At 43.0% G+C, this 71421-nt stretch overlaps 3 protein-coding genes, 3 long non-coding RNA genes and 1 pseudogene across 9 annotated transcripts in view; 6 read left to right on the plus strand and 1 right to left on the minus strand.

Annotated features, from left to right (window-relative positions):
* Nucleotides 1-280, plus strand: part of LOC113121547 (NACHT, LRR and PYD domains-containing protein 12-like) — an 18648-nt gene extending 18368 nt beyond the window's left edge. Inside the window, exon 22 of the mRNA XM_026292145.1 lies at nt 1-280. This exon is cut by the window's left edge and continues 681 nt beyond it. The gene's annotated coding sequence lies outside the window, so the exon portion shown is untranslated.
* Nucleotides 281-5497: 5217 nt separating this feature from the next.
* Nucleotides 5498-10944, plus strand: LOC113121561 (uncharacterized). Its single transcript, XR_003294755.1, has 4 exons — nt 5498-6466; nt 7448-7568; nt 10373-10503; nt 10885-10944. It is a non-coding gene; the product is annotated as an uncharacterized LOC113121561 (long non-coding RNA).
* An 11886-nt stretch (nt 10945-22830) lies between these two features.
* LOC113121565 (uncharacterized) lies at nt 22831-31176 on the minus strand. The gene is made up of 3 exons (XR_003294759.2): nt 31055-31176; nt 29287-29335; nt 22831-23126 (listed from the first exon to the last, which is right to left on the minus strand). It is a non-coding gene; the product is annotated as an uncharacterized LOC113121565 (long non-coding RNA).
* LOC113121550 (protein NLRC3-like) lies at nt 26917-45009 on the plus strand. 4 transcript variants are annotated; one of them, XM_026292161.2, is made up of 7 exons: nt 26917-29451; nt 32238-32391; nt 38223-38416; nt 38519-40442; nt 42263-42436; nt 44085-44258; nt 44708-45009. In XM_026292161.2, the coding sequence occupies exons 2-7, from the start codon at nt 32258-32260 to the stop codon at nt 44931-44933; spliced, it is 2826 nt and encodes a 941-aa protein (XP_026147946.1). In that variant the 5' UTR covers nt 26917-29451; nt 32238-32257; the 3' UTR covers nt 44934-45009. The 4 variants fall into 4 exon arrangements, with proteins under 4 accessions (XP_026147946.1, XP_026147945.1, XP_026147948.1 ...); XM_026292160.2 differs by lacking the exon at nt 26917-29451 and adding an exon at nt 31160-32026; XM_026292163.2 differs by lacking the exons at nt 26917-29451; nt 44085-44258 and adding an exon at nt 31160-32026.
* Nucleotides 45010-56899: 11890 nt separating this feature from the next.
* On the plus strand, nt 56900-64958 carry LOC113121984 (protein NLRC3-like; annotated as a pseudogene).
* Nucleotide 64959: 1 nt separating this feature from the next.
* Nucleotides 64960-66018, plus strand: LOC113121558 (uncharacterized). Its single transcript, XR_003294751.1, has 2 exons — nt 64960-65112; nt 65421-66018. It is a non-coding gene; the product is annotated as an uncharacterized LOC113121558 (long non-coding RNA).
* A 3575-nt stretch (nt 66019-69593) lies between these two features.
* The window catches only part of LOC113121985 (major histocompatibility complex class I-related gene protein-like), a 4185-nt gene continuing 2357 nt past the window's right edge, over nt 69594-71421 (plus strand). The window contains exon 1 of the mRNA XM_026292872.1: nt 69594-69653. Coding sequence (XP_026148657.1) covers nt 69594-69653 — 60 coding nt within the window. The remainder of the gene's footprint in view (nt 69654-71421) is intronic.

Consider the following 71421-nt stretch of genomic DNA (forward strand, 5'->3'; position numbering starts at 1 on the left):
TTCTACTGACTCTGTTTGGATGTGCTGTCCATTCTCCTCGTCCCACTGCTGAACCAGGAAAACTGGCGTGTTGTGTTGCAGCCCCAGGCCTGGAACAAAACAGAGACCGGCCCTGCTCAGTCATGGAAACTGTGGGACATGATCCAATATGTAACCATATCCATTCCATAAGCATTCATTGAATCTTATATGATCAGTCTTTTATATTCATTATGTACATAGCCTATATTTCTATTTTTATTATTAGGACTCTGTTGCTATAATAAACATGTGGTTCAGACTTTGTCGATTGGAGACTTTCACAATTCACACATTGGCAGAGAAGAAAAGAGAAGAACAGTGTCTGTGGGGCTTCGACGGCTTCACCCTGGCCGGAGAACTTTCCACCACATTATTGGCGTCACCAACAGGACGGGCTGACGGGACCTCGGGATCTGGACCACCTGCCTGCCGCTCACAGTGACTGGTGATCACCAAACAAAAGGTGAGCAGAACCATTTGAATCTGCATGTTGCTGAGGACTGGAGACAGGTGAGAGGGTCCTAACCTGTCCTATAAAGAACCTCTAACCTATAGGAGGCCACTAACCTGTAGGAGAACATAAGAACAAAGGAAACACCACGGTGCAGGATGAATAAGAATGTGAATGAAAGGTCTGTGGACGGTGCCGATAATCAGTTGGCTTTGGGTTTATATATATATGTAGACCTGAAGAGCTAATATGGTGGAGGGATAGCAGCTGTTATCAGACCATAACACATTGATAGAATGTTATTGGACTTTCTGTGGAAACATGAGAGACATTATGTCAAGAAATCCCTTGTTCTAAAGAAATATGAATGTGGTGGATTCAGTTTTTTAAGGTTGGAGCTCTTCCTTTTTTGTTGTTATGTCATTCCAATATTGCTAAGTTGCCCCTTAAATGATCCAGTGTTCACTAACAAGCCCTTTTGGCCTGGCATCTGATTTATAAACAGAACTTTAGTCCTCACAGTTATTGGATTTGGAATAATGGTGATATTCTTTAGAAAAGGAAATCCTTGTCTTTTCCAAATTGGATCAATAATGATATTATTCTTGTTTCTCAGTGACTAAACTCTGATGGTTATTTCTATTCTTATTCTGAGTTTTTGTAGAAATATAATATTCCTGTCACTCAACGCGAGTTCTCCATTGTAACGGATACCATTCCCAGTGGGGCCATCGCTCTTCTCAAAGGCTGTTAGATCCTGTTTTCTTTGTCAATGATTCATCCCTTTGATACTGTGATTGGCAAGATTGGTTTTTATCTCCTTCTTCCGGTCGGAACAAAAGAATGAGACAACTGTTTCAGGCTGAGATAACTTCTCAGTCCTGACCTGACCCTTCCTCACTGGATCAGTCCTGACCTGACCCCCCCTCACTGGATCAGTCCTGACCTGACCCTCCTCACTGGATCAGTCCTGACCTGACCCCCGTCACAGGATCAGTCCTGTTCTCTCCTCTGCCGTAGTACTGTGGTGATGTGTCACCTTGTATTTCTCACAGCTGACAGGATCCACTAGAGGGCAACAAAGACCTGAAAATGACTGAGAGTCTGTCACTGATGATTGGTCAGTATTCAGAGGGGTCCCACCTTCATAGGGAGGCCACTCAGACTGGATGGACTAGTCTGGTTCTCCCTCCACCTCCCTCAGACACAGACACAGTATTGAGCAGTAACACGTTACTGTAATTTAATTCTTTTTTAGTAACGGAGTAATTTATCGTGTTATAATTTCCAAGCCCAGGTCACTTTACGTGTTCTCCAAGTCCAATCATTGTTTGAGTTTATTTCTGTGAAAGACAAAAACATCATTGTGCTGTGTCATTGATGTGGGGGGAAGAAAACCTCATCAACAGCTAAAAACTCCACATCCAATTTGTTAAAACACCTAAAGGAAAAACACATCTACTTCTGCAGTCGTGTCCAGTCCTTCACCAGCTAAACCACAGAAGCTGGATTTCTCCCAACCAACACCGACCCTAAGTGGAGAAGGTCTGAAAAAACCACCGTCTGTTCTTCTTCTACACAACTGGCCCTGGAAATCAGCAGGTCACAGGGTGGGTCTGAGGGAGAAGGACATGGTCTTGGTTAAAACTGGGTCCCACTGTGGTTAAAATCTGAAGTAGTCCCTAGTTGGACCAAGTGAATGTGTCCAGACTCTGTGTGTGTGAGAGCTTTAGTCTGTCTGTGCTCTAGATTTTCTTTCTAGGTGAAATAAGTGAGAAAAAGTCAATAGTGTGTTGGTGTTTCACAGGGATGGACTTTCTCATTGAAGCACACAGTGTAGTGAGGCCGTCATTGGTAGGACAAAGAATTGGGTTTACCAGCCTGGAATAAAGGGATGAGGTTAAGTTAGAGTTTATCTTGATGCACTTCCAACAGCTTGTGCATCCTAAATGGACGTCCAAAGCAGAAACACTTGGTTTTTATCTGATGGTTGTTTAGTTTCTGTTGTGTAAAAACAGTCGACTCTGTTGGTCCAGACATGAACATAACTCAGCCTCGTATGTGCATCTGATGATTCCAGGGAGAAGATCAGCTCTATGGCTGTTTTATTCACATATCCAATGGGTTAACGCTGCTGCAGGATCATTTCCTTTAGTGTGGGACATGCTTTGTATATGCACTGAATACAGGTTCAGTGTCAGTGCTGAGAAGGTGAACACTGTAGATCAGGGGTGTCAAACTCATTTTCACCGAGGGCCACATCAGCATAATGGCTGTCCTCAAAGGGCCATATGTAACTTATAAATGTAACTAAATGTAACCGAATGTAATGTAAAATGAATGTAACTTGTCCTTAATGTCAAATAACTGAATTTATTACTTATTCAAGTTACAAGCATAACAGTTGCACAGAAAAAATATGTTTGCTCGTTCCTCTGTTATAACATAAATCCTTTTAATTTGTCAGGTTATGAAACCCAGATAACTCCATCAATGAAGGATCAAACTATCCAAGTGAATAAAGAAAAATAAAATCAAACATAAGTTATGACATTAACTTTGTTCAAACGTTCAACAGCTCGTCTGTGACAGAGAGATCCGAATTCACGCCTCTAATAAAAATTGGTAACTGCGCTGGACAAGTTGTTGCTGTTCTTGAAGGCTAGCTTTGGCGTACTTAGCTCCGCGTTTGGTGTCAAAATGCCGGCGTAGATTATAGCTACTCTTTGACAACCGACACCGCCTCGTACCACAAAAGACATACCGGTCTTTCTCCTTGAAGCACAAACAAATATTCGCTTTCCCATCTTTCTTGAAACAGTCTTCTATCTCTATCAACTTTTCTCTTTCTGGACATTTTGGGGTCATTTTTTAACTCTCAATTCCACTTGTTGGCATTGACGTGGAAACACGTCTAGTGGCGGGGAGCGGTTACATCGCGGGTATCACAGTCGACGGGCATTGTGGGAAATGTAGTTTTTGGTCAAAACACGCTTTTGAACTATTTCTTTAAACACTCAGACATTTTATGCTCTCGCGGGCCACATTAAATGACGTGGCGGGCCACATTTGGCCCGCGGGCCTGAGTTTGACACCCCTGCTGTAGATAATTACTTTCAGGTTCTTGTTAGAAGTCATATAAGTGGCCGCAGAATATTAGTGACTTTTAGCAAAAACTGCCTTGTTGAAGAGAAAAGAACATCTAGAAGTCTCTTGGCTGTATAAGTCCCATTTCTAATGATCCTAATTCTAGTCTAAATGAGCCTGTGAAGAACGTGGACTAGACAGAACAACAAGCAGAAGTGCTTGATGAAATTCATTCATTTGTGTCAAAGAACGTTCAACAACTGCACCAACATCAGGGAGAAGGTGAAGCAGCGTCACCTCCTCCTCTCTCAGGTTGTCTGAATGTCAACACTCTCAAACTGGGTTTCAGCTGCAGACTTTGTTAGCTGCACTTTGCAGTCTGCAGTATAGCTCTTTGTTTGGAGCAGCATTTTCACTGCTGTTCCATGAGGAGTCAGAGTTTAGTGTCAACTCATTGATTGATCTGGATATTCAGATGATCTTCAGTTGAGTCCTGAGTTGATTCTAAAGGTAGTGACTGTGGAAAGTCCCAGGACAAGTAAACAAAGTGCCTTCTAGTCTGGAAATGAGGGTATATGAGCATATTTCTCTTGGTCCTCTGCATGGAGCATGAGTACAGCTCCTGCTTTATGTATCACGTGTGCAGTCAGTACTGAGGAATATAGACATTTGTCTTGTCATGATGAGAATGAAGTGAAGTCATTTATCTGTTGTTCAGTTGAAACAGGAAACAGACCATCAAACATATGAGCCAATAATGTTTGTTATACAGGTGAAGAAGAAAACAACAGTGGCCTATGAGCCAAAAGGATTGATAAGTTCTTTCTTGTTTTGGCATCTGTGATGTGTGGAGTCAAGTTCTTCAAGCTGTGCTGAAATACTGTCTATGTGCCAACTACTGAAAATGGATCTAGAGTATCTTCTAAAACAATGTGCTTGTATGAATCAGAAATAAACCAATGCAATATGTGTTTGATTTGTCAAAGCTCAGGAACTGGAACATGTTTCAGTCAGTGCTGAGGTTTGGACTTTGTCTCTTTGCTCTTGAAGTTTTGGGAACTGATCTGCAGTGTTTTTTTGGAGCGTCCAGCTTCTCGGTTTCTCATCTATGTGATATAAATCCATCCTCATCCTCACAATCCTTGTTAACCGCTCTGCCTCAACAACACTGATATTTCCAAACCTCTGTTATTTCCCATTGTGTCACCAAACGCCTTCTAAACTTTCCATCTCTACTTTCCCCCTTTGTCTGAAAACAAAGTCCAACACAAATGTCAGATTGAAACCAAGAGATTGAACTAGAATGAGTTTCTCCATGATAGATATGACCAGGGCGTCTTTATTGTTGTTGTTACTGGACAATATAGAGTCTGAGAAAGATCTTTGTTATGGACAGAAGCTGAAGAGACTGATGACAACAAGGAAATCATAGAAGCTACTTCCTCCTCCTCTAAAGTGTGAGATTAAAGTCCTTGTCACACTGTGAGCTTTGAGTTCTTCTAGTTCTTCTTAGTGAAACAATGAATGAAAAACACATAATGACATGAGACTAAAAACAAACTCAATTTCAAAGATCCAATGAATATTTTGGCAGGAGTGACATTTGAATTCAATTTATTTCCAAGCAACAAAACTTTCTATCCATGGAAAAGTTCCTATCAAATCCTTTTTAGAACCAATATAGGATCTACTGAATATTCTTCAGTTTAATGCCAAACAGAAATATGACCAATAGAATATCAGCCCTCTGTCATATGGCCAAAAAGAAATGCAACACCTGCTTTTTTGCATAGTTGAGTTTGACACATGAAAACTAACAGTGGCCAGTAGCAGTGAATGGGAAAGTACTCAAATACAAATACCTCAAATACCTGACCAAGTGCTGTATTTAGTTTCAGCCACTAGATGGAGACACAACATTGTGGTTTTATTCTTCTCTCTGAACTTATTTTGTGTCTTTTTCTGTCATTGTTCATCTGTTTCTTGTTGTTTTGCATCTTTTGTGGTTTTGACCTGAGCTCTGTGACTTTCAAACTAGTCTGATGTCCCTTCATCCAGAGACACAGGCCCAAGGGCCCCTGAGCTCTCAGGCCCCTGGTTAATCCAGCCCTGATGATTAGACAGTTTCCAGCAGCAGCTCTATGGACTCTGGGCTCCTCATACACACAGATCAACACATTTGAATGACATTCAATAAATAGACACTTTCTATGTGACATATTGTGAAGCTGGACTTTGGAGAATAATCCTCCTTTTAGCCAAACAAAGCAGTGTAGAGTGTGATCTCTAGTCCCAACTCTGTCTGTCACATATATATATGAGAACCTGTGCTTATGTCATTATATGCAACATTGGCCTGTGACAGATGCTGATTGTTTCTGCTGTGCTCTTTTTATCAGTTAGAAAGAAAACAACTGTGTTGTCAGTCTTTGACCATGTTTAAAGTGCATTCATTTATGCAAAGCTTGGCTTGATTGATTCCATAGACTTTCTACATGTGGCCAATTATATTTGGACACTAGAGCCTTTTCTAACCAGTCAAATATGAAACATAACTGTGGTTTTTGTTCTACATGTTCTCTGTATAGAACGTTGGGATCCTGGTAGGAAATGGAAAGAAAAAGCTGCATCAGTGTGTGTGTGTGTGTGTGTGTGTGTGTGTGTGTGTGTGTGTGTGAGAGAGAGAGAGTGTGTGTGTGTGTCTTGATTATCTTCTGAACAAAGGTGTGTCCTCAGCCTAAACTGTTTTCTCAAACTCTTCTTACCTGTTCACGCCTCCTGAATCACACAGGTGATTCCCAGTAAATGGAAAGGGGCGGGGCCACAGTGAGTAACCAATCAAAGCACAGAGGCTGCAGCTGTTTGATCAGAAAACATTGGAAGAGGACAGAGGAGACCTGGAGACCTGTGAGTACTGATCCAATTTTATGTTTACTGTCAGGCTTTATCAGAGTCATGTGGTTTCTCAGCCTGATAGAAAGTGATGTCAGTAACTCTGACACATCTGTATCTGGATTTAAAGGGGTGAGGGTGGTCTCTGGTCTGTCAGGGTCTTGTGATGTCAGTAACTGACACATCTGGATCTGGATTTAAAGGTTCGATCTGTTTAGTTTCTTTTCAGTCATTTTGTAGAGGTGAGAACTCTGACACAAAACATGTTGTTGTTGTTGTTGTTTTTATGTAATAATCTAAAAATATAATGTCAGACCTTCTTGGGGGGTCAGGTTCTGGTTGGTTGGCCCAAAAATCACCCTCAAAGGTCCGGCACAACCTTTAGCCCTGCAGTTTAGGTGTAGGGTGGGGTCAAAGGTCAAAGCCTCCTTCATCTGAGCTCAGGCAGCAGAGGGAGGATTCATCAGGTCTGACTTCATTTCAGTCTAACTTTTCTTAGGCAGCTTCTTTGAATAAAGAGCAGAAGGATCCACAGGATTTCTGTTCACATGTTCAGCTGCACAGCACCAGCTGGACTTAAAGACATGTCTGAGACCATCAGTCATGGACAGTCTGTGTCCCCAAAACCTCCTGACACCACCCACTGTTTCCAGATGAGGACCTGATTGAGGACAGGGACCTAATAATCCCAGAGCTCACAGTAACAAGGCTGCTCTGGACCTTCAGGGCATTCTCAGGAGCAGCTGTGGTTTCTGTTGATGCTGCTGATGGACCCTATGGTCCAACAGGCTGTCAGACCCACAAATACACAGACCCCTAAAGAAAAGCATCGACAACAACCACACAATATCTTAAACATGAAAACACTAACATTTAAAATACCATGATGACAAACAGTTTTCATGTGACAGTTCAAACTGCCCGTAACGTTCGTGATCACACTGAGTCAACACAGGTGAAGGATTTCCGGATTTACTCTCTCTCTTTGTCACACAGGCACACAGGTAAGCAAAGAGGGGAGGAGTCACAGGGGTCAGGTGACCCAAGTACCTGAGAACAGGTGGTCAGACTCCATTTAGAGACGACAGAGCAGAAGGAGGAGACGTGGCTGAGGCAGGTGAGTGTTGATCCAACATTGTTCTCTTCCTGTCCCAGAGTCTGAGTGTGTTTTCTGTCTGTGGACTGTGGAGGAAGAAGAGTCCCTATAAAGCTCCATCAGCACAAAGATTTGAAGGAAAGGAGGAAGTTCAAAATGTGTGTGTGTGTAGTTTGGTGTGTCTGGGTGTGACTGACATGAACAGACTTGTCCTCAGTTTGATTTTCTGTCTCTCAGAAACTTTCCCTATAAACTCTGTGCCAGGGCTCCAAAGTCAGTCAGGATCCTACAGACCTGGTACTTTAGGATCTAAAGGCTTTTGATAGGCAGGTAGGAAAAAACGTCATGTTCCAGTCAGACCCACAGGCCTGCTAATTGTTAGGCATCATAATATTGTGAAGAAGAGAAATATTTCTTATTTCTTCATCCTCTTTGTCAGACCCTGGAGCCCTGTTTTGGTCTGTGGTTGCACTTGTTTCCCCACCTCTGTTTGTGTTTGGGTCTAATAGTCTTATTGTTTCCTGGTTGGTCTCGTCCTCGCTGGCTGTTGGTTTGGTTTGTACAGTGACGTTCCCTGTGTTATTTGGCCTGGTTTAGTTTCACTTTCTGTTCTTGGTCTTTGTGTCCCTCTTTTAGATTTGGAAGAACAGTTCAAATGTTCTGAAACATGTCACATAGAAAGTGTCTATTTATTGAATGTCATTCAAATGTGTTGATCTGTGTGTATGAGGAGCCCAGAGTCCATAGAGCTGCTGCTGGAAACTGTCTAATCATCAGGGCTGGATTAACCAGGATCATTTCATTCAATTGAATATTTTGCTCAGTAACTTTCCAAACCAACAGCTGTGTTTTCTGATGAGCTGACACGTTCTTCTTAGGTCCAAAGAAGTCAAACTAGAAACAGAGATTGTTGTTGACTGTCAGAATCAGCTTTATTGGCCAAGTGTGTGTAAACAAACTCACTGAGCTCTATATTTACAGGAATGAACATAAAGAGAATATGTGGCCTATTGGATTTAACTATAAAGGGACAGATGTGCAAATATGCACACAGGGACTATTGTACAGTGGTTATTCCTCCACCCTATGACCTTAGAGTTCATCTGTGACAGCCTGGGGAAGAAACCGTCTCTGTGCTGGGTGGTCTTGGTGTACAGTGCTCTGTAGGGCCTACCAGAGTGGAGGAGTCTGAACAGTTTGTGTCCAAGGTGTGAGGGGTCTGCAGAGATGGTCAGAAAATCTTTGAGCTGTAGTTCATAAGAAAGATGAGATAAATAGTGTAGGAGAAATAGCTTCATTGGTCCTGGACCATATTCATTAATTCATGCAGACCTGGTATTAAGAGGATTATGAGAAAGCAGAAGAAAAACAAACTTCAACAAATGCTGCCAAACAACAAACACAAACAATATTTTTAATATTTAATATATAACTGATAAAACACAAATCAACTTCATTAGACACAATGTGACACTATTTAAATCAGACGTTTGTTCACAATATATAACGAAATATATGAAAACTCAAAGAATAGTTTTACAAATGGAAAGGAGGATCTTAAATGTGTGTAGTTTGATATATATCAGTGACTCTCCTCCACAAACTGTGAAGGTCATCACTGCAGTTGTTTCCATTATAAACACAAGTCTGTATAATGGAAACACAGCACAGATCAACCAAATCAGGTGTCAGGGATCATGACTCAGAAAGTGAAACCCTGAAAACTGATCCTGATGCCGTCAGTCCCACATCTACTATCAGACTTTAGTTCTGCTTAAGTCTACAAAACAGCCACAAAACGTCAATTTCTACCAAATCTTTTTCTCTGGTCAATCAGGTTCCAAAGGTCTGGTACTTTATGATCTAAAGGCATTTAACCAGGCAGGTGGATTTAGAAAAACCTGAGCAGGTGAAGTGAACTCTGTTTAAAGACCAGTGTAAAATGTTTGCTGAGAGGACAGAGGAGACCTGGAGACCTGTGAGTACTGATCCAATTTTATGTTTACTGTCAGACTTTATCAGAGTCATGTGGTTTCTCAGCCTGATAGAAAGTGACGTTAGTACCTCTGACACATCTGTATCTGGATTTAAAGGGGTGAGGGTGGTCTCTGGTCTGTCAGTGTCTTGTGATGTCAGTGACTCTGACACATCTGGATCTGGATTTAAAGGTTCGATCTGTTTAGTTTCTTTTCAGTCATTTTGTAGAGGTGAGAACTCTGACACAAAACATGTTGTTGTTGTTGTTGTTGTTGTTATTGTTGTTTTTATGTAATAATCGAAAAATATTATGTCAGACCTTCTTGGGGGGTCAGGTTCTGGTTGGTGTGCCCAAAAATCAGCCTTAAAGGTCCAGCACACCTACAGTACAATATTCCAAACGACATGACTGCCTCATTGCCAAGTCATACAGCAATTTGAAATGACAGTCAACAAGTATGTGGCCTCACATCTGTGTGTGTCTGTGGCTGTTGGTTAATGTGTGTTTGGCTGGGACTGACCTGAACACACTGGTCTGACTTCATTCCAGGACCAGGAGCATCTTCAGTCTGACACTGAGGCTCTAACCCTCACTGACAGTCTCAGATAAACACTAATGTTGTTACTGTAGCATTTGTCCTGAAGCTTCAACAGGAGAGTCAGGGACCAGACAACAAGGAGGCTCATCAGGCTTCACTTCATTCCTGACAGAGGAGCCAGAGGAGTCTTTGACTCAGACTCAGTCCTGGACCACAGACAGTAGAAGCAGCTTCATCATATCAACTTTTCTGTCAACAAAGTGAAACAGTCAAACAGCAAATTCAACTACACATCTGTTCCCATTACAGCTGAAGGTCAGAGGTCAGCTTTGAAAGGAATAAAGTCCCTCATTGGTTTCAGTCAGTCCAACACTGGAGACCTGATACCTGAGCTGCCTGACCTCTGACCCCCACAGTGAAGCTCCATAGACATGTCTTTGGTCGGTTGTCAGTCAGTACAATCTGTGCATGTGTTTGAAAAAGGGCCCAGATCCTCCACTGTCACTGTCATTGTTGAGACATATGAGGAGTCGATGGGAAAAACACTAAATATCTGAGTCTTTGTTAGTTGAACTAATTTTGTTTTAGATCCAAACTAATGTGACGACATGACAGTCACTGTTTTTACAGCCCTGGTACAAATACTGCAGGGTTGGATCAGGTTTGTTATCAGCAGACTGAACCTGCTTCTTTGCATCCTGATCCACTGCTGGTCTCTGGACTGGACGTCCCCATAACATAAGGACAGAGACTGTGTCAGTGAGCTGGGAGAGACTCTGAGAACTTCCTGTGATGTTGTTGACTACCTGTTTGTGTTGCAGAGCGCCCACTCACTGCCACATGTGAAGAAGAGCAAAGTGTGAAGTCAGACTCCATTTTAAAGTCCACAGAGAAGAAGAAGGAGGAAGCAGGAAGTGGGAAGCAGGGTGAGTGTTAATATGACACCTGCACATATTGATCCATCTCATTGATGAATGTTGGGATTGAGTCTGGTTTAGACTTGTGTTTCCTGACGTCACAGTCACACTGTGTCTCTGGGATGGTTCCATCAAACTAATGTCCAATCAATAAGAAGCTGCTGCCGTTACAGGGGGACAGCTGACTGGGTTTGTTCCTCTGGTCTCCACGGCCCTGGTTTCCCTCTCAGACCACAGAAGATGAGTCTTTGTGGGGGGGAAGAGGAGGACAGACCACGGTCTCCAGGATCCAGCTGTCTGTCCATGAAGAGTGACCGGTCCAAAGATATTCCTCCAGTCTTCAGTCCTGAACCTGGATCCTCAGACTCAGGGTAAGAGACAGTTTCTAGTGTAAACTGAGCTGAAGATGAGTCTGTGGTATGGAAGACAAAATTTAGGCTCAAATCAAATTTAGGCTGTGGGCAGAAAACGGACTTTTGTGCTGGAGGATCAGATATTTAGTCCAAAAAAACCTGTTTCCTGGAAACATTTCAGGCCGACTGACACCAATCAACATATTTGTGGTTGGAATTTCTACGAGGCCGTGTCAGTAGTTAGTGTAGTTCCCGACAGAAACAATAGACTGAAGCTCTTCATCTGCATTTAAATGCAGTCGTCAGAAGGAATTCACAGCTTCCAGGTGGAAAACCATCTCCGTGGTAACGGTCCCTCCCCCTGCACACCTCTGTTGACTGGTTGGTTTTTTCACTGCAGTTCACAGCGAGTGAGAAAGGACGTGAACATCCAGTCTAGAGCGTCAGCTCCAGCTGCAGAGCTAACGTGGTCAGTTCTTAGTATTATTAAATGTCTCTGCATCACTTTGACTCTACGCAGCCAAAGCAGGTCCACAAAGGATGGAATATGAGACCCAGCTCAATACTGTGCAGCACAGTAGTTCACTGAGCCAACCAGTCCCAATGAACACAGCTGCTTTTTGGATGCAAACACATGTGCAGCGTTAATGTTAATGCGTAAGATTGTGGCACCAATGAGGAACAGCCCATTAAAGAAACAGAGCTGTGCTTTATGCTCTGCTCTCTGATCATGGTTTAGGTTTGGTGTCTCTGTTTGTCGGCCGCTTTTCTGACTGATTATTAAACTCATAAAGCCTAACACGGTCTGGGCCAGAACAGACTCGACCATCTGGCCCTTCTGTCAGTGAACATAGATGGTCTCAGTAGTATTGATTCTGAATTGATCAATGATCAGTTGATGTTGAAGGAAGCCCAGTTTGAATCAGCCTGTGTTATCACAGTCCAACCTGTTTCTAGATTCCCCTCTAGAGCTTTGTTGTATCAGCATTAACACAGTGTCATTCATTGTTTATTGTGCAGGGCTAAGGATTTACTTTGTCTGTGCAGCACCTGCATCTGCTACCATGGAAATACTTTCTGTGTCTCCATGTGCCACATCAGATTCCCCCCCCCCCCTCCAACGATGCAGGCAAAGTTCTGCTTTCAAGTCTAACAACACGACTGAGAGTAGATATTATTTTATTGATGAGCTGAGCTATTGTTCAATTCTAATATCTGATCTTATCTAGCATGTTGATTCTGTGGCAGTTTCACAGCAGAAACATATTTCAGCATTAAAGAAAACCTGTCTCTTCTAATGTGAGACTGTGTTCCACAAACTGAACCTCCCTTTGCTGTTGTCCTGGACTGGATCAATGCAGCAACACTCTGCCCATCCTGGACCCAAACAGGAAGCAGTTTGTCCCTTTAATGCTTCAGTTGATTGACAACACACACACACACAAAATAATGAGAAAAAGTCAAACTAAAGCAGTTGAGGAAAGAGAAACACATCTTTCCACATGTGGAGCAGCTCAGGCCTCTGGCTGTTCTAAATAGAGCTCAGCCTGTGTCTACAGTGGTAGTGACTGAAAACATCCTAGTTGTTCCCAGCGTTATGTTTGCAGTCCCCTGGTGCTGCTGTTGCATCAGGAATGCAGTGGTTGAAACCCTTCCAAAAAACTCCAACATGCAGTTCTCCTTCAGTTTCCTGCTGTTATTGTGCAGCTTTGAAGGGATTGATCCGTTTCCAGACGTCGTGTCATTGATGCACTTTGGAAAAGGAAGTTGGTTCTTTTTCATTTACAGTTAGTAAAATGATTCCATCTCCTTTGTTCAGACTGAGGAGTCTCATTGTTTGATGACTTTATTTCTGCTGTCACATGGAAATGTTTCTGTCTTATCACTTTTTCTGTTTCTCACCACATTTCTCTTCTTCTCTCTTCTTTCTTTCCCTCAATGAACATCTCACTGGATCATCTTGATGTTGAGCTGCAAACCTTTGCAAACTGACAAACTCAGTGTTGAATGTTGATCAGATTCCAAACTTCATGATCAGCCAGTTCAGCTGTGGAGGAAAACTGATTTAAAGCCAGCTGGGAGACAGCTGGGAGTTTCCAGCTTCTGTCCAGTCAAACAATAAGAAAGTTTCCTCACTCAACATGTCTCCACCTCAACTAATCCCAGTTTGCTTCATGTCCACAGGGACAGGACCAGTACTCAGGTCTCTGAGGAGCAGCGGCTGTCCAGCTGTGCTTTGTGTCAGGACGTCCTGAAGGATCCAGTCTCTACGAGCTGTGGACACTGGTTCTGCAGACAGTGCATCACCTCATACAGGGACCAGTCTGGTTCACCAGGAGACTGTCCTTGTCCCCAGTGTGGAGAAAGACCCAGAACCAGTAGGACCCACTGATTGTTCTACATTTGAGTTGGTCCTTCGCAGTCGAGATTCTGTGTCACACAAACGTCTGTTTGATTGGACCCTTTTTCTTGTCTTCCAGAGGACTCTGGTCTGCAGGAGGTTTTAGATCAACATAAGACCAGTCTGAGGATGAGATGTGAACATGTGACTGAAGGACCTGATCCAAGAGGAAGTGGAACCCTCCTCAACAGGATCTACACTGAGCTCTACATCACAGAGGGAATGAGTGAAGAGGTTAATACCCAACATGAGGTCAGGCAGCTGGAGACCACTTCCAAGATGACCCTCCATGACACTCCAATCAAGTGCCACGAGATCTTTAAAGCCTCCCCTGACCAGCAGAGACCCATCAGAGTGGTTCTGACCAACGGCGTCACTGGTGTTGGAAAAACCTTCTCAGTGCAGAAGTTCAGTCTGGACTGGGCAGAGGGCTCAGAAAACCAAGACGTCAGTCTGCTGGTCCTGCTTTCGTTCAGGGAGCTGAACCTGATCAAAGATAAGCAGATCAGTCTTCTCAGGCTGCTCCATGTTTTCCATCCAACATTACAGAAGGTCACAGCAGAGCAGCTGGCTGTCTGTAAGGTTCTGTTCATCTTTGATGGCCTGGATGAAAGCAGACTGTCACTGGATTTCAACAACAGGAAAGTGGTGTCTGATGTCACACAGGAGGCCTCCCTCGGCTCTGGTCTGGATAACTTCCCGACCCGCGGCGGCCAATGGGATCCCTCCTACGTGTGTGGACAGGTTGACAGAAGTCCGAGGCTTCACTGACGCCCAGAAGGATAAGTACTTCAGGAGGAGGTCCAGGGATGAAGAGCTGTCCAGCAGAATCATCTCACACATCAAGGCATCCAGGAGCCTCCACATCATGTGTCAAATCCCAGTCTTCTGCTGGATCACTGCTACAGTTCTGGAGCACATGTTGACCACAGAGCAGAGAGGAGAGCTGCCCAAGACCCTGACTGACCTGTACTCACACTTCCTGCTGGTTCAGACAAACAGGAAGAAGCACAAGTACCGTGAGGGACATGAGATGAGTCCACTGCAGCTGAAGGAGGCTGACGGCGAAGTTCTTCTGAAGCTGGGGAGGCTGGCGTTTGAACATCTGGAGGAAAGAAAGAGCATGTTCTACCAAGAAGACCTGGAGCAGTGTGGTCTGGATGTCCCAGAGGCCTCGGTGTACTCAGGAGTCTGTACAGAGATCTTCAAAAGAGAGAGTGTGATCTTCCAGAAATCAGTCTACTGCTTTGTTCATCTGAGTGTTCAGGAGTTTCTGGCTGCAGCCTACATGGTCCACTGTTACTCCAACAGGAAGACACAGGTACTGGTGGAGTTCCTTGAGAAAAGGTGCATTAATTTAATGAGGGCAAACAAACTGAAAAATCGAAAAAAGACTGTTAATATTATAAGATTGTTTCGGAAATCTGAAAATCCTGATTCAACTATGGATCACCACTACCCATCTCTGTATGACTTCCTGTTGGGAGCCATGGAGAAATCCCTGGACAGTGAAAGTGGCCACCTGGACCTGTTTGTCCGCTTCCTTCATGGCCTCTGTCTGGAGTCCAACCAGAGAGTCTTAGGAGGCCTGCTGGGTCAGACAGAGACCAGTCCAGAAACCATCCAGAGAGCCATCAACAACCTGAAGAAGATGAACAGAGATGATATCTCTCCTGACAGAAGCATCAACATCTTCCACTGTCTGATGGAGCTGAACGACCACTCAGTCCATCAGGAGATCCAAGAGTTCCTGAAGTCAGGGAACAAATCAGGGAAGAGTCTCTCTGAGATCCAGTGCTCAGCTCTGGCCTACATGCTGCTGATGTCAGAGGAGGTTCTGGATGAGTTGGACCTGAAGAAGTACAACACATCAGCCCAGGGACGACGAAGACTGATTCCAGCTGTGAGGAACTGCAGAAAGGCTGAGTAAGTCCAGATGTGCCCAAATGAAAAAAATCAATTGTTGTATATTTTCTAAAAGTATATTGAGTATACTTTTGAAATACTTTGAAATACTTGAAGTTGTGTTAAAATGAAACCAGGGAAGTTGCTGGAAGCTGCACTATAAATCTGCTTTAGTACATGAAAAACCTATTTTTCACGTATTATTGAGTATTTTCTGCCCAAAATACTACACTACTGTTAAAATATACATGAACCATTTGAAGTTGACTTGTTGCAAATGTCAAAAATCTATAGTGACATTAAACTGACAGTGTATTACTAATGGACTTTGAGCCAAAGTAAATGTACTTGAAATATACTCTGAACTCATTTGAACTATGTATGAAATACAATAGAATGAGGTTTGAAATGTGAAAAAAGTATGCAAAGTATATTTTTCAAAGTATTTGAGTATTTGTTGTGAAAATGAGCCACTGACTTTGTGTTAAATTGCAACCAAGTTGAACATATTGCATTAAAAGACACAATGATATTGGATTGATATTCCTAGTAAATATAAGTCCACTATAAGCATCATTGTGTGTTTAATAAATACACCAACAATGCCCTCTGAATGGATTCTCCAAACACTGAGTCTGAAATGTAGATACTTTACTTAGATTCCAATCCAATGATGTTGGACTAAAAGCACTACTTCCTGTTAGCATGTTCTCAAATGCTCTTACTTTGAAAAGCCCAGTGCACTTTGAAGACGTTCTAAAAGGACTGAAAATAATCTGAACTCCTACACAAAGTCCAAAACCCGTCAGTCCAACAAATATTGATTTGAACTCTAACACTATTAAATCCAGCCATTTAAGGGCTTTGGAACAAAACAAGTCATTCAAGGTAACAACAATAACAATAAACAGGAACAACAGTTTGTGTTTTCTATTAGTGAGGTCAAAGTATTATTTGGCTGCACCACTATGGGACTAACATGGATTTTAGTGATCTTCAGGATTCTGCATAGTTCTCCGAAGAATTCTGTCCAAACATCCAAAATACATGAAGTGAAGTGAACATGTAGTATGAAAGAGTATTTTGAAGTGAAACTTTGTCCACAGGAATTAGACCACTTCCAAGAGTCCACTTTTCCAAGGGCAGGAACACATACATTGTGTACTTTAAATAAGTATACTGAAATAGAGCTCAAGTTAACAGACTTTTGGAAAATATCACTAAAATTACTTCAAAATCTGTTGAAAGTAAAGTGCACTTTGAAGAAATCTGCTAAATGACTAATGAAGTAATGAGATCATTTCAATATACTTTGCAAACATTTACTTTGAATCTGCTTTTTTTGTCTCAGTAACTCTTTGACTAATCTTGTACTTTGGAGACTCACCAAAAATGTACTTTTACTACATTTCAACACAAGCACAAATACACTTGGTAAAATGTGTGAACACACTTTATCTGCTAAAAGTAGAATTGAAGTCTGAAACAATAGATTGATTTTTCACTTGGGTGATCATCACCATAATGTTCCTCTTGTTTATTGTGAGAATGACAGCAGCTGGATTTTGTTCCAGATGTTCTTGAGTTGTTCCAAATGGTGTCAGTCCAAAAGCTGCAGATGTTCCTGTTGTTTTTTTCTCTCTGTCCAGTGAATGAACACAGTTCTTCTTTTTCTTTCCAATGGTTTTTCCATGGGACACATTTTTCTTCTGTTTCTCTTCACACACTGATGTTTTTCTGCCACATGTGAACAAATGTCCAACATTGGAATAAACAGGGACAGGCCTGTTGTGCAAGTTCCAAAGGAACTCAGTTTTCTCTGCTTCCTGTCCAAGATGAAAGCAGAACAAAGATGAAGCGTGTGCAAGTGTGACAGAGAGTGAGAAGAATTCTTATTTCATGTCCAACCCACTGAGAGAAGATCAGCTGAACCACTGATGTGAAGACACAACAGGACATGTCCCTGTTTGACATCAAGTGATTCAACTCAATATATTGTCTCTGTCATAATAACAGCTTTTCTAATATATGTGTCCTCACAGACTTTCTTACTCTGGACTCTCAGAGACTCACTGTGAATTCGTGGCCTCAGCTCTGAAGTCCAACCCCTCCCATCTGACAGAACTGGACCTGAGTCTGAACGACCTGCAGGATCCAACAGTGCAGCAGCTGTGTGGTGGACTGCAGAGTCCACACTGTAGACTGGAGACTCTGAGGTCAGTCCACTGACTGTTACTATTGTAGATCCGAGATGTTGAATCCACAACTAAAGCTCCTGTGAATGTTGGTTGTTCTATTCAGTGTTTTCATTGTTCTTCTATTCTCAGCAGACTAAGAATGATTCCTTGAGTTTCACTTCATTTCACTGAGCTGTCTTCAATAATGTGTGTTCACTCATATTGAATAGTCATATTAATAATGATGGGTTTCTTTCTATAGAAGCTTTGAAGAACAGTGTGTCCCAAAAATGTCATCTGTCAGGAAGTTGTTCTGAATCCTTTGTGTTTCTAAACAAACTGTGGAAACAGTCCAAAGCTGAAACTGTTTCAACTGAAACTGTCCAGTGTTTGTCCAAGTTTTGATCCCAACAATATGTCAATATTGGACCAAACTAATATCTGACATCCTCCTGAGAGCCAGAAGGAAAAAGGTTGGAATATTTCCATTTTGGAATAGAAGTGAAGACTTTGGGACGTGAGAAACAAAGTCCTCTTTCTTTTTGGGGAAGAACACGTCCCTGTAGTGGACATTGGGTCTTGCTTTGTCCCAAAAACCACACAATAAGCATCAGTTTGCTGACGATAATGTTGGATTCTCTCTGCATTTCTATCTGATTTTTCTCACTTGATGAAACTCAGAGAAACATATGACACAGTCAGTTGTCAACAATCTACGAATGGGATTCCAAAGCTTGTGTTTAGTGGCCAATGACACAGTGGGGATCAGTCCCAACACAAGGACATGATCTGGTCTGTGCATTGGGACTGGGCCATTAGAAAGCAGTTGTCAGCCTGTTGTCATTGCCAAGGCCTCAAATCCTGATGCTGTGTGAAGAACCTTTGAGTAGTTTTTGTTCCTGAACTGAAGCCAGCAGCTTTTGGTCCTGACACTGTCCACCCAGTTTGTTCCCTAATCCAAATCTCATTGTGAAGAACAAATCCACAGTGTCTCTATAAAGTTGATCCCATAGAAATGAAAGCACATGTGGAGCACAGAGACACACAGATGAAATCATGTGTCCAGGTGGTTGAGCTGTGTTTAGTGTCTGAGCTGCTGCTGCTGCTGCTGCTGCTGCTGCTTTACCTCTGTGCTGTGCTGAGGCTGCAGCCAATAAAGCCAGAGAAGAAGATGCAGAGAGGGAAGAGACAGGAGACAGGAGAGCCTGGGGGAGCTTCCTTGGCTCAGATAGAATAAGGAGGAACAAATCAATGCATTGTTTTGCTGCACTTTGGAACTGGGTCAACAAACTTTAAGCAGGAAACTTTAAAGCTGCACAGTGACAGTATGAGCCATCAACTAGATTGATTCTGCTGTTGGCTGGAAAGCAGCTTCTCTTCCCATGTGCTGACAATAATATCATGATATAGTCAGACTATTATAACTATTATTCTGACTGTTCTCATATTATTCTTCTCATTATTATCATTCTACATTTCCCTTCAGGGATTAATCAAGTTGATCTCATCTCATTATTCTAATGAAAAGAAGAAGAATTGTCATCATCATCATCACCATCCTCATTGTCATCAGCATCAGTGTCACATTGGATCTCCTTCTTTGCATCTTTATTCAGGTTGAGGGGCTGCAGTTTGTCAGAGACCAGCTGTGGTTATCTGGCCTCAGCTCTGAAGTCCAACCCCTCCCATCTGAGACACCTGGACCTGAGCGGTAACAACCTGCAGGATCCAGGAGTGCAGCAGCTGTGTGGTGGACTGCAGAGTCCAGACTGTAGACTGGAGACTCTGAGGTCAGACCCCATGTTTAGGTTGTGTGCTGAGATGAATGTGATGTGAAAGTTGTGCTGACACTAAACTGCAGACATGAGGCTGATATTAGACTGATCCACACTGAGGATCTTCATGGGAAAGGCTGTTTTCCCTCTCAGAGAAATGTGGCTGCACAACCTGAGTTTGTATAGATGGAGCCACAGGTGGAGCTGGCAGAGTTTCAGAGCTGAAGTCACTCCATTTTTATTGAAGCAGCAGCATGTTGACATTCATATTAATGACAGCTCTTTGTCCCTTTTTGGATGGGACTGCTTTGAACCTGCATCCTGTTGGCTTCAGCTGTTTGGAGTTTCCACTTTCTAAACTTCTACTTTCTAAACCTTCTTCATCTCTGAACACATTCTGAAACATTCAACACTTTCAAGAAGAACTTTGGTTTCTAACGTCGCATCTTTGCTTCTTTATTCAGGTTGGAGAAGTGCAGTTTGTCAGAGACCAGCTGTGGTTATCTGGTCTCAGCTCTGAAGTCCAACCCCTCCCATCTGAGAGAACTGGACCTGGGTGAAAACAACCTGCAGGACGCAGGAGTGCAGCAGCTGTGTGATCTTGTCCAGAGTCCAGACTGTAGCCTGCAGACTCTGAGGTCAGTAGAGGGCTGGAGTCAGTCCATGGTGCTTTCAGCAGGATTGGACTAAATCCAGTCAGTATCAAAGCAAAGATCCAGGATTTCCTGTAAAGCACCAACCTTCTCAGTGAAGCTGTGAGAGGAGAACAGGGACAGGCTTCAGGATTGGACAGAAAGACAGAGAGAGAGACAACAGTCAGCCAATCAGATCAGCCAGAAGCTTGTTGTGATCATGTGTTTGAGTTGATGTGAAGACGACTGTTGCTGATGAAGTGAGTCTCTGTGACCTCTGGTTTCTGACCTCTGCTCTCTTTGCTTCTCTCTACAGAGTGAAGCCATTTGTTTCACACTGGGACTGGAGCTTGTTGTGAGACTGGATCTAAACCTGGACTTGTTTCTTTTCCCTCTTGTTGTCCACCTGCTATAAATTCTGTCCATGGGTTGTTATCAGTGTAATTCTAAGATATTATCTGCCTGTTTCATTAAATTTGCATGTGGTCACTTTGCTGTTGGACTTGATCCTCAACAGATGGACTTCCTCCCATCCCAAGTAGCCAAACTTTTCCTTCCCACTGTTTCTAATTTTTCTGAAACTTGCATATCCAGAGATGGTAGAGGATGGTAGAGCGGGGTCATGAACTGCAGAGAAAGTGAAAACTTGTCTTGAATCATTTAATGCTTCAGTGTTTTGTGTTGGACATGTCGTTATGAGAGAATCAGTGTTTCACTTCATCTGTGAGCATCTACAGTGTTTTGGCTCATCAGTGAAAAACCATCTTTATCATTTGATCATGTTAATGAATCAAATCTGTGGAGAATCACTTTAATCTGGGTTTGGACTAGAAACCTGATCCAGTCCTTGTTTTGAGGTCAGAACCAGTTTTAGAGGAAAAAGACCAGACCAGAAATCTGGGACTAACCTTTAGTTGCTCACCACAATTTAGAAAATGTAGATTAGACCAGATTATTGATGAGATGGGGCTGGGTTTAGGACTAGAGGGGAATAGATTTTGGACCACAGGGAATAAGGGCTCTGAGTCCAACAATGAGTTAAAGTTAAACAAAGACCAAAGTGAAATTTTCCCTCTGGGCCCTGAACTAAAGCGAGAAATGATAAGTAGTAAAATAAGAAATCAGAGTCCAGTAGTAAAAACAGGGGTCTCCAGTCTGGGTGTTATTATAGACTGATTGAAGTTTGGTCTCATAGAAAGAAAAGCAGTCAAACAGCTTTTTATCATCTTAGAAATGTCAGCAGAGTGTTTCCCTTTTTATCTCAACATGACACAGAAAAAGTGGAACCAATCAAAGAGTGTGTCTTAGGGAGGAAGACATGACTGTGGAAAAACTCTGTCGCATCTCTCAGGGAAAGAAAAGTCATTTGAAGTAGAGTCCACAATGCAGCTAGTCCTGCTACTGGGTCCTCATTGGCTCTCATCAGCCTTAGTTCAGCTGTGAAGTTAATGGAAGTGCTGTTCAGTTTTCTACAGGTTTTATTTGATTATTCGTGATTATTATTCTATTATTATTTTTGATTGTTTGGAAAAATGGCGTATTGCTCTGGTCGACAAACACTAATATTGAAATACAAGCCATTTCTTTTTTTCATGGGTCTAAAGGGGATCAATGAAATTTAACAACTTCTTTGATTTCCTTTCTCTATGTAACAAAACAAAATCCACAATAACAAAGAGACAAAAACGGAAAAAGGGCTGGATTTCAATTTTTTTAGCGTTGGGATTTTCAAACAAAAATCAAATAACCAGTGTTTTTCATTTTTTGGTTGGACTTTTCTCAGCTTAATGTAACTTTTACTGACTGTCCACACGGTGGCGCCACACACAGCACAAACAGCCACTATAAAGTTTTCAATGTGCTAATGAAGCTCCAGATGATTTGTGGAATAAAGGCAGGTGATCAAATCCAGATACACAGGCTAGTCTACATTACATTGGCAGTATATGGCAGTTTGCCTTCAAATGTGAAGCTCTGGTCTCCAGTTGTGCAGCAGGTTCACATCCACACAAAACCTTTGCTGCTCTGCTGATTTCCAGAAGAATCAATAGTTTCATGAGCTCTTGAGTCTTTCCATGAAACACAACAACTAAGAAAATCAAATTAAAGCTCCTTCTGCTAAAGCAGCTGTAAATCTGGGCCTCATCTGGACTTACAACAAGCAAAGAGACACAAAGACACACAAAAGATCAAGAATCACCTTTCTCAGATCTTAAAATCCCATGTGACCCTTCTGTTCATATCACATGTAGACTAGTCTTTTTAAGTCCCTCCCCAGTCACATGGATTTTGAATTCTGTTCTGATAAAAGTCAAGTCTAGTCAACCAACATTAGTTTTCTTCTTCCCTCTGTCTAGTCTGTCTACTCTGTCTCCATCCATCATCTCATGTTTTTGGGTCTATCAGACTAGTGCCCTAGATAAACCCTACCCCCTTTTTGCTGCTCCTTCTGCCGGCTTAGTTCGGAGCCGGACCCCCTCATCCATCCATGGCGGACCCGGCCGAGTGTACTATCAAGGTGATGTGTCGTTTCAGACCGCTGAACAGCTCGGAGGTGGCCCGGGGGGACAAGTACATCCCTAAGTTCCAGGGGGAGGACTGTGTACAGATCGCGGTGAGTGTGTGGCTCAGCAGATAAACTTGCTCCTGTTCTCATTCAGTGAAACTCAGTAAATACTATTCTAATGTTCTGACTTTGTCCTGATGTGGCCTGAGTGTAGATGAATGAGAAACCAATGTGGGATCAGGCTGCAACATAACACTGAAAAAGTGAAGGGGGTCTGAATCCTTCCTGAATACACTGGACCTTCATTATGTTGATGGATCTGATTAGAAATGTAACGTCCTCTGGTATTAAATCCTCTTTGATAGAGTCGCTGAGGTGGCACAGCAAGAGAACCTGCCTGTGAAGAAGATAAAAACAGGGAAATATTACACTCCCATTGATTCAAGTTTCCATCTTTGACTAGTTTATCTTTGAAATCAGAAAATCTGAGTTTAAACATTTATGTATTGGACTGAAATCTGGAGTCAAGATGGGATTAATTAGATGAATCTGATTCCAAAGTGTTCTGTTAGAAGACCTGAGCGTTTGGTTAGTAATTGTACCAGTCAACAAAACTCAACATCCCACCTGTCTATTTGAATTGCTCACATGCAGTGGACTTATGAGGGCTGTGGCCATGTGGACGTTCTTGATGGTGTGTGTTCCTGCTGCGTACTTATCCCAACTTCCTCCTCTTCACAGGGTAAACCATATCACTTTGACCGAGTGTTCCAGTCCAGCACGACTCAGGTGCAGTTAACCCAGTATAACCCCAGACCTTCATACTAAAAGTCTGAAGTTGAATTGAATTCAGAGGTCAGCAGCTGGCTTCAGAGGTCAGCGGTCACAAGCTAGTTTCAGAGGTGAGCAGCTAGCTTCAGAGGTCAGCAGCTGGCTTCAGAGGTCAGAGGTCAGCAGCTAGCTTCAGAGTTTAGAACTGCCATCCAAGAATCAAGCACAAAGCCAAGTTATTTGCTGGCATCCAAATGAGCCAAAGCCAGCAAGCCTTTCTCCGAAGGGGAGTTTCTCAGAGAGTCCATGGCAGAGATAGCAGGTCTCTTATGTCCTGAGAGCAAAAACTCATTTGGAAAAATAAGCTTATCACGCAGAACAAGGACCCGCCGTGTTGGACTAATGGACGCAGACTTAGCAAGCTAAAGAAAAAAGTGGAGTCATTTCCATTATATTCCTTGGCCCTGGACGAAAGTCAGGACATGAAAGACTCCGCTCAGCTTTGGATTTTGATCAGAGGGATTAAAGAAAGTTTGGAGATAACGGAGGATGTTTTGGCCATGGGATCCCGCAAAGCGAAAACACAGGGAGAGGACATGCATGACAATGTCGGCGGTCATCGAGAGGCACAAGCCGCCTTGGAGGACTCTCGCCAACTCTCGCCAACAAAATCCAGGACTAGGTGGAAGAGGACAACCCTGAGGAGGAAGTCATTTTTCTACACTGCATCATTCACCAGGAAGCGCTGTGTAAATCCGTATTGCAGCTCGACCACGTGGTGAAGCCAGTTGTAAAACTCGTTAACTTCACCATTGTCAGTTTCTTCAGTCTCTTGATAAACTGATACTGATCACAGGGACTCGCTTTCTAATCCTGATGTCCGCTGGTTGAGTTTAGGGAAAGTCTGTCAACAGGTGTGGGAGCTGAAACAGGAGATCATCTCATTTTTGAAGCTACTTGGGAACGCTGACAGTTGTCCTGAGCTGAGTGACACAGATTGTCTCTGCGATTTAGCTTTTGCTGTAGACATCCTGACACACATGAATGAGCTGAACGTAAAGCTCCAGGGGAAAGTCCAGTTTGTGCATGAAATGAGCCTTCAAAACCAAGCTGGCTTTATTCTCAGAGCAAATGGCAGACAAGTCCTTCGCTCATTTCCCCACACTGGCTCCGTTTAAAGAGGCTCTGCAACATGGGAACAAATACAGGAAATCGCTGGATGACCTACATGAAGGATTCTGCCGTCAGGTCTCTGGTTTTGGAAAAGTTGACAAATCACTTCAGCTGGTGTCACGTCCCTTCTCACAAGACCCTGAAACGGCGCCACAGGATTTGCAGTCGGAACTGATGGATCTCCAATGTGACCCCGTCTTGAAGGAGAAGTCCAAGTCTCTTAAACTGGATGAGTTTGATGCTTCATTAAAGTGCAGCCAAATGTCCAAACATCCAGAAGATGGCACAGAGGATGCTGGTGTTGTTTGGCTCTACGTATGTGTGTGAACAGACTCTTAGTGTGATGGACACCAACAAAGCCCCCCACAGATTCCAGTTGAGGGATGAACACCTCAGATCTGTTCTGAGAATTGCCACAACCAAACTAACACCAGACTTGGATGCTCTGGCAAAAATGGGTGATGGACAACACTGTTCCCACTAAAAGGGAAGTCCATTCAAACTGGAATGCTTTTTTTCCTCTTTATGTTTGATATGTATGCATCTGGTGCTGACCCGGCCCGTCTGTCACATTTTAAAAGTCAATGTGGCCCCTGAGCCAAAACCTTTGCCCCCCTGCTATAGATGAAGGAAACAACAACAGACATGTGGCTGTCACGAGGGAGTTCATATTCTGAGCCTTTAATGCTGCTGGTCCTCAGCAGAGGTGGACAGGAATGAAGTAAATGTACCTGAGTACTGTGTTGAAGTCCAGTTTGGGAGAATTTGCACTTTACTTGAGGAGCATTTTTTTGGGAAACCTTTTACCTTGACTCCACTACATTTGAAAGATCAATATAATACTTATTCTAATCTCTATTTTTCAATTTTTCAAAAATCCTAGTAATTGTCCAATAGTAATATCATTGTTGGACATTTCCAAAAGCTGAAGTGATGACTTCATTTATTAGTTAGAATATGTGTAACTCCATATATTTCTCCAATTGTAAAAAGTGAGGAATAGAACAAAACCAACTGATTGATTAATTGGTGAAATCCAATTAGTGGATCGGTCGATTGTTGTAATAATGGTTAGATGAATGGATGATCAAAATAATGGTTTGTTGCAGCCCTGTCAGTGGGATCAGGAGGCTTACCAAGATACTGTATGTCCCCCATTGGAAATCAAATATTGTGTTAACATATGTAGACTATAAGATAATTGGTTTCTGATGCATCTATAAATACATAGATATACCTGACTATTGACCCCCACAGGAAATAGTTGTATCAGCTGTTAAATGGGTCTGGATGGACTGTTTTTAAAGGTGCCATTTAAGTCCTTGTGCCCACGCTGTGTTATATTTAGGTGTCATACAACAGTTGTTCTTACAATAAGTCAGTGTTATTTCTTCCAATATGTCTATTTCTTACAGCAGCCACTTTAGTCAACTTTGTGGAAAGGTTGGTGACATCAGCTCCTACACCATGTCCACCTGCAAGGTCAATGAAATGATGAGACCTTTCACCTATGATGTCATTTTGAGATTCCCAGGTTCAGTGCAGCAAAGTACCAAATGCCAAAGTTTGATTGACAGTCACAGATCTGTATGCAAAGATTTGTGTTTGTATGATTTTATGTGCTTCAAAATGATTTCCCAGTCAAAGGAGGTGCTGAAATCTGACTTTGTGGTGACTGTACTTTTGAAAACACACACAGTCACACAGTCACAAATAAAAATGTGTTTGATTTCAATCTCTTTCTTTTTTCTTTCCTTTTAGCTGTGCTGTTTGCTGCAACGTTCTCCGATGGCAAAGACTTTTGCCTGTGGAGCAACAAAGTCCATGGACATTTGCACGCATGGTTTGGCTCCGCATTTCAAACAGCTGTGTAAAAAACTGTCCTCTGATAGGGAGGACTATGTCCTTCTCTTTGATGAGAGTCTTAACAGAACAACACAATCAAAGCAATGGGACTTTCATGTCCGTTTATGGGATGGAGACAAAGTCAGGACGAGATCTGCACTGTATTAGACCTTAAATCAGTCTGAGTAGTACTGAAAATCTGCCCAAAGAAAACAAATGTGAATTGGTGTTTTTATTCAGAAGAGCCTGATATGCATACTCATCAAAAAAGACATCATGAAGGAAGCAGCACCACCTCATAAACTTCTGGATGTTGAGGTGGGAGATCAAGCTTGTCACGTTGACTCCTCACAGGTGGACTTGGGTTTTGTTACAGGAAGAGTTTTGTGGGACTTGTCCACATTGAAGACAATAGGACAGAAAACACTCCTGCTCTTCAAACACACTTGAAAGAAGTTCTTGGTTTTAACTGTCCAGAAGTTGATGGAGAAGTCCCCCCTCAAATATCCTCTTGTCTCTCACCTTTCCTTCCTGGATCCAAGGAAAATGGCCTTCAAAGATGCAGGTGTCGGAATAACTAAGTTCAGGAAGGCTTTGACAAACCTTGTGTATGTCCACCGTGTAAATGAATAAGACTGTGACGACTTATCTCGACTCTTCAGTCAATTCATAGATGAGATTGTGCTGCTTCAGAGTTCACAGTTTTCCCACTTGGATCCATACGCAGACAGGGTTGACACATCTTTGCATGACAGGAAGTCCACACTGAAACCATATTGAAAAGCTACGGAGACTCTGCCGCCAACTCCTCCTCCTCTCACATGGCCAAGCCTCTGTAGAGTGTGGATTTTCAATCGGCCGTCAAGTTGAGGATCAGAACCTTTCAGAAGATCGATACGTGGCACAGAGGTGCATTTTGGACCTCAGGGCTGTGGGTGGCACCGAGAATGTCCCAACTGACAAACCGCTATTGATGTCAGGTGGTGGTACCCGATACATTACACAGGATTGAGGATATGAGAAGAAAGAGAGATGATGTGGAAAAAAAACACTGAGAGAAAATATGTGCTGGATGAAATTGAGGAAGTTAAAAGGAAGAAGAAAAGACTGAAAGACGACATAGATGCACTTGAGACCTCTGCTGACAAATTGGCTCTCCAGGCAGAGAAAGCCAAGCTAACTCTAATTGTCAAATCTAACAGCTTGAAGAAGGGAGCAAAGGAAAAGAAAGCAGAAATGGTGGAAGTGGAAAAATCTCTGGATGAGAAATTGAATGAATTGAAAAGCAAACAAAAACAAAATCAAACAAACAAATGGGCCTTAAAAAGGTCAACAACCAAAGAAGACTTTTGGGAATGCACTTTGTTTTGAATATGTTTTCAGCTGACCTGACTGTTCTGTTGGGAAATATTGGATTGTTTCCTATTGTTTTTTCCTTCATGTGCATTCATGTCCTGATGGGAATAATATCCCAGAACAAAACTGACTGGATGATAGTTTTGCTTTCAAAAGTCAGTGAAGAACAAAGCCACAATCAATTGAAAAAGGAAAACCAGCACAGAATACCTCAGGGAACGTGTTTGCTCTGTGGTCCATATTTGAAGCTGACCTTGTGTTGGAATGTTTGGATTTCTTGTTTAATATTGTTGGTCCATTCAGATTGGACCTGGAAAGTCCTTGACAGGTCCTTGAATTTGAAGTTAACCAAGATGTGGGAACCCTATTTATAAAGCTGGATGTGGACCTGAGTCTGGACCTGAACCTGAGTCTAAAGCAGAAATCTGGGACTAACCTTTAGTTGCTCACCACAACTGTTGTTGCTACAAATCCTGTTCATGTTGTTCTGAGTGTAATGTAAAGATGATGATTTTAACCTTTGACCTTTTTGCACAAGTGCAGCTGTTACTGTCCATAACAACATAAATGTCTCTCTGCTCAAACCTACATACGAAGACTTTAAAGAGTTTAGTTGAGGTGCAAACAGTTTGGCCTTTAGCGTCACAGTCCACAGGCTGTATCATCACTGTAGTCCAGGTTCCTGTTCAGGCTTTAAGGTCTTTAAATAGGATCATTGGAGACCGGCCCGATTCGGCTCTTTTCCGATCTTGTGTGTGACATTGAATTTAGTTGGATCAGGGTTCGGCATCTTCCCAGCAGGGACAGAGACTGATGCTGTACAGTTTCCTCTGCACAAGTACAACAGTATTAGCAATAAAATCCAGCTGAAGTAGTAAAAGTAGTCACTAAGCAGAAAACCAACTAAAGTATCAGAGAAATACTGTGCAGTCAAAAGTCCAAGCTTTGTCTCTGTAATGTAGTTCTGTAGAAAGTAGCAGTGAATGGGAAAGTACTCAAGTCCAAATACCTCAAATACCTGACCAAGTGCTGTATTTAGTTTCAGCCACTAGATGGAGACACAACATTGGGGTTTTATTCTTCTCTCTGAACTTATTTTGTCTTTTTGTGTCATTGTTCATCTGTTTCTTGTTGTTTTGCATCTTTTGTGGTTTTGACCTGAGCTCTGTGACTTTCAAACTAGTCTGATGTCCCTTCATCCAGAGACACAGGCCCAAGGGCCCCTGAGCTCTCAGGCCCCTGGTTAATCCAGCCCTGATGATTAGACAGTTTCCAGCAGCAGCTCTATGGACTCTGGGCTCCTCATACACACAGATCAACACATTTGAATGACATTCAATAAATAGACACTTTCTATGTGATATATTGTGAAGCTGTCCTCAGACTAAACTGTTTTCTCAAACTCTTCTTACCTGTTCACGCCTCCTGAATCACAATCACAATTCCGGAAGAAATTAAATTCTGGAAGAAAGTAAATGGAAAGGGGCAGGGCCACAGTGAGTAACCAATCAAAGCACAGAGGCTGCAGCTGTTTGATCAGAAAACATTGGAAGAGGACAGAGGAGACCTGGAGACCTGTGAGTACTGATCCAATTTTATGTTTCCTGTCAGATTTTATCAGAGTCATGTGGTTTCTCAGCCTGATAGAAAGTGATGTCAGTAACTGTGACACATCTGTATCTGGATTTAAAGGAGTGATGGTGGTCTCTGGTCTGTCAGGGTCTTGTGATGTCAGTAACTGACACATCTGGATCTGGATTTAAAGGGGTGAGGGTGGTCTCTGGTCTGTCAGTGTCTTGTGATGTCAGTGATGTCAGTAACTCTGACACATCTGGATTTAAAGGTTCTATCTGTTTAGTTTCTTTTCAGTTATTTTGTAGAGGTGAGAACTCTGACACAAAACATGTTGTTATTGTTGTTTTTATGTAATAATGTAAAAATATTATGTCAGACCTTCTTGGGGGGTCTGGTTCTGGTTGGTGGGCCCAAAAATCAGCCTTAAAGGTCCAGCACACCTACAGTAAAATATTCTAAAAGACATGACTGCCTCATTGCCAAGTCATACAGCAATTTGAAATGACAGTTAACAAGTATGTGGCCTCACATCTGTGTGTGTCTGTGGCTGTTGGTTAATGTGTGTTTGGCTGGGACTAACCTGAACACACTGGTTTGTCCAGACTGTGTGTGTGTGGGGGTGGGTGCATGTGACTGACATGAACAGACTTGTCCTCAGTTTGATTTTCTGTCTCTGTCTCTCAGAAACCTTCCCTCTAAACTCTTTGCCAGGGGTCCAAAGTCAGTCAGGATCCTACAGACCTGGTACTTTAGGATCTAAAGGTTTTTGATAGGCAGGTAGGAAAAACGTCATGTTCCAGTCAGACCCACAGGCCTGCTAATTGTTAGGCATCATAATATTTTGAAGAAGAGAAATATTTCTTATTTCTTCATCTTTGTCAGACCCTGGAGCCCTGTTTTGGTCTGTGGTTGCACTTGTTTCCCCACCTCTGTTTGTGTTTGGGTCTAATAGTCTTATTGTTTCCTGGATGCGAGAGTTTTCCAGACTTTGCCTGATAATTTTACAGCGTAAATGATGAGTCTCCTGTGTCGAAGGTGGAGATATTTTTTTGCAGTTTACCAGAGGGATCATGACTCAGAAAGTGAAACCCTGAAAACTGATCCTGATGCCGTTGGTCCCACATCCACTATCAGACTTTAGTTCTGCTTAAGTCTACAAAACAGCCACAAAACGCCAAATTCTACCAAATTTTTTCCTCTGGTCAAGGCATAGATTTGCACTTGGCACTTTAACATCAGCTCTTTAAAACCACCTCTGGGAAGATAAAAGACAAGTTAAAGGATGTTGGAGAAAAACTTAACAAATAGACTCAGAGGACGACCTTCAGAGGTTCAGTCAGTTTTACTTGTACAAGCAGTAACTGTCACAGAGCTCACTAAGTCCAGAGCGAGGAGGCAGTAGCTCGGCACAGCCAGGCATTTTATAGCTTGTAGCTTAGTACGACCAAAGTTGTGGATGAAGAAAGAAAGAACAAATTGTGTTTTTCAATCGTCTTCTTGTTTAATGAGCTTCGCTCCATAAATGTCACGTAAATATATTTAGACCGCCATGTTTATACAGGGAAGTCTCCTAATGCATGTGTGTGTATTGTTGAAAAGTCTTACCTTATGACTTTCCCCGAGTTCATTAATGGAGGGACAAAAGAGGACGGAATGGAAGTTAGGAATCGACACACCAGTTTATTGTAAAAGTACAGAGACATCTCTGGAGATCCACTCACACATGCAGGCAGAGAGATCTGAACAATAGGGGGAAAACTATACATGTTTATTCCTGTTGGGCAGCGCCCCACCAAAAGGAATTTATTGCATTACCTTATATAGAGTTGTTATTGTCAACTGTCTATGTGTTCTGGGCGGTGGTTGCTTAGCAAGCTAAGGCCAGTTACTTCCTTTATCTTATATGAAGTCCCCATAGGTGTGTCTGCATTTCCACAGTATGAAGGCAGGAGGTGAGTCCACAATGAAAACCATCAGAACTGAATTTACAGCCACAAATGGATGGTCCAGGAGACCTGGTTCCAGTCCCAATGTGGATTTTCCTCCCCAAACACTTCAGACTTGGAGGATGCAGGTCCAGTTCTCTGAGGAATGATTCCAAAGATCCATCATCTTTGGTTCTTCCTGCTCTGGAAACTGGCTGCCATAAGACCAGTTTCTGTCTCGTAGAAACCAGGAAGGAATGAAAACTGTGGAATTTCAGCAAACTGTGAAGGATAAAGATGCTATGCTAAGGGAAGCTAACTGTCAGGTGGAGCTGCCTGTGTTTGTTTCCATCTACAAACTGTATCTTTATGAAATGGGACTGAAATGTGTTGATCTGTGCATATGGGGGGCGAAGAATCCAGAAAGGTGGTGCTGGAAATACCAGGACACTTCACTTTAGCTTCAGACGAGTTGTGAGCAACTCTGAGAACTTCCTGTGATGTTATTGACTTCCTGTTTGTGTTGCAGAGCGTACACTCACTGCCACATGTGAAGAAGAGCAAAGTGTGAAGTCAGACTCCATTTTAAAGTCCACAGAGAAGAAGAAGGAGGAAACAGGAAGCAGGGGTAGGGGTAGGGGTGAGAAGCAGGGTGAGTGTTAATATGACACCTGCACATATTGATCCATCTCATTGATGAATGTTGGGATTGAGTCTGGTTTAGAATTGTGTTTCCTGACGTCACAGTCACACTGTGTCTCTGGGATGGTTCCATCAAACTAATGTCCAATCAATAAGAAGCTGCTGCCGTTACAGCGGGACAGCTGGGTTTGACAAACTGGGTTTGTTCCTCTGGTTTCCAGGGTCCCTCAGACCACAGAAGATGAGTCTTTGTGGGGCGGGAGAGGAGGACAGACCAGGGTCTCCAGGATACAGCTGTCTGTCTATGAAGAGTGACCGGTCCAAAGAGTTTTTTCCTCCACGTTTCAGTCCTGAACCTGGACCTTCAGACTCAGGGTAAGAGACAGTTTCTAGTGTAAAGTGAGCTGAAGATGAGTCTGTGGTCTGGAAGACAAAATCCTGATCCACTAACATCAGGTGTCCTTTCCTGTGATTAATTGATTAATTGAATGGTTGAGAGGAGAAATTTAGGCTGTGGGCAGAAAACGGACTTGTGCTGGAGGATCAGATATTTAGTCAGAAAAAACCTGTTTCCTGGAAACATTTCAGGCCGACTGACACCAATCAACTATTTATCAGGCTGATGTTGGAGAGCTTTGGGTTCTGGTTTCATCCCAGTCCTCAAAGTCTGTGTTCAGAGCAGCAGAGTCTGATCAGTGACAGAAGAAAAGAGAATCTGTCTGTTCTGTTTCCTGCTGAACTGACCAGTTCAAGCTCAGCCTCTCCAGCCTGGATCAACTGGTTCTAGAGAGACCAGGAAAAGCAGGAACCCAGTTTCATACAAAGGATATTTAACAGCAGTGACCCTCAGCACCAGTAGTGCATGTGAGGATGTTGGTTCGTCGTCCTGCTGCCACTTCATCACCTGCACCGCCCCCATTTCCTACACATACACACACACATCTGCTGAGTGCCAAACTGTAAAAATGTTCATTTTCTTGAATGTGAATGACCAATATAGTTTCATCACACACACAGGAAGTGTCTAAAAGTTGCACCTGTACGTTTGTGCATCCACAAACAGGTTAATAGCTTTTGCGACACCTGGTGGCAAAAAGAGGAATTGCACTTTGAATTTTTTAGCCCAGTGCAGGATTAAAACCACAGCATTCCTGATGCAAAGCCACAAGCAGGCACCACAAACATACTGCAGTGACAAACTAGGATGTTTTGAATCACTGACTGTACAAAGACCTGTAGTGTTTAATGAGGACTGACAGCGGTCATTGTGTATGAAGAGGTGTGTGTGTGTGTGTTTGTGTGTTTCACAAGTCATTAAACTGCACTGGTTGTTACCACATGCTGGGGGAGTTTTTCATCCTTGATGTGGATGATCAGGTCTAAGTCTAGTCTTCACAGCAGGAGGGGCTCCTGGCTTCAGCACCTCTGCCCCCTGGGAGACTTTGAAGAGACTGCAGCAAACAGATTGGTTATGTCTTCACCAACAGCCACATTAATGCCATTTCAAAATTCTACTTGCTCTTTGAAACATCCTGCTGCTTAGTGCTGTGGATGTGATGCAACATTTCAGTTTAGTGAAGCTGTCAAAGGAATTAGTGACTTCTTGTTGGCGGTCGACCGTGGGAATCTAGATGTTCCCTGACATGAAGGTTTGCTGATCATTTAGCTTGTCCAACTGGACCAGGGAACAGGATCTTAGTGAAAATCTGAAGGAATCCAGCTTCTGTGTCTCTTGCTGTTCTGCTCTGCAGAGACACTGTGTGTGAACACATTAGGCCTGGGCCAGTTTCTGGTTTGATGCTACACCCAGTGTGAAAAAGTCAGATCAGATGTTTTTCAGATCAAATGTTTTTGTTTGTGCAGAAGAGCGGCTGGTGTATGATTCTACAACGTCAGAGCCTCCTACAGGCTACAGATAAAACTTAGTTTAGACTCATTGACAGAAAGTTCTGGCTTAGAATTTCCAACACTGTTCTTCCTGTTTCCACATGGAGTGGAACTAAAAAGGCCAAAACAACTTGAAGATTAAAACCCAAGTACGAAAAGACGCAGACGACACAACTTAAAGAAACTTTGACTAAGCCTGAATGACCTCTGCAGACCAAGGGGTGGAAGTTCTGTGTGTGTTTCCTGAGCTGTTTTCCATCGTCTGATTGGTAGAAGCTCTGCAAGCTGTGCTTCTGATTCAGAACTAAATCTGCTTCAGATTGGTGGGGTCTGGGAAGTCCACATCCTGCTTCTGGAGCTTCTTTGCAGGTTTCTGGTTCCACCTTGGCTCAGTTTGACATGCACTTTGGGATCAATCCCCATTTCATAGCCCAGTATAAGGAACCAGTTAGATATGAGTGTTCAACAGATGATTTGTTTTAGAAGAGAAACTTTTAGAAGAGAAAATTCTTGTTCACAGCTTGTTAGAAAGAAAGTCAAATCCACTTCTTTTCCAAACTGTAGTGTCTTAAACATTTAAAGAGACACAGACCAAACAAGTGACACACCATCATTTGAATCCAACATCACACTGAGGTGTCAAAGAGAGACAAGAGCCATAAGACAAATCCTTTTGGTTTCAGTTCTAAAGGTTGGAGGGAAGTCTCTGTGTTCTGGCAGGTCCTGTGTGTAGATAGGAAGAAGAGATGAGGAAGCAGATGTGGAACATCTGTGCTTGGACGCTGAGGTTCAATGGTTCTTTCAGTCCCTTGTCAGCAGCTGGACTGGAAGCTGTTGGTAGTGACAGGCTGTGGTCTGTTGTTATGGTGTTAATTCATTGGATGTCCAAAAATCCTGTTGGTTTCCCTGTGGGATGGAACAGGAACATGGATGTTTTGATGGTACTGCATCAAAGTTAGTAATCCCAGTGTTCTGAAATCCATAATACACATAGAAAGATCCAATAATAATATGGAAGTAGTCAAACACATCAATACATTGAAAATCCATCAAGCTCCTCCTCCGAAACAGGTACAGCAGAGTCTCCACAGTCTGCAATGAAATCACCTTAAACCCAATATTGGATCAACTGGAGATGATTTTATTTTCTGAGCCATGAAGCTGCAAAGAAATTTAGACAGAAGTTTCCACCAAACTGCTTGGAAGGTAATAAGTCCTGACAACCTGCTGTAGGTCTCTCCAACAACATGGTCATGACATCAATATCAGCTGCCTGGACTTTCTGAAGGCTTGTGTTTCAAACCATTTCCCCCAAGTGTGTAGCATAAAGAGATGTGCAGTCAGCTGGAAACAAAGTCCTCTTAACAGCAGGCCTGGATAAGGCTGCACTGACAACAGCACAGATTTCTTCCAGCATTAAAGAAAACCTGTCTCTTCTAATGTGAGACTGTGTTACACAAACTAAACCTCCCTTTGCTGTTGTCCTGGACTGGATCAATGCAGCAACATACTGGACCCAAACAGGAAGCAGTTTGTGACTTTAATGCTTCAGTTGATTGACAACACACACACACATAATAATGAGACTAAGTCAAACGAAAGTTACGCATGTAACTACGGTTCTATGAATCCTTTCTGACCGCCAGAGGGCGGCGCTGTAAGCACTGAATGTTCCATTCGCGCATGCGCAGTTGGAGTATTTATACCAACAAAGTCACGTGTGACCCTGGATGACCCCCGGAGGTGATATATTTCGGCGTCATCCAAGGCTCTTTTCCCACAGATTCTTATCGCGGGAATGCGAGGATTCTGAGGGACAAGAGAGCTCTGGCGGTCATTCAGGATTCATAGAACCGTAGTTACATGCGTAACTTTCGTTCTATTTCATCCTTTCTGACCGCCAGAGTCTGCGTGTTGAGCCAAGAACACAGATCTCATCTCCGCTAATTCTGCTGACAGCCTATCAACCCTCGAGGAGAGCCCACGTCCGACCCCTGACCTCTTCCTAGGGGGGGGGGGCGTTGTCATCGGGCTCAGCCAGGCGCCTTGACCCCCGAGGGGGCCCTAGCACCACTCGTCCGGGGGGGGGGGGTCACCCTCATCCCCCGGTGTCAGCAGTGCCAACCTGGCTACTCTTTGTGCCGAGGCAAGTAGCTGCAGTTCATGCACGGGTTGTCGGACAACCATTCCCTCAGGTGATCCGGGCCGAGGCAGGCCGGGCAGAGGTCGTGCCCATCGTCCGGTTGAAGCCTGTCGCCACAGGTCACACAGCAGTGAGCCCCCTCCATGCTGAGAGGCTTTTGCTGTCTGGCCCAGTGCCAAATGGCCTGTACGCCCCTGAAGCTGCAACCGCCGCCCAGGGGAATAATCCAAGTGCCAGGAACTGGGAGCGGGGAGCGCGAACGCTGCCGTCACCAATAGAGGCTGAAGGCGGGTGTACTTCCCTCCTTTTCTTGTTGTTGTCACAGAGAAAGCAGGTACAACAACTCACCCGCAGGGGAGAAATTATGTGGCAAAGCCGACGTGGGAGCGGGGAGCGGGAACGCTGCCGTCACCAGTAGAGCTCGGAGGTACTGTTTGTCCGTCCCTCCTCTTGTCTTGTTTCTTTTTCTTGTTTTTTGTTATATTATTATGTAAGTAGGAAGCCAGCTACATCGTCCCGACCGCAGTGCAGACACGATGCAGCAAAAGGAAGAAGTGGGAGAGGGGAGCGCAAACGCTGCCGTCACCAGTAGAGGTCGGAGGCACTGTCTGTCCGTCCCTCCTCTTGTCTCGTTTTTCTCTGTTGTGTCATATTATTATATAATTAGGAGCCAGCTACATCGTCCCGACCGCAGTGGAGACACGATGCAGCAAAAGGAAGAAGTGGGAGAGGGGAGCGCAAACGCTGCCGTCACCAGCAGAGGCTACAGGCGTAACGCCATCAAAGAAAAACAACTGCGGCGATTTAGCCGCAGCGGAAAACTTGAGCAAATGTCAGTGATATTGGCAAGCAAAACACTGCTATGGCGGCGGAGCAATCAAATCATGCAGCCCCCAACCAGTGGGAGAGGGGAGCGGAGATGCTACAGTCACCACCACCACTGCAATACCACTAACGAAAAACAACCACGGCGTTTTCACCACGGCGGACACACAATGCGTCCAATGCCGAGAGAAAAAGAAAACAATGGGAGAGGGAAGTCGAACGCCACCGACAAATTCGCCACCCCAAACAGAAAACAACTTTTGCTGCTGCAGTGCACCCACAGCGAAAAAGCGTACAATTATTATCTCCCGGGTAATGTAACAATGGGAAGATCCCGAATCCACAGTCGCAGCCCCTGGAGGGCGAATCCGCTTCTCCGACCACTCGGGTCACGGGGCTCCCAGCAACTGGTAAGGAATGTGCCGCTTGCAAAGCAATCGGCCACCATGCGAACCGCGCGCGAGAAGAAAAGAGGAAAAGAGCCTTGGATGACGCCGGAATATATCACCTCCGTGGGTCATCCAGGGTCACACGTGACTTTGTTGGTATAAATACTCGAACTGCGCATGCGCGAAGGGAACATTCAGTGCTTACAGCACCGCCCTCTGGCGGTCAGAAAGGATAAAATAGAACTAAAGCAGTTGAGGAAAGAGAAACACATCTTTCCACATGTGGAGCAGCTCAGGCCTCTGGCTGTTCTAAATAGAGCTCAGCCTGTGTCTACAGTGGTAGTGACTGAAAACATCCTAGTTGTTCCCAGCGTTATGTTTGCAGTCCCCTGGTGCTGCTGTTGCATCAGGAATGCAGTGGTTGAAACCCTTCCAAAAAACTCCAACATGCAGTTCTCCTTCAGTTTCCTGCTGTTATTGTGCAGCTTTGCAGGGATTGATCCACTTCCAGACGTGGTGTCATTGATGCACTTTGGAAAAGGAAGTTGGTTCTTTTTCATTTACAGTTAGTAAAATGATTCCATCTCCTTTGTTCAGACTGAGGAGTCTTATTGTTTGATGACTTTATTTCTGCTGTCACATGGAAATGTTTCTGTCTTATCACTTTTTCTGTTTCTCACCACATTTCTCTTCTTCTCTCTTCTTTCTTTCCCTCAATGAACATCTCACTGGATCATCTTGATGTTGAGCTGCAAACCTTTGCAAACTGACAAACTCAGTGTTGAATGTTGATCAGATTCCAAACTTCATGATCAGCCAGTTCAGCTGTGGAGGAAAACTGATTTAAAGCCAGCTGGGAGACAGCTGGGAGTTTCCAGCTTCTGTCCAGTCAAACAATAAGAAAGTTTCCTCACTCAACATGTCTCCACCTCAACTAATCCCATTTTGCTTCATGTTCACAGGGACAGGACCAGGACTCAAGTCTCTAAGGAGCAGCAGCTGTCCAGCTGTGCTTTGTGTCAGGACGTCCTGAAGGATCCAGTCTCTAACAGCTGTAGACACTGGCTCTGCAGACAGTGCATCACCTCATACTGGGACCAGTCTGGTTCAGCAGGAGACTGTCCCTGTCCCCAGTGTGGAGAAAGACCCAGAACCAGTAGGACCCACTGATTGTTGTACATTTGAGTTGGTTTCTCATAGTCGAGATTCTGTGTCACACGAACGTCTGTTTGATTGGACCCTTTTTCTTGTCTTCCAGTGGACCCTGGTCTACAGGAGGTTTTAAATCAACATAAGACCAGTCTGAGGACAAGATGTGAACGTGTGACTGAAGGAGCTGATCCAACAGGAAATGGAACCCTCCTCAACAGGATCTACACTGAGCTCTACATCACAGAGGGACTGAGTGAAGAGATTAATACCCAACATGAGGTCAGGCAGCTGGAGACCACTTCCAAGGTAATGAAGAAAAAAAAGGAAGATAAGCAGGAGGACAAAGACACCAGACACCATGACACCCTGATTAAATGTCATGACATCTTTAAAATCTTACCTAAGGAAGAAAAACAGGCAGACAAGCAAGGTTTGTCTTACAAAGATAGACCCATCAGACTGGTTCTGACGAACGGCGTTGCTGGTGTTGGAAAAACCTTCTCAGTGCAGAAGTTCAGTCTGGACTGGGCAGAGGGCTCAGTAAACCAAGATGTCAGTCTGCTGGTCCTGCTTTCGTTCAGGGAGCTGAACCTGATCAAAGATGAGCAGATCAGTCTTCTCAGGCTGCTCCATGTTTTCCATCCAACATTACAGAAGGTCACAGCAGAGCAGCTGGCTGTCTGTAAAGTTCTCTTCATCTTTGACGGCCTGGATGAAAGCAGACTTTCACTGGATTTCAACAACAGGAAGGTGGTGTCTGATGTCACACAGGAGGCCTCGGTCAACGAGCTGCTGACAAACCTCTTCCAGGGGAATCTGCTTCCCTCGGCTCTGGTCTGGATAACTTCCCGACCCGCGGCGGCCAATGGGATCCCTCCTACGTGTGTGGACAGGCTGACAGAAGTCCGAGGCTTCACTGACGCCCAGAAGGACGAGTACTTCAGGAGGAGGTCCAGGGATGAAGAGCTGTCCAGCAGAATCATCTCACACATCAAGGCATCCAGGAGCCTCCACGTCATGTGTCAAATCCCAGTCTTCTGCTGGATCACTGCTACAGTTCTGGAGCACACGTTGACCACAGAGCAGAGAGGAGAGCTGCCCAAGACCCTGACTGACCTGTACTCACACTTCCTGCTGGTTCAGACAAACAGGAAGAAGCACAAGTACCGTGAGGGACATGAGATGAGTCCATGGCAGCTGACAGAGGCTGACGGGGAAGTTCTTCTGAAGCTGGGGAGGCTGGCGTTTGAACATCTGGAAGAAGGAAACATCATGTTCTACCAAGAAGACCTGGAGCACTGTGGTCTGGATGTCCCAGAGGCCTCGATGTACTCAGGAGTCTGTACAGAGATCTTCAAAAGAGAGAATGTGATCTTCCAGAAATCAGTCTACTGCTTTGTTCATCTAAGTGTTCAGGAGTTTCTAGCTGCAGTCTACATGGTCCACTGTTACTCCAACAGGGAGACACAGGTTCTGGAGAAGTTCCTGGGTGGAAAGATGTACTCCCATATGGAATATAAAGATGGATACCATTATGAGACCATCATGGCCCTGGGAAAACATACAACATTGGATGACTTCCTCAAAATATTGATGGCAAAATCCCTGGACAGTAAAAGTGGCCACCTGGACCTGTTTGTCCGCTTCCTTCATGGCCTCTGTCTGGAGTCGAACCGTAGAGTCTTAGAAGGCCTACTGGGTCAAACAGAGACAAGTCCAGGAACCATCCAGAGAGCCATCAACAACCTGAAGAAGATGAACACAGATGATGTCTCTCCTGACAGAAGCATCAACATCTTCCACTGTCTGATGGAGCTGAACGACCACTCAGTCCATCAGGAGATCCAAGAGTTCCTGAAGTCAGGGAACAGATCAGAGAAGAGACTCTCTGAGATCCAGTGCTCAGCTCTGGCCTACATGCTGCTGATGTCAGAGGAGGTTCTGGATGAGTTGGACCTGAACCAGTACAACACATCATACCAGGGACGACGGAGACTGATTCCAGCTGTGAGGAACTGCAGAAAGGCTAAGTAAGTCCAGATGTGCCCAAGTGAAAAAAAATCTATTTTTGTATATTTTCTAAAAGTATATTGAGTATACTTTTGAAATACTTGAAGCTGTGTTAAAATGAAACCAGTGAAGTTGCTGGAAGCTGCACATTAAATCTGCTTTAGTACACGAAAAACTTATTTTTCACGTATTATTGGGTACTTTTGCTGCCCAAAATACTACACTACTGTTAAAATATACATGAACCATTTGAAGTTGACTTGTTGCAAATGTCAAAAATCTATAGTGACATTAAACTGACAGTGTATTACTAATAGACTTTGAGCCAAAGTAAATGTACTTGAAATATACTCTGAACTCATTTGAACTATGTATGAAATACAATACAATGAGGTTTGAAATGTGAAAAAGGTATGCAAAGTATATTTTTCCAAGTATTTGACTATTTGTTGTGAAAATGAGCCACTGACTATGTGTTAAATTTCAACCAAGTTGAACATATTGCATTAAAAGACACAATGATATTGGATTGATATTCCTAGTAAATATAAGTCCACTATAAGCATCATTGTGTGTTTAATAAATACACCAACAATGCCCTCTGAATGGATTCTCCAAACACTGAGTCTGAAATGTAGATACTTTACTTAGATTCCAATCAAATGATGTTGGACTAAAAGCACTACTTCCTGTTAGCATGTTCTCAAATGCTCTTACTTTGAAAAGCCCAGTGCACTTTGAAGATACTAGTTCTCAGAAGAATTCTGTCCAAACATCCAAAACACATGAAGTAAACATGTAGTATGAAAGAGTATTTTGAAGTGAAACTTTGTCCACAGGAATTAGACCACTTCCAAGAATCCACTTTACCACAGCCAGGAACACATACATTGTGTACTTTAAACAAGTCTACTGAAATAGAGCTCAAGTTAAATGGAGGCATAGTATTATATTTGGAAGAGAATGACACAATTTGAAGTAAAAACACAAACCATGAACAGACTTTTGGAAAATATCACTAAATATACTTCAAAATCTGTTGAAAGTAAAGTGCACTTCTGCTAAAATCTGCTAAATGACTGATAAAGTGATGATATCATTTCAATATACTTTGCAAACATTTACTTTGAATCTGCTTTTTTTGTCTCAGTAACTCTTTGACTAATCTTGTACTTTTGAGACTCACCAAAAATGTACTTTTACTACGTTTCAACACAAGCACAAATACACTTGGTAAAATGTGTGAACACACTTTATCTGCTAAAAGTCGAATTGAAGTCTGAAACAATAGATTGATTTTTCACTTGGGTGATCATCACCATAATGTTCCTCTTGTTTATTGTGAGAATGACAGCAGCTGGATTTTGTCCCAGATGTTCTTGAGCTGTTCCAAATGGTGTCAGTCCAAAAGCTGCAGATGTTCCTGTTGTTTTTTTCTCTCTGTCCAGTGAATGAACACAGTTCTTCTTTTTCTTTCCAATGGTTTATCCATGGGACACATTTTTCTTCTGTTTCTCTTCACACACTGATGTTTTTCTGCCACATGTGAACAAATGTCCAACATTGGAATAAACAGGGACAGGCCTGTTGTGGAAGTTCCAAAGGAACTCAGTTTTCTCTGCTTCCTGTCCAAGATGAAAGCAGAGCAAAGATGAAGCGTGTGCAGTGTGACAGAGAGTGAGAAGAATTCTTATTTCATGTCCAACCCACTGAGAGAAGATCAGCTGAACCACTGATGTGAAGACACAACAGGACATGTCCCTGTTTGACATCAAGTGATTCAACTCAATATATTGTCTCTGTCATAATAACAGCTTTTCTAATATATGTGTCCTCACAGACTTTCTCTCTGTGGACTCTCAGAGACTCACTTTGAAGTCGTGGCCTCAGCTCTGAAGTCTAACCCCTCCCATCTGACAGAACTGGATCTGAGTCTGAACGGCCTGCAGGATCGAGGAGTGCAGCAGCTGTGTGCTGGACTGCAGAGTCCACACTGTAGACTGGAGACTCTGAGGTCAGTTGACTGACTGTTCCTATTGTAGATCTTAGATGTTGAATCCACAACTAAAGCTCCTGTGAATGTTGGTTGTTCCATTCAGTGTTTTCATTGTTCTTCTATTCTCAGCAGACTAAGAACGATTCCTTCAGTTTCACTTCATTTCACTGAGCTGTCTTCAATAATGTGTGTTCACTCAAATTGAATAGTCATATGTTTCGGTATACAGCGGACACTGAGTAGAGAGGGTTTCAGGAGTCTTTATTTGCAACGTGGGGGAACGTGGACAAACATAGGAATCTGGAGATCCTGTGTACTGCAGGGCTGGAAGTCAACTGGCAGGGGAGGATAGTGCGGAGCTCTGGAGAAACCAGGTCGAGAGGATGGAGTCCTTTGAATAGCGGTAGGTTCTGCGTTGTCACAAGCCAAGCAGTCGCTAACGAGATCGAACGTGCGTTCCTGGGTGGTAGGCGTCTTTATGGGCAGCTGAGGGACGAGGGACAGGTGAGACTAATTGGTCATCAGAACACAGGTGATCTGGATCATCTTACCGGATAGGAGGGAGGGTCTGACCGGTCCATGACATCATATTAATGATAATGTGTTTCTTTCTATAGAAGCTTTGAAGAACAGAGTGTCCCAAAAACCACACAATAAGCATCAGTTTGCTGACGATAATGTTGGATTTTCTCTGCATTTCTATCTGATTTTTCTCACTTGATGAAACTCAGAGAAACATATGACACAGTCAGTTGTCAACAATCTACGAATGGGATTCCAAAGCTTGTGTTTAGTGGCCAATGACACAGTGGGGATCAGTCCCAACACAAGGACATGATCTGGTCTGTGCATTGGGACTGCGCCATTAGAAAGCAGTTGTCAGCCTGTGTTCATTGCCAAGGCCTCAAATCCTGATGCTGTGTTAAGCAGCTTTGAGTAGTTTTTGTTCCTGAACTGAAGCCAGCAGCTTTTGGTCCTGACACTGTCCACCCAGTTTGTTCCCTAATCCAAATCTCATTGTGAAGAACAAATCCACAGTGTCTCTATAAAGTTGATCCCATAGAAATGAAAGCACATGTGGAGCACAGAGACACACAGATGAAATCATGTGTCCAGGTGGTTGAGCTGTGTTTAGTGTCTGAGCTGCTGCTGCTGCTGCTGCTGCTGCTGCTGCTTTACCTCTGTGCTGTGCTGAGGCTGCAGCCAATAAAGCCAGAGAAGAAGATGCAGAGAGGGAAGAGACAGGAGACAGGAGAGCCTGGGGGAGCTTCCTTGGCTCAGATAGAATAAGGAGGAACAATTCAATGCATTGTTTTGCTGCACTTTGGAACTGGGTCAACAAACTTTAAGCAGGAAACTTTAAAGCTGCACCGTGACAGTATGAGCCATCAACTAGATTGATTCTGCTGTTGGCTGGAAAGCAGCTTCTCTTCCCATGTGCTGACAATAATATCATGATATAGTCAGACTATTATAACTATTATTCTGACTGTTCTCATATTATTCTTCTCATTATTATCATTCTACATTTCCCTTCAGGGATTAATCAAGTTGATCTCATCTCATTATTCTAATGAAAAGAAGAAGAATTATCATCATTATCACCATCCTCATTGTCATCAACATCAGTGTCACATTGGATCTCCTTCTTTGCTTCTTTATTCAGGTTGAAGAACTGCAGTTTGTCAGAGACCAGCTGTGGTTATCTGGTCTCAGCTCTGAAGTCCAACCCCTCCCATCTGAGACACCTGGACCTGAGCGGAAACAATCTGCAGGATCCAGGAGTGCAGCAGCTGTGTGGTGGACTGCAGAGTCCAGACTGTAGACTGGAGACTCTGAGGTCAGACCCCATGTTTAGGTTGTGTGCTGAGATGAATGTGATGTGATAGTTGTGCTGACACTAAACTGCAGACATGAGGCTGATATTAGACTGATCCACACTGAGGATCTTCATGGGAAAGTCTGTTTTCCCTCTCAGAGAAATGTGGCTGCACAACATGAGTTTGTATAGGTGGAGCCACAGGTGGAGCTGGCAGAGTTTCAGAGCTGAAGTCACTCCGTCTTTATTGAAGCAGCAGCATGTTGGCATTCATATTAATGACAGCTCTTTGTCCCTTTTTGGATGGGACTGCTTTGAACCTGCATCCTGTTGGCTTCAGCTGTTTGGAGTTTCCACTTTCTAAACTTCTACTTTCTAAACCTTCTTCAGCTCTGAACACATTCTGAAACATTCAACACTTTCAAGAGGAACTTTGGTTTCTAACGTCACATCTTTGCTTCTTTATTCAGGTTGAGGGACTGCAGTTTGTCAGAGACCAGCTGTGGTTATCTGGTCTCAGCTCTGAAGTCCAACCCCTCCCATCTGAGAGAACTGGACCTGGGTCACAACAACCTGCAGAATCCAGATGTGTGGCAGCTGTGTGATCTTGTCCAGAGTCCAGACTGTAGCCTGAAGACTCTGAGGTCAATAGAGGGCTGGAGTCAGTCCATGGTGCTTTCAGCAGGACTGGACTAAACCCAGTCAGTATCAAAGCAAAGATCCAGGATTTCCTGTAAAACTCCAACCTTCTCAGTGAAGCTGTGAGAGGAGAACAGGGACAGGCTTCAGGATTGGACAGAAAGACAGAGAGAGAGAGACAACAGTCAGCCAATCAGATCAGCCAGAAGCTTGTTGTGATCATGTGTTTGAGTTGATGTGAAGACGACTGTTGCTGATGAAGTCAGTGAGTCGGGAACACAAAAACAGTCTTTTATCCAGATCAATGTCAGGCAGCTGAGATTGAGCTTAATTCCTGCATTTCAATCCAACAAACACTGGTTCACTTTGGCCTGGTCGGTCACCATGGAAACTGGGTTGATCAATATAGTCATCTATAGCTAACTTGCACTGAAGCAGGATCAGTTTAATGTCTCACATGAGAATTTATCAGTAGCCAATCAACAATGTGGAAAACTCCAGTCAATCTTCAAACAGGATCCCAGTCTGAACCAAATCCTGGTTCACCTTAAAGTCACAGTGAAGACCAGAGCAGTGGGCTGAGTCATAGGTTCTGTCAGAGGTCATGTGGGCTCTGAATCAGCAAATCAGGTCAATTTAAGGTTTGTGATCATTTCAGTTCAGTCTGATCTAATTCTAGCAGTGAACAGTTTAATCCATAATGTGAAGGAGTGAATCCAAACTACAGCCTGTGATGAACTGAGGAGAAATCTGATGGGATTGTCAGCAGGGACTGGACAGAACACACACGTTGCAGATCCATGATGTGTGGTGGTGCAGTGTATTGTCTGGAGCTAGTTGAGGGTTTGATGACTCTTTGTATGTGGACGCCTGCTGAGAGAAGGAGGAAATAAAAAGGAGGAAAAGAGAATCTGATTATTTATTTACTCACCTTCTAACTGACAGTTTGTTCCAACAGGTTTGGCCTCTATAGTAAAAAAACAGTGAATCAATCTTCCAAAGGCAAATCCTGTGAGTAACATTGAAACATTGTCTTCATCTAATTTTTAAAGTCTGATTTTACAAAGTGGTCTTGAAATGAAGTTAGCAGATATTTGGAACCATCAGGCAGCACGGTAATGGACTGGTGACTGGTGACCTGTCCAGTCTGAAGTCTGGAATCTCAGTGTTTACCTGACTGGTAAAGTCTTCGTCCACCTGCAGCATCACTCCAGCTGATGGTGACCTCATAGCAAAGTCACTTTGGTCATCACAGCATCACAGCTTCGATCTGTTTGCTCTGACAGTCTGTAAAAAGCATGTTAATGTAGGTAGAACTGGAGCTCCACACTCAGCCAGGTCAGTTCTCAGCAGGAATAAATGTCTGTTTGTACTGGGACCATGTTCTGTAGAAGAAACTCATCATCTCCAGCTCTTCTTGTTCCATTTAGCTGTCTTTAAAACCCGATTAGTAGCAGAAAGTACCAGGTCTGACCTCCTGCCACTGTGTTGTTGATTTTACCCCACAGGCCTCCAGAACAGGACACATATGTTTTCCTCATTCTGACTGACCAGACCTGCCCCCCAGTGTAGCATGGTACAAATGTGTGAGTGAGACATAAGTTGATAAAAGTCCTTATCCTGCTTGTTCCTCTGATGCTGCTCCAAGAAATGAAAATCTACAGAGGCTTCAGAGTCCATCAGCAAAGAGCTTGTTATTATCAGTTCGGACCCAGTTTGTTCAAAAAGTGTCAGAACAAGTTCTGAACCAGCTGCTGGACAAACTTTTGCAGCAGGATACCCAGGGAGAGTCAGGGAGAAATGGAGTCCGCCAGAGCAGAGACCAGAGCTGACAGGGCTCGAGCTGTGATTGACATGGTGAGAAGAAAAGGAGCAGAAGCCAGTTCAGTCCTGATTGATGGTCTCCGTCAATTGGACCCACACGTTTTCCAGAACCTTGGACCTGATGTGAAGTAGAGATGTGGCTCAGTGAAATGTCTGACTGTAATATCATGATGGGATCTGGGGTCCTGAATGGAGACAGTTTCTATGAATTCACCTCAAACTCTTATCAAGGTGCTGTTGATCCAAATATGGAAATGTCTTGATTTTGTCTTTTTGCCTTTTTAAACCACTTTTTGTTTCCTCACATTTGAGTGTCCACATCCAGATGTGACAGTGGCCTCACTCTTTGCAGTGACGTTGCAGTGGTCGCTTGCTGCAACTTTTTGGGAAAGGTGCCCCCCTACTCCGTAGAAAACCAAACTTCTTTCTCCCAGTTTTTCCACTTTCAGCCCTGGTTATGGTTTGTTTTGTTCAGAAAGGTGTTGGGAAGCCACGGCTCCTGCTCATTGGTCCAGTCTGAGTCTGCTCACCTCATTTCTACTGAATCTGTTTGGATGTGCTGTCCATTCTCCTTGTCCCACTGCTGAACCAGGAAAACTGGCATGTTGTGTTGCAGCCCCAGGCCTGGAACAAAATAGAGACCAGCCCTGCTCAGTCATGGAAACTGTGGGACATGATCCAATATGTAACCATATCCATTCCATAAGCATTCATTGAATCTTATATGATCAGTCTTTTATATTCATTATGTACATAGCCTATATTTCTATTTTTATTATTACGACTCAGGTTTATTAGGACTCTGTTGCTATAATAAACATGTGGTTCAGACTTTGTCGATTGGAGACTTTGATTTCACACATTGGCAGAGAAGAAAAGAGAAGAACAGTGTCTGTGGGGCTTCGACGGCTTCACCCTGACCGGAGAACGTTCCACCACATTATTGGCGTCGCTGACAGGACGGGCTGATGGGACCTCGGGATCTGGACCACCTGCCTGCCGCTCACAGTGACTGGTGATCACCAAACAAAAGGTGAGCAGAACCATTTGAATCTGCATGTTGCTGAGGACTGGAGACAGGTGAAAGGGTCCTAACCTGTCTTATAAAGAACCTCTAACCTATAGGAGGCCACTAACCTGTAGGAGAACATAAGAACAAAGGAAACACCACGGTGCAGGATGAATAAGAATGTGAATGAAAGGTCTGTGGACGGTGCCGATAATCAGTTGGCTTTGGGTTTATATATATATGTAGACCTAAAGAGCTAATATGGTGGTGGGATAGCAGCTGTTATCAGACCATAACACATTGATAGAATGTTATTGGACTTTCTGTGGAAACATGAGAGACATTATGTCAAGAAATCCCTTGTTCTAAAGAAATATGAATGTGCTGGATTCAGTTTTTTAGATTCTGCCTCGTTAAATAAGACTTTGAAGGTAAATTGGTTAAAGCAGTATTTAACAAAACCTAATTCATTTTGGAATATTCTACCTAATATTATTTTCTCTAAGGTTGGAGCTCTTCCTTTTTTGTTGTGATGTCATTCCAATATTGCTAAGTTGCCCCTTAAATGATCCAGTGTTCACTAACAAGCCCTTTTGGCCTGGCATCTGATTTATAAACAGAACTTTAGTCCTCACAGTTATTGGATTTGGAATAATGGTGATATTCTTTAGAAAAGGAAATCCTTGTCTTTTCCAAATTGGATCAATAATGATATTATTCTTGTTTCTCAGTGACTAAACTCTGATGGTTATTTCTATTCTTATTCTGAGTTTTTGTAGAAATATAATATTCCTGTCACTCCATGTGAGTTCTCCATTGTAATGGATGCCATTCCCAGTGGGGCCATCGCTCTTCTCAAAGGCTGTTAGATCCTGTTTTCTTTGTCAATGATTCATCCCTTTGATACTGTGATTGGCAAGATTGGTTTTTATCTCCTTCTTCCGGTCGGAACAAAAGAATGAGACAACTGTTTCAGGCTGAGATAACTTCTCAGTCCTGACCTGACCCTTCCTCACTGGCTCAGTCCTGACCTGACCCCCCCTCACTGGCTCAGTCCTGACCTGACCCCCCGGTCTGAGTGGCCACCTTCATAGGCCACTCAGACTGGATGGACTAGTCTGGTTCTCCCTCCATCTCCCTCAGACACGGACACACAAAACCTCATCAACAGCTAAAAACTCCACATCCAATTTGTTAAAACACCTAAAGGAAAAACACATCTACTTCTGCAGTCGTGTCCAGTCCTTCACCAGCTAAACCACAGAAGCTGGATTTCTCCCGACCAACACCGACCCTAAGTGGAGAAGGTCTGAAAAAACCACCGTCTGTTCTTCTTCTACACAACTGGCCCTGGAAATCAGCAGGTCACACTGTGGGTCTGAGGGAGAAGGACGTGGTTTTGGTTAAAACTGGGTCCCACTGTTGTTAAAATCTGAAGTAGTCCCTAGTTGGACCAAGTGAATGTGTCCAAACTCTGTGTGTGTGAGAGCTTTAGTCTGTCTGTGCTCTAGATTTTCTTTCTAGGTGAAATAAGTGAGAAAAAGTCAATAGTGTGTTGGTGTTTCACAGGGATGGACTTTCTCATTGAAGCACACAGTGTAGTGAGGCTGTCATTGGTAGGACAAAGAATTGGGTTTACCAGCCTGGAATAAAGGGATGAGGTTAAGTTAGAGTTTGTCTTGATGCACTTCCAACAGCTTGTGCATCCTAAATGGACATCCAAAGCAGAAACACTTGGTTTTTATCTGATGGTTGTTTAGTTTCTGTTGTGTAAAAACAGTCGACTCTGTTGGTCCAGACATGAACATAACTCAGCCTCGTATGTGCATATGATGATTCCAGGGAGAAGATCAGCTCTATGGCTGTTTTATTCACATATCCAATGGGTTAACGCTGCTGCAGGATCATTTCCTTTAGTGAGGGACATGCTTTGTATATGCATTGAATACAGGTTCAGTGTCAGTGCTGAGAAGGTGAACACTGTAGATAATTACTTTCAGGTTCTTGTTAGAAGTCATATCAGTGGCCGCAGAATATTAGTGACTTTTAGCAAAAACTGCCTTGTTGAAGAGAAAAGAACATCTAGAAGTCTCTTGGCTGTATAAGTCCCATTTCTAATGATCCTAATTCTAGTCTAAATGAGCCTGTGAAGAACGTGGACTAGACAGAACAACAAGCAGAAGTGCTTGATGAAATTCATTCATTTGTGTCAAAGAACGTTCAACAACTGCACCAACATCAGGGAGAAGGTGAAGCAGCGTCTCCTCCTCCTCTCTCAGGTTGTCTGAATGTCAACACTCAGTCCAAACTGGGTTTCAGCTGCAGACTTTGTTAGCTGCACTTTGCAGTCTGCAGTATAGCTCTTTGTTTGGAGCAGCATTTTCACTGCTGTTCCATGAGGAGTCAGAGTTTAGTGTCAACTTATTGATTGATCTGGATATTCAGATGATCTTCAGTTGAGTCCTGAGTTGATTCTAAAGGTAGTGACTGTGGAAAGTCCCAGGACAAGTAAACAAAGTGCCTTCTAGTCTGGAAATGAGGGTATATGAGCATATTTCTCTTGGTCCTCTGCATGGAGCATGACATTTGTCTTGTCATGATGAGAATGAAGTGAAGTCATTTATCTGTTGTTCAGCTGAAACAGGAAACAGACCATCAAACATATGAGCCAATAATGTTTGTTATACAGGTGAAGAAGAAAACAACAGTGGCCTATGAGCCAAAAGGATTGATAAGTTCTTTCTTGTTTTGGCATCTGTGATGTGTGGAGTCAAGTTCTTCAAGCTGTGCTGAAATACTGTCTATGTGCCAACTACTGAAAATGGATCTAGAGAATCTTCTAAAACAATGTGTTTGTATGAATCAGAAATAAACCAATGCAATATGTGTTTGATTTGTCAAAGCTCGGGAACTGGAACATGTTTCAGTCAGTGCTGAGGTTTGGACTTTGTCTCTTTGCTCTTGAAGTTTTGGGAACTGATCTGCAGTGTTTGTTTGGAGCGTCCAGCTTCTCGGTTTCTCATCTATGTGATATAAATCCATCCTCATCCTCACAATCCTTGTTAACCGCTCTGGCTCAACAACACTGATATTTCCAAACCTCTGTTATTTCCCATTGTGTCACCAAACACCTTCTGAACTTTCCATCTCTACTTTCCCCCTTTGTCTGAAAACAAAAGTCCAACACAAATGTCAGATTGAAACCAAGAGATTGAACTAGAATGAGTTTCTCCATGATAGATATGACCAGGGTGTCTTTATTGTTGTTGTTACTGGACAATATAGAGTCTGAGAAAGATCTTTGTTATGGACAGAAGCTGAAGAGACTGATGACAACAAGGAAATCATAGAAGCTACTTCCTCCTCCTCTAAAGTGTGAGATTAAAGTCCTTGTCACACTGTGAGCTTTGAGTTCTTCTAGTTCTTCTTAGTGAAACAATGAATGAAAAACACATAATGACATGAGACTAAAAACAAACTCAATTTCAAAGATCCCATGAATATTTTGGCAGGATGGACATTTGAATTCAATTTATTTCCAAGCAACAAAACTTTCTATCCATGGAAAAGTTCCTATCAGATCCTTTTTAGAACCAATATAGGATCTACTGAATATTCTTCAGTTTAATGCCAAACAGAAATATGACCAATAGAATATCAGCCCTCTGTCATATGGCCAAAAAGAAATGCAACAAATGCTTTTTTGCATAGTTGAGTTTGACACATGAAAACTAACAGTGGATCTTAACGTAACACCATTTAACCTTGTTCTCACTTGAAATGTGTCCCCACATTAAGGCCTTGAATTTCAGGGGATTGGACCTGGAAAGTCATTGACAGGTCCTTAAATTTGAAGTTAACCAAGGTGTGGGAACCTGTTTATAAAGCTGGACGTGGACCTGAGTCTGGACCTGGACCTGAGTCTAAAGCAGAAATCTGGGACTAACCTTGAGTTGCTCAGCACAACTGTTGTTGCTACAAATCCTGTTCATGTTGTTCTGAGTGTAATGTAAAGATGATGATTTTAACCTTTGACCTTTTTGCACAAGTTACTGTCCATAACAACATAAATGTCTCTCTGCTGAAACCTACATACGAAGACTTTAAAGAGTTTAGTTGAGGTGCAAACAGTTTGGCCTTTAGCGTCACAGTCCACAGGCTGTATCATCACTGTAGTCCAGGTTCCTGTTCTGGCTTTAAGGTCTTTAAATAGGATCATTGGAGACCGGCCGGATTTGGCTCTTTTCCGATCTTGTGTGTGATGTTGAATTTAGTTGGATCAGGGTTCGGCATCTTCCCAGCAGGGACAGAGACTGATGCTGTACAGTTTCCTCTGCACAAGTACAACAGTATTAGCAATAAAATCCAGCTGAAGTAGTAAAAGTAGTCACTAAGCAGAAAACCAACTAAAGTATCAGAGAAATACTGTGCAGTCAAAAGTCCAAGCTTTGTCTCTGTAATGTAGTTCTGTAGAAAGTAGCAGTGAATGGGAAAGTACTCAAGTCCAAATACCTCAAATACCTGACCAAGTGCTGTATTTAGTTTCAGCCACTAGATGGAGACACAACATTGTGGTTTTATGTCGTTCTTCTTCTCTCTGAACTTATTTTGTGTCTTTTTGTGTCATTGTTCATCAGTTTCTTGTTGTTTTGCATCTTTTGTGGTTTTGACCTGAACTCTGTGACTTTCAAACTAGTCTGATGTCCCTTCATCCAGAGACACAGGCCCAAGGGCCCCTGAGCTCTCAGGCCCCTGGTTAATCCAGCCCTGATGATTAGACAGTTTCCAGCAGCAGCTCTATGGACTCTGGGCTCCTCATACACACAGATCAACACATTTGAATGACATTCAATAAATAGACACTTTCTATGTGATATATTGTGAAGCTGAACTTTGGAGAATAATCCTCCTTTTAGCCAAACAAAGCAGTGTAGAGTGTGATCTCTAGTCCCAACTCTGTCTGTCACATATATGAGAACCTGTGCTTATGTCATTATATGCAACATTGGCCTGTGACAGATGCTGATTGTTTCTGCTGTGCTCTTTTTATCAGTTAGAAAGAAAACAACTGTGTTGTCAGTCTTTGACCATGTTTAAAGTGCATTCATTTATGCAAAGCTTGGCTTGATTGATTCCATAGACTTTCTACATGTGGCCAATTATATTTGGACACTAGAGCCTTTTCTAACCAGTCAAATATGAAACATAACTGTGGTTTTTGTTCTACATGTTCTCTGTATAGAACGTTGGGATCCTGGTAGGAAATGGAAAGAAAAAGCTGCATCAATGTGTGTGTGTGTGTGTGTGTGTGTCTTGATTATCTTCTGAACAAAGGTGTGTCCTCAGCCTAAACTGTTTTCTCAAACTCTTCTTACCTGTTCACGCCTCCTGAATCACACAGGTGATTCCCAGTAAATGGAAAGGGGCGGGTCCATAGTGAGTAACCAATCAAAGCACAGAGGCTGCAGCTGTTTGATCAGAAAACATTGGAAGAGGACAGAGGAGACCTGGACACCCTGTGAGTACTGATCCAATTTTATGTTTACTGTCAGGCTTTATCAGAGTCATGTGGTTTCTCAGCCTGATAGAAAGTGATGTCAGTAACTCTGACACATCTGTATCTGGATTTAAAGGGGTGAGGGTGGTCTCTGGACTGTCAGTGTCTTGTGATGTCAGTAACTCTGACACATCTGGATCTGGATTTAAAGGGGTGAGGGGGTCTCTGGTCTGTCAGTGTCTTGTGATGTTAGTAACTGACACATCTGGATCTGGATTTAAAGGGGTGAGGGTGGTCTCTGGTCTGTCAGGGTCTTGTGATGTCAGTAACTCTGACACATCTGGATCTGGATTTAAAGGGGTGAGGGGGTCTCTGGTCTGTCAGTGTCTTGTGATGTTAGTAACTGACACATCTGGATCTGGATTTAAAAGGGTGAGGGTGGTCTCTGGTCTGTCAGGGTCTTGTGATGTCAGTAACTGACACATCTGGATCTGGATTTAAAGGTTCGATCTGTTTAGTTTCTTTTCAGTCATTTTGTAGAGGTGAGAACTCTGACACAAAACATGTTGTTGTTGTTGTTGTTGTTTTTATGTAATAATCTAAAAATATAATGTCAGACCTTCTTGGGGGGTCAGGTTCTGGTTGGTTGGCCCAAAAATCACTCTCAAAGGTCCGGCACAACCTTTAGCCCTGCAGTTTAGGTGTAGGGTGGGGTCAAAGGTCAAAGCCTCCTTCATCTGAGCTCAGGCAGCAGAGGGAGGATTCATCAGGTCTGACTTCATTTCAGTCTAACTTTTCTTAGGCAGCTTCTTTGAATAAAGAGCAGAAGGATCCACAGGGTTTCTGTTCACATGTTCAGCTGCACAGCACCAGCTGGACTTAAAGACATGTCTGAGACCATCAGTCATGGACGGTCTGTGTCCCCAAAACCTCCTGACACCACCCACTGTTTCCAGATGAGGACCTGATTGAGGACAGGGACCTAATAATCCCAGAGCTCACAGTAACAAGGCTGCTCTGGACCTTCAGGGCATTCTCAGGAGCAGCTGTGGTTTCTGTTGATGCTGCTGATGGACCCTATGGTCCAACAGGCTGTCAGACCCACAAATACACAGACCCCTAAAGAAAAGCATCGACAACAACCACACAATATCTTAAACATGAAAACACTAACATTTAAAATACCATGATGACAAACAGTTTTCATGTGACAGTTCAAACTGCCCGTAACGTTCGTGATCACACTGAGTCAACACAGGTGAAGGATTTCTGGATTTACTCTCTCTTGTCACACAGACACACAGGTAAACAAAGAGGGGCGGAGTCACAGGGGTCAGGTGACCCAAGTACCTGAGAACAGGTGGTCAGACTCCATTTAGAGACGACAGAGCAGAAGGAGGAGACGTGGCTGAGGCAGGTGAGTGTTGATCCAACGTTGTTCTCTTCCTGTCACAGAGTCTGAGTGTGTTTTCTGTCTGTGGACTGTGGAGGAAGAAGAGTCCCTATAAAGCTCCATCAGCACAAAGATTTGAAGGAAAGGAGGAAGTTCAAAATGTGTGTGTGTGTAGTTTGGTGTGTCTGGGTGTGACTGACATGAACAGACTTGTCCTCAGTTTGATTTTCTGTCTCTCAGAAACTTTCCCTCTAAACTCTGTGCCAGGGGTCCAAAGTCAGCCAGGATCCTACAGACCTGGTACTTTAGGATCTAAAGGCTTTTGATAGGCAGGTAGGAAAAAACGTCATGTTCCAGTCAGACCCACGGGCCTGCTAATTGTTAGGCATCATAATATTGTGAAGAAGAGAAATATTTCTTATTTCTTCATCATCTTTGTCAGACCCTGGAGCCCTGTTTTGGTCTGTGGTTGCACTTGTTTCCCCACCTCTGTTTGTGTTTGGGTCTAATAGTCTTATTGTTTCCTGGTTGAGCTCGTCCTCGCTGGCTGTTGGTTTGGTTTGTACGGTGACGTTCCCTGTGTTAATTGGCCTGGTTTAGTTTCACTTTCTGTTGCTGGTCTTTGTGTCCCTCTTTTAGATTTGGAAGAACAGTTCAAATGTTCTGAAACATGTCACATAGAAAGTGTCTATTTATTGAATGTCATTCAAATGTGTTGATCTGTGTGTATGAGGAGCCCAGAGTCCATAGAGCTGCTGCTGGAAACTGTCTAATCATCAGGGCTGGATTAACCAGGATCATTTCATTCATTTGAATATTTGGCTCAGTAACTTTCCAAACCAACAGCTGTGTTTTCTGATGAGCTGACAAGTTCTTAAGTCTAAAGAAGTCAAACTAGAAAAAGAGATTGTTGTTGACTGTCAGAATCAGCTTTATTGGCCAAGTGTGTGTAAACAAACTCACTGAGCTCTATATTTACAGGAATGAACATAAAGAGAATATGTGGCCTATTGGATTTAACTATAAAGGGACAGATGTGCAAATATGCACACAGGGACTATTGTACAGTGGTTATTCCTCCACCCTATGACCTTAGAGTTCATCAGTGACAGCCTGGGGAAGAAACCGTCTCTGTGCTGGGTGGTCTTGGTGTACAGTGCTCTGTAGGGCCCACCAGAGGGAGGAGTCTGAACCGTTTGTGTCCAAGGTGTGAGGGGTCTGCAGAGATGGTCAGAAAATCTTTGAGCTGTAGTTCATAAGAAAGATGAGATAAATAGTGGAGGAGAAACAGCTTCATTGGTCCTGGACCATATTCATGAATTCATGCAGACCTGGTATTAGAAAACAGGAGGATTATGAGAAAGCAGAAGAAAAACAAACTTCCACAAATGCTGCCAAACAACAAACACAAACAATATTTTTAATATTTAATATATAACTGATAAAACACAAATCAACATAATTAAACACAATGTGACAGTATTTAAATCAGACTTTTGTTCACAATATATAATGAAATATATGAAAACTCAAAGAATAGTTTTACAAACGAAAAGGAGGATCTTAAATGTGTGTGTAGTTTGATATATATCGGTTACTCTCCTCCACAGACTGTGAAGGTCATCACTGCAGTTGTTTCCATTATAAACACAAGTCTGTATAATGGAAATGTATGAAGGCAGGAGGTGAGTCTACAATGAAAACCATCACAACTGAATTTACAACCACAAATGTCTGGATGGACCAGGAGACCTGGTTCCAGTCCCATTGTGGATTTTCCTGCCCAAACACTTCAGACTTGGTGGACTGGAACACTAATATTTGTGTAGGATGTTATTTCAGATGCAGGTCCAGTTCTCTGAGGAATGATTCCAAAGATCTATCATCTTTGGTTCTTCCTGCTCTGGAAACTGGCTGCCATAAGACCAGTTTCTGTCTCGTAGAAACCAGGAAGGAATGAAAACTGGAATTGGAATTCCAGCAAACTGTGAAGGATAAAGATGCTATGCTAAGGGAAGCTAACTGTCAGGTGGAGCTGCCTGTGTTTGTTTCCATCTACAAATTGTATCGTTATGAACTGGGACTGAAATGTGTTGGTCTGTGCTTATGGGGGGCAGAGAATCCAGAAAGGTGGTGCTGGAAATAACAGGACACTTCACTTTATCTTCAGACGAGCTGTGAGTGACTCTGAGAACTTCCTGTGATGTTGTTAACTTCCTGTTTGTGTTGCAGACGTCCACTCACTGCCACATGTGAAGAAGAACAAAGTGTGAAGTCAGATTCCATTTTAAAGTCCACAGAGAAGAAGGAGGAAACAGGAAGTGAGAAGCAGGGTGAGTGTTAATATGACACCTGCACATATTGATCCATCTCATTGATGAATGTTGGTATTGAGTCTGGTTTAGACTTGTGTTTCCTGACGTCACAGTCACACTGTGCCTCTGGGATGGTTCCATCAAACTAATGTCCAATCAATAAGAAGCTGCTGCCGTTACAGGGGGACAGCTGACTGGGTTTGGTCCTCTGGCCTCCAGGGTCCCTGGTTTCCCTCTCAGACCACAGTAGATGGGTCTTTGTGATGGGGAAGAGGAGAACAGACCAGGGTCTCCAGGATCCAGCTCTCTGTTCATGAAGAGTGACTGGTCCAAACCTCTTCCTCCAGAATTCAGTCCTGAACCTGGACCCTCAGACTCGGGGTAAGAGACAGTTTCTAGTGTAAACTGAGCTGAAGATGAGTCCATGGTCCAAATGTCTCTGTCAGTCCATGGACATGTGGAGTGGACACAGTTCACTACTCAACATGTATGGACATTTACATCCAGCACATTAACTGTTTGTGTTTGCAGAGGGCGGTACCCCAGAAAGAGACCAGGGTCTGCAGGATACAGCTGTCTGTCCATGAAGAGTGACTGGTCCAAACCTCTTCCTCCAGAATTCAGTCCTGAACCTGGACACCCAGGCTCAGGGTAAGAGACAGTTTCTAGAACTTCTTGAGAACAGACTGGACCATCTGGCCCTTCTGTCAGTGAACATAGATGGTCTCAGTAGTATTGATTCTGAATTGATCAATGATCAGTTGATGTTGAAGGAAGCCCAGTTTGAATCAGCCTGTGTTATCACAGTCCAACCTGTTTCTAGATTCCCCTCTAGAGCTTTGTTGTATCAGCATTAACACAGTGTCATTCATTGTTTATTGTGCAGGGCTAAGGATTTACTTTGTCTGTGCAGCACCTGCATCTGCTACCATGGAAATACTTTCTGTGTCTCCATGTGCCACATCAGATTCCTCCCCCTCCTCCAACGATGCAAAGTTCTGCTTTCAAGTCTAACAACACGACTGAGAGTAGATATCATTTTATTGATGAGCTGAGCTATTGTTCAATTCTAATATCTGATCTTATCTAGCATGTTGATTCTGTGGCCTATTTATTCAGTCGCTCTGTTGGACTCTGCCTGCAGACTTTAAAAAATGGTGGAAACTTCTGTCTAAATTTCTTTTTGACATCATGAGCATCTCCACCTAACTGCTCTTCTAATGTGAGACTGTGTTACACAAACTGAACCTCCCTTTGCTGTTGTCCTGGATTGGATCAATGCAGCAACACTCTGCCTATCCTGGACCCAAACAGGAAGCAGTTTGTCCCTTTAATGCTTCAGTTGATTGACAACACACACACACATAATAATGAGACTAAGTCAAACTAAAGCAGTTCAGGAAAGAGAAACACATCTTTCCACATGTGGAGCAGCTCAGGCCTCTGGCTGTTCTAAATAGAGCTCAGCCTGTGTCTACAGTGGTAGTGACTGAAAACATCCTAGTTGTTCCCAGCGTTATGTTTGCAGTCCCCTGGTGCTGCTGTTGCATCAGGAATGCAGTGGTTTAAACCCTTCCCAAAAACTCCAACATGCAGTTCTCCTTCAGTTTCCTGATGTTATTGTGCAGCTTTGAAGGGATTGATCCACTTCCAGACGTGGTGTCATTGATGCACTTTGGAAAAGGAAGTTGGTTCTTTTTCATTTACAGTTAGTAAAATGATTCCATCTCCTTTGTTCAGACTGAGGAGTCTCATTGTTTGATGACTTTATTTCTGCTGTCACATGGAAATGTTTCTGTCTTATCACTTTTTCTGTTTCTCACCACATTTCTCTTCTTTTCTCTTCTTTCTTTCCCTCAATGAACATCTCACTGGATCATCTTGATGTTGAGCTGCAAACCTTTGCAAACTGACAAACTCAGTGTTGAATGTTGATCAGATTCCAAACTTCATGATCAGCCAGTTCAGCTGTGGAGGAAAACTGATTTAAAGCCAGCTGGGAGACAGCTGGGAGTTTCCAGCTTCTGTCCAGTCAAACAATAAGAAAGTTTCCTCACTCAACATGTCTCCATCTCAACTAATCCCAGTTTGCTTCATGTCCACAGGGACAGGACCAGGACTCAGGTCTCTGAGGGGCAGCGGCTGTCCAGCTGTGCTTTGTTTCCGGACATCCTGAAGGGCTCACTGATTGTTCTACATCTGAGTTGGTCCTTCACAGTCGAGATTCTGTGTCACACAAACATCTGTTTGATTGGACCCTTTTTCTTGTCTTCCAGTGGACTCTGGTCTACAGGAGGTTTTAGATTAACATAAGACCGGTCTGAGGACGAGATGTGAACGTGTGACTGAAGGACCTGATCCAACAGGAAATGGAACCCTCCTCAACAGGATCTACACTGAGCTCTACATCACAGAGGGACTGAGTGAAGAGGTTAATACCCAACATGAGGTCAGACAGCTGGAGACCACTTCCAAGATGGAGATCCTCCATGACACTCCAATCAAGTGCCACGAGATCTTTAAAGCCTCCCCTGACCAGCAGAGACCCATCAGACTGGTTCTGACCAACGGCGTCACTGGTGTTGGAAAAACCTTCTCAGTGCAGAAGTTCAGTCTGGACTGGGCAGAGGCCTCAGAAAACCAAGACGTCAGTCTGCTGGTCCTGCTTTCGTTCAGGGAGCTGAACCTGATCAAAGATGAGCAGATCAGTCTTCTCAGGCTGCTCCATGTTTTCCATCCAACATTACAGAAGGTCACAGCAGAGCAGCTGGCTGTCTGTAAAGTTCTGTTCATCTTTGACGGCCTCGATGAAAGCAGAATGTCACTGGATTTCAACAACAGGAAGGTGGTGTCTGATGTCACACAGGAGGCCTTGGTCAACGAGCTGCTGACAAACCTCATCCAGGGGAATCTGCTTCCCTCGGCTCTGGTCTGGATAACTTCCCGACCCGCGGTGGCCAATCGGATCCCTCCTACGTGTGTGGACAGGCTGACAGAAGTCCGAGGCTTCACTGATGCCCAGAAGGACGAGTACTTCAGGAGGAGGTCCAGGGATGAAGAGCTGTCCAGCAGAATCATCTCACACATCAAGGCATCCAGGAGCCTCCACATCATGTGTCAAATCCCAGTCTTCTGCTGGATCACTGCTACAGTTCTGGAGCACATGTTGACCACAGAGCAGAGAGGAGAGCTGCCCAAGACCCTGACTGACCTGTACTCACACTTCCTGCTGGTTCAGACAAACAGGAAGAAGCACAAGTACCGTGAGGGACATGAGATGAGTCCACTGCAGCTGAAGGAGGCTGACGGCGAAGTTCTTCTGAAGCTGGGGAGGCTGGCGTTTGAACATCTGAAGGAAGGAAACATCTTGTTCTACCAAGAAGACCTGGAGCAGTGTGGTCTGGATGTCCCAGAGGCCTCGGTGTACTCAGGAGTCTGTACAGAGATCTTCAAAAGAGAGAGTGTGATCTTCCAGAAATCAGTCTACTGCTTTGTTCATCTGAGTGTTCAGGAGTTTCTGGCTGCAGTCTATATGGTCCACTGTTACTCCAACAGGAAGACACAGATACTGAAGAAGTTCCTGGGGGAAAGGTACAGAAAGAAGAGGAGAGAATACATACATCATTACAATAATTTTATGTCTTTCCTGTCACTGAATGATGATGATGATGGTGATGGTGGTGTCCTGGACAGTGACTATTACCCATCTCTGGATCTCTTCCTGTTGGGAGCCATGGAGAAATCCCTGGAAAGTAAAAGTGGCCACCTGGACTTGTTTGTCCGCTTCCTTCATGGCCTCTGTCTGGAGTCCAACAAGAGAGTCTTAGGAGGCCTGCTGGGTCAGACAGAGACCAGTCCAGAAACCATCCAGAGAGCCATCAACAACCTGAAGAAGATAAACAGAGATGATATCTCTCCTGACAGAAGCATCAACATCTTCCACTGTCTGATGGAGCTGAACGACCACTCAGTCCATCAGGAGATCCAAGAGTTCCTGAAGTCAGGGAACAGATCAGAGAAGAGACTCTCTGTGATCCAGTGCTCAGCTCTGGCCTACATGCTGCAAATGTCAGAGGAGGTTCTGGATGAGTTGGACCTGAACCAGTACAACACATCAGTCCAGGGACGACGGAGACTGATTCCAGCTGTGAGGAACTGCAGAAAGGCTAAGTAAGTCCAGATGTGCCCAAGTGAAAAAAAATCTATTTTTGTATATTTTCTAAAAGTATGTTGAGTATACTTTTGAAATACTTTAAAATACTTGAAGTTGTGTTAAAATGAAACCAGTGAAGTTGCTGGAAGCTGCACTGTAGGTAAGAAACCCAGATTGCCGGCTCTATCCAACTGGTTCGCTCTTTGACACTATCGTCACCTCGGTGTGTCGGCCAGAACACCACTTGAAGCCCAGATATCCCCAAGGATAAATTAGAGTCGCTGAGTTTCAGTTAAGGCGCTTTAATGATCCAATGACATAGTCCATCAGGACGTGTACATTTGTGGTTTTCCTAAGAATAAAGGAAATACAACTACAGTGAATACTAATAATGAGACATACACAACCATATGTACATTAGTATAAAGTAACAACCAGTATACATAAGTGGTGAATACAAATAACATGTTAATGGATGAATAAAGGACACAGATGGCATGGTTGCAGGTGAACTGGTTCGAAGTTAAGTTACCATACAAGCACCATGATCACTTCCTGTACTTATACAACTAACACGAAATGCTCTTATTGTGAAGAGCTAACCGGGTATGCTGCTTCCAGTGAAAACACAAACTAGCTTAGCTGTATGTCACGAAATCGTACTAACATCGTCAATCATGTAATATCCACAAACACCACACATTGTGTAGAAAGGCACCAATAACTTGATCAGGGAATCTTTAAGCACGTTATGAACCGTGCATAATGGAAAGGAAACTTAAATCAGCCCGTACCAAATCAACTAATCAGCATGCATGAAACCGCAAGTAACTCGCCTGGCAAAAACGGGCTACACAGTGTAAACTATTAATTAAGACTTTACAGGTTTCCACATACAACTGCTTTCTAATACCAATAGTAGAGACAACAATAATACTTACAGGTCATTTACGCACAAATCAAATATCGCTATCACACTGTCGATATGCACCGCACCACAACCAAACTGCACACCAGGTGAGTGACGTCAGCACATCAGACGTGACCTTAAAGGGCCCTTACGTGCGAAAAGGTGACACTATAATAGGCACTTTGGGGCCTTTTCTACATGCACTATAAATCTGCTTTAGTACATGAAAAACATATTTTTCACGTATTATTGGGTACTTTTGCTGCCCAAAATACTACACTACTGTTAAAATATACATGAAATATTTGAAGTTGACTTGTTGCAAATGTGAAAAATCTATAGCGACATTTCTTCTGTTTCTCTTCACACACTGTTTTTCTGCCACATGTGAACAAATGTCCAACATTGGAATAAACAGGGACAGGCCTGTTGTGGAAGTTCCAAAGGAACTGAGTTTTCTCTGCTTCCTGTCCAAGATGAAAGCAGAACAAAGATGAAGCGTGTGCAGTGTGACAGAGAGTGAGAAGAATTCTTATTTCATGTCCAACCCACTGAGAGAAGATCAGCTGAACCACTGATGTGAAGACACAACAGGACATGTCCCTGTTTGACATCAAGTGATTCAACTCAATATATTGTCTCTGTCATAATAACACCTTTTCTAATATATGTGTCCTCACAGACTTTCTGGCTCTACACTCTCAGAGACTCACTGTGAAGTTGTAGCCTCAGCTCTGAAGTCCAACCCCTCCAATCTGACAGAACTGGATCTGAGCTACAACAACCTTCAGGATCCAGGAGTGCAGCAGCTGTGTGGTGGACTGCAGAGTCCACACTGTAGACTGGAGACTCTGAGGTCAGTTGACTGACTGTTACTATTGTAGATCTTAGATGTTGAATCCACAACTGAAGCTCCTGTGAATGTTGGTTGTTCCATTCAGTGTTTTCATTGTTCTTCTATTCTCAGCAGACTAAGAATGATTCCTTCAGTTTCACTTCATTTCACTGAGCTGTCTTCAATAATGTGTGTTCACCCATATTGAATAGTCATATTAATAATGATGTGTTTCTTTCTATCTATGTATGATGTGTATCTTTCTAACAGTCCAAAACTGAAACTGTTTCAACTGAAACTGTCCAGTGTTTGTCCAAGTTTTGATCCCAACAATATGTCAATATTGGACCAAACTAATATCTGACATCCTCCTGAGAGCCAGAAGGAAAAAGGTTGGAATATTTCCATTTTGGAATAGAAGTGAAGACTTTGGGACGTGAGAAACAAAGTCCTCTTTCTTTTTGGGGAAGAACACGTCCCTGTAGTGGACATTGGGTCTTGCTTTGTCCCAAAAACCACACAATAAGCATCAGTTTGCTGACGATAATGTTGGATTTTCTCTGCATTTCTATCTGATTTTTCTCACTTGATGAAACTCAGAGAAACATATGACACAGTCAGTTGTCAACAATCTATGAATGGGATTCCAAAACTTGTGTTTAGTGGCCAATGACACAGTGGGGATCAGTCCCAACACAAGGACATGATCTGGTCTGTGCATTGGGACTGGGCCATTAGAAAGCAGTTCTCAGCCTGTTGTCATTGCCAAGGCCTCAAATCCTGATGCTGTGTGAAGAAGCTTTGAGTAGTTTTTGTTCCTGAACTGAAGCCAGCAGCTTTTGGTCCTGACACTGTCCACCCAGTTTGTTCCCTAATCCAAATCTCATTGTGAAGAACAAATCCACAGTGTCTCTATAAAGTTGGTCCCATAGAAATGAAAGCACATGTGGAGCACAGAGACACACAGATGAAATCATGTGTCCAGGTGGTTGAGCTGTGTTTAGTGTCTGAGCTGCTGCTGCTGCTTTACCTCTGTGCTGTGCTGAGGCTGCAGCCAATAAAGCCAGAGAAGAAGATGCAGAGAGGGAAGAGACAGGAGACAGGAGAGCCTGGGGGAGCTTCCTTGGCTCAGATAGAATAAGGAGGAACAATTCAATGCATTGTTTTGCTGCACTTTGGAACTGGGTCAACAAACTTTAAGCAGGAAACTTTAAAGCTGCACAGTGACAGTATGAGCCATCAACTAGATTGATTCTGCTGTTGGCTGGAAAGCAGCTTCTCTTCCCATGTGCTGACAATAATATCATGATATAGTCAGACTATTATAACTATTATTCTGACTGTTCTCATATTATTCTTCTCATTATTATCATTCTACATTTCCCTTCAGGGATTAATCAAGTTGATCTCATCTCATTATTCTAATGAAAAGAAGAAGAATTGTCATCATCATTATCACCATCCTCATTGTCATCAACATCAGTGTCACATTGGATCTCCTTCTTTGCTTCTTCATTCAGGTTGGAGAACTGTAGGTTGTCAAACACCAGCTGTGGTTATCTGGTCTCAGCTCTGAAGTCCAACCCCTCCCATCTGAGACACTTGGACCTGAGCTACAACGATCTGCAGGATCCAGGAGTGCAGCAGCTGTGTGGTGGACTGCAGAGTCCAGACTGTAGACTGGAGACTCTGAGGTCAGACCCCATGTTTAGGTTGTGTGCTGAGATGAATGTGATGTGAAAGTTGTGCTGACACTAAACTGCAGACATGAGGCTGACATTAGACTGATCCACACTGAGGATCTTCATGGGAAAGGCTGTTTTCCCTCTCAGAGAAATGTGGCTGCACAACATGAGTTTGTATAGATGGAGCCACAGGTGGAGCTGGCAGAGTTTCAGAGCTGAAGTCACTCCGTCTTTATTGAAGCAGCAGCATGTTGGCATTCATATTAATGACAGCTCTTTGTCCCTTTTTGGATGGGACTGCTTTGAACCTGCATCCTGTTGGCCTCAGCTGTTTGGAGTTTCCACTTTCTAAACTTCTACTTTCTAAACACATTCTGAAACATTCAACACTTTCAAGAGGAACTTTGGTTTCTAACGTCACATCTTTGCTTCTTTATTCAGGTTGGAGAAGTGCAGGTTGACAAAAACCAGCTGTGGTTATCTGGTCTCAGCTCTGAAGTCCAACCCCTCCCATCTGAGAGACCTAGACCTGAGCTGGAACAACTTGCAGTATCCAGATGTGCAGCAGCTGTGTGATCTTGTCCAGAGTCCAGACTCTAGCCTGCAGACTCTGAGGTCAGTAGAGGGCTGGAGTCAGTCCATGATGCTTTCAGCAGGATTGGACTAAACCCAGTCAGTATCAAAGCAAAGATCCAGGATTTCCTGTAAAGCTCCAACCTTCTCAGTGAAGCTGTGAGAGGAGAACAGGGACAGGCTTCAGGATTGGACAGAAAAACAGAGTGAGAGACAACAGTCAGCCAATCAGATCAGCCAGAAGCTTGTTGTGATCACGTGTTTGAATTGATGTGAAGACGACTGTTACTGATGAAGTGTCTCTGTGACCTCTGGTTTCTGACCTTTGCTCTCTCTGCTTCTCTCTGCAGCTGGGAGGGATGGTCTTTCTAAAGCTAGACCTGGATCTGGATCTACATCAAAACCTGGACTTTGGTGTCCTCCAGTTGTTGTTGCTCACTTGTATTAACAGTATCAGCTGGTTATTGGTTATTAACCAGTTTTTTCTACAGGACAAAAACAGAGAAACAGTCAGCAAAAGTCTTCAAAGTGCATTTGTTGTCATGAAGGAAGTACCAAGTGTGAAACCAGGTTGGTTATAGAAGGTTTCCATCTGTCCAGTTATTACAGCAGCAGTCAAAATGATTGACAGGCTGACATGTGAGGAGGATGAGGGGGGACAGATGGAACAGACCAAGTCTCAGCGGCTCCTTGATCCCTCTGGTCTAAAACAGGCTTAAATCAGACCTCTGGGGTTCTTCAGCTGGTTTTTCAAATCCTGTTTAAATCTGCTCCTCATTGTCCAGTTTAATGTAAAGCCACTTTGTTTGAATCCAGCACAGTCCAATACCCCTGAAGGTTTTTATAGGACGTCACTGTCATTGATCAGTTTCTTCAGCTCACACTATAAATGTGGCTCAGTCATTATATGTTTTCTACTTGATTTTTTCAGCTTCAGCAAATAACCTACTTTCAATCTACTGTGCACAGAGGACTGAACCTGGAGTTTCTGATCAACACACCTTTGGTTACTGCATCACATCATCCTTCTCTTCTTCTACCTCTCACCCACTTCTTCTTCTTCGGTGGTGGTGGTGGTGGTGGTGGTGGTGAGGCCCTTCTCTGAGCTGCTGGAGGAAAAACTGGCAGAAAAGCAGGATTAGCTCATTTTCCTGTAAATGTTTTGTTCTGAAAGTGTTTTCTCTTTGGAAATAAAACAGTTTTTCACTGAGGCTTTTATTTTGAAAATACATTCTGGATTTTTGTTTAGCCTGTTTTTTTTTTTTTTTTTTTCCATTCATTCTTGGGAGGGATCACGTGTCTACACTTGTGTTGTATATATACTCGGGTCCTTTCATCTTTGATTCAAGGCCCTTTTAAAGTTTTTGTAAATAAACAGACATGCAGTAGACACAGGTCCTTGAAAGTACTTGGATTTATTTTGTGCAAGAATTTTTCTGTAAAAAAATATTTCTCCAACCCTCCATGGACATACATTACAATATACACATACTAACTTGGCTGATCCACGTTAGTTACGTGTGATAAAGTACTACAACGGTCCCTGAACGTTTCAGACTCACCGTGAAACAGGCAAAAATAGGCTGAAACCGGTGAAACGTGATACCTGGAAAATGCAAGTTTCCAGATATTTGGCTCAACAAAGAAGATTAGGAAGAAAGTCTGGCCAGAGATCCAAAGGACCATCACTTGTCCAGGTCCAGAGCCTGTTGTAAACCTGTCAAAGTGGAGGGAGAAGCAGCTGGATCTACACACAAGACTGCACTTCGGGAATCAGAAGCAGGTCAGTCCATAGAAATGTTGATTGAATGTTGGCTGCCAGCTGTGTTTAGCTCTTATTGAAATGTGAGTCCCGAAGGCTGTTGAGTTGATGTGGAGACATTTGCACCAGCTCTGCAATTGACACTCCAGTCACATCACGTTCATTTATATGGTGCCTTATACAACACATTGATTTAAAGAAGCGGTTCTCAAAGTGTGGTACGGGTCCCAGTAGTGGTACTCAGGCTCCCTCTAGTGGTACAGAGAGGAATCACTAAATTAAATATAACTTCATGTTAAAACAACACATTGTCATTGAATCTTTGAGTAGTTTTTATGTATCTATACCTAATAAGCTTCTTCTTAGGAAGAAAACTGCCTGTTTTTTTTAACTGTGCAACGCTGTAGCTGAATAGTTAGGCCCACTACAGATTAAAGCTTCATCTAGCTCAGGACTGTTTGGATTATTATAGTATTAGAGGGTTTTTTTAAGGGAGCTAATGTAGGGATTAAATCATTTCTCCAAGAATAAAATGTCTGATCACTTCCCTTTATTTTGTTCCATATCCATATGTCTGACAAAAGGAGATGTGATGTCTGTCTGTCATCTCATTGTTTCTGCCAAATCAAGATATTTTTTGTGTTGTAAAAAAATCCTAGTAATTGTACAATAGTAATATCATTGTTGGACATTTCCAAAAGCTGACGTGATGACCTCATTTATTAGTTAGAATATGTGTAACTCCATATATTTCCCCAATTGTAAAAAGTGAGGAATAGAACAAAGCCTACTGATTGATTCATTGGTGAAATACAATTAGTCGATTGTTGTAATAATGGTCAGATGAATGGATGATCAAAATAGTGGTTTGTTGCAGCCCTGTCAGTGGGATCAGGAGGCTTACCAAGATATTGTATGTCCCCCATTGGAAATCAAATATTGTGTTAACATATGTAGACTATAAGATAATTGGTTTCTGATGCATCTATAAATACGTAGATATACCTCACTATTGACCACCACAGGAAATAGTTGTATCAGCTGTTAAATGGGTCTGGATGGACTGTTTTTAAAGGTGCCATTTAAGTCCTTGTGCCCACGCTGTGTTATATTTAGGTGTCATACAACAGTTATTGTCAGGTTTACGCTACACTGACATGGTTCTTTTCCCTGAAGGCAATGAAACACAGGACAACTTTGTACCGAGTATATGCCTGCAAGTGAAAAAGGCCTCAGTTGCAGACGGAGAGAAGAGACTTTCTTCTCTCCCCCATGCGACCTTGACTCTCCTTTGCCTCCTTTCATTGAGCAGTCCTTTATTTTTATAGTGAGGAACAAACAAGGCACAGGGTGCGTGGGTGCAGTTAGAGTTTTCAGTTACATAGTTCATAAGGTTGTGTGGTTTATCTGGTAAAACAGACACCTGCTAAAACATCTCACACAAACATGGTATTGTCTTCAAATCATGTTACACAATGATTGTACTTTTGACCTCATGACCCCAACACTTGTTCTTACAATAAGTCAGTGTTATTTCTTCCAATATGTCTATTTCTTACAGCAGCCACTTTAGTCAACTTTGTGGAAAGGTTGGTGACACCAGCTCCTACACCATGTCCACCTGCAACGGCTCCACCATCGCTACATCCTCCAAACAGTCAGTGATCACAGGCGTTCCCAGAGAGGACTCATTAAAAGCTGAGGTCCTGTGGTGTTTGAACATGATGGAGTCTCCACTCTTTCAATTCCAGTGAAGGGACAGGTCAATGAAATGACGTGACCTTTCACCTATGACGTCATTTTGAGATTCCCAGGTTCAGTGCAGCAAAGTACCAAATGCCAGAGTTTGATTGACAGTCACAGATCTGTATGCAAAGATTTGTGTTTGTATGATTTTATGTGCTTCAAAATGATTTCCCAGTCAAAGGAGCTGCTGAAATCTGACTTTGTGGTGACTGTACTTTTGAAAACACACATAGTGTCACCCTCAACTCTACACAAGAGAGAAGAGCAGTGGAATTTCTGTTGAGGAGCTCCGGTCCTGTCAGAGCAGCACTGTCCAAAGTAAGACTGTCCATCTGTCTGCTGATGTCCTGGTCTCTGAAAACAGGACGTCTTGTTTCATCCTGCGGTTGTTCTCTCACACAGCATCGACATTTAAGATGATTAGAAACGTCACAAAAACCTTTTCTGTCCTCAGATTTTTTTTCTAGTCTCACAGTGTTTCTTGTCTTCCAGTGGACTCTGGTCTGCAGGAGGTTTTAGATCAACATAAGACCAGTCTGAGGACAAGATGTGAACGTGTGACTGAAGGACCTGATCCAACAGGAAGTGGAACCCTCCTCAACAGGATCTACTCTGAGCTCTACATCACAGAGGGACAAGTTATCAAGTTATCAGTGATCACAAATTAATACTAAATGTTATAAATGTCAAACTCAGTTGTGTCGTCTCCTCTGTGACTCTTGTTGCAGTAATATGAATGTTACCTGACCAGTCCATGTTTTCCACAGAAGTTAGATGAGACAATAGAGACCAGTGTCAACTCTGAGCAGAGTTAGTTCCCAGACCAGTTTAGCTCAGCACAAACTCTGACGTGGGGGGGGGGGGGGGCAGCTGCCAACACCTCTGTAAAAGATGCTTCTAACAACTTTACAACTGGCTGATGGAAAAAAGAAATGGTGAAAGAAAAATGTTAAACCAGGTTAAGGTTAAGGTGTTAAGGGGACACACGTGGACGCGGGAACAGACTCCTTTAACGATGTTAGTCCGCCACGCCAGTAAAACCACAGAAGAAGACGCAGTTAAAGTCAAAGTCAAAGTAAGTTGAAACATTAGGAAATAAAATAGGATAATGAAATAATAAAAATAAAATATCAATATCAAAATAACAATTATCTTTGTTTTTCCAAATGACATTTAAGGAAATAGATCTTTGTGGAACAATGTTCGTTAGATACTAAAAATGTTTTTCAAAGGTCGATCATGCAAAAACCTTTACAGGCTCATCTCAAGACTTTAAAAAATCTGCCAAAGAGAAAACTGAATGATTTTTAATCATTTTTATCATTTTACCAGCAGTTGTCTTCCTTAACTTTGAGGACTGTTTTACTGAAGAACTGAATCTAAAATGCTAAAACTTAGAAGTGTTATCATTTTGTTTGGAAGATGGAGGACATTATAAAATTGTTAGAAAATGGGCTTAGATTGATGGATATTTCTGTTATCAATAGATTTATGTAGTGCATGTTGCAATTGCACTGTGTCATTTGGTAAAACAAAATGTATCGTACAGTAAAACATGGACATTTCTGGGAAATGTCTAAAATATTGCATTAATTGACATAATGACAATAAAGAAGGACACTTAACACATGATGGAGTTTGATATGATTTCAGAGCATTTTTACCTCTAGTGGAAACATTTTGGAACCAATGTTAACAAATGACATTGATTAACCTTAAAAGCCCAAAAATTCAATATTTCTAGTTAAAGTGTGGAAATTCTGCAAGTGGCTATGAATTACTTGGAAATCAACACTTGCATTTTGCATAATTTCCAATTGTAAAAAATAATTCTGTATACAACACAGGTAAAGACACATTTTCTAATTCAAACTGTGGTACAAGACAAAATGTGTGTTTGTTTCTCCTGTTCACAGAAAAAGATGCACATCTAACATAACATGTAAAGTTATCTGGAATTCAACAGGTGGAAAAAGTCTTTTCCTCGAGAGAACAACAGAGAAATTAAATGTCCTTCTTCCCCAACACAGTCCAGTCACTTTCTTTCCACAGAGAACAATAAATCAAAAGCAGTTTTTCTCCCAGCTGCACAGGGTCTTACCTCTCCAAAGGTTGATGTGGGAATGACTGTGGAGTTCTGTTCTGCTGCAGATACACTAATGTTCCATTATGATGGATGAACCACAGAACATCATTCTAGTGTTCTAGTTCTGCTGTTCAGATCTCTTTAAAAAAAACACCAGTTGATCCTGACAGATCAGGATTTCAACTCCAACCTGCTGCTCACAAGCACATATCACTGCCCTTTGGGCCTCATTACTGCTGTTCATTCTGCAGCAGCACATACTGGAGCTCTGTCCAAAGGAAACAGAACCATCATTGGAACTACTCACCAAGACTCCACTCAGAAATATCATTCACATTGTGGGTTTGGACTCATTGGTCCAACTTGTCAGTGTAAAGATCATGGTAAAAATGATGGTGCCACCTGTCCTCATTTGTTCCTTTCATTTGTTGTTGCACAAAGTTTGATGAGCTCAGAATATTTTAGAATAATACTGTGTTTTGAACTAAGTGGAGCCTTAACAGAGCAACAAAACTGTCCCCAGATCAGATTTTCTTTAAATGTCAAAGTGAAATGTTGGAAGAGAAACTGAAGAAAGTGTCACAGTATAAGGCTTTTTATCTCCTGTTGTTTGAAGGAGGTTTTGCATTTGAAGCAGCCATTAGACTGAACTTTGACCCCGTGTCACTCTGAGCCACAGCTTTGTCTTGTTCTCAGTGTTTTTCTGGGCCGACTGCAGTGACTTTACTCAGAAGTTGAACTCTAGTCAGCAGTTTGT

This window comes from Mastacembelus armatus, chromosome 20 (genome assembly GCF_900324485.2).
Source record: "Mastacembelus armatus chromosome 20, fMasArm1.2, whole genome shotgun sequence".
Taxonomy (NCBI): Eukaryota; Metazoa; Chordata; class Actinopteri; order Synbranchiformes; family Mastacembelidae; genus Mastacembelus; species Mastacembelus armatus.

Coding starts and splice junctions, on each gene's coding strand:
- LOC113121550 (XM_026292161.2), top strand. CDS start 32,258: ATGAGTCTTTGTGGGGCGGGAGAGGAGGACAGACCAGGGTCTCCAGGA. Junction 38,417..38,518: donor TGGAGAAAGACCCAGAACCA/GTAGGACCCACT, acceptor CTTGTCTTCCAG/TGGACCCTGGTCTACAGGAG. Junction 42,437..44,084: donor TGTAGACTGGAGACTCTGAG/GTCAGTTGACTG, acceptor TTCTTTATTCAG/GTTGAAGAACTGCAGTTTGT.